This window comes from Magnolia sinica, chromosome 17 (assembly GCF_029962835.1).
Source record: "Magnolia sinica isolate HGM2019 chromosome 17, MsV1, whole genome shotgun sequence".
NCBI classification, from domain to species: domain Eukaryota; kingdom Viridiplantae; phylum Streptophyta; class Magnoliopsida; order Magnoliales; family Magnoliaceae; genus Magnolia; species Magnolia sinica.
The window spans coordinates 71,014,876-71,086,964 of NC_080589.1; the positions used below are offsets into that span (position 1 = coordinate 71,014,876).

The window sequence follows — 72,089 nt, forward strand, 5'->3', positions numbered from 1 at the left end:
ATCTTTTTTCTTTGTAGTAGTTGAATGGATGGCCGCTTCTCCAATAGGAAAAAAAAATCGAAAGATGCTTCTCCGATAGAAAAAAACAGAAAAAAGATTGAAACTCTCCTAAGCTTCTTCATAATAACCATTAATTTTTCAAGCCATGGATGAGTTGACTGTTGAAAAACCAACATTCCACCATGCCCGAATAATATTTGGATTGAATTGTTGGTTGGACCTATTATTATGTAAAAATCTTGACCATGCATTTTTATATATTACTATTTGGGTTAGCATTGTCCCATTAGTGTGATCTTTGCATGGTAACTATTCAATATGTATGGGCCTAATGGATGGTTTTGATCGATTGACTGTTAATTGCAAAATTACAAGGAGCAACATACCTTATAATCCGGGATATCATTGAATCATTTCTTTATTTTATTACATTATTCATGTAAGATCCTTTTTAATTATATATTCAGTCTCCTTAGTCCTTGCATATACTTGGAACAAGCAATTTAAGTCGTTCATCTGATTAGCCCTACTCTTGATGAACTACTTATAAAAAAGAATCAAATTTGAAATTTTTAGAAATCTACGTTTTAACCTTTGTCATTTTCCTCGGCTCAATATTGGTCATTGCATTCCTTTAATTCAAAATATGGGCCCCACAATGAAAAACCTTCTAAATAATCAAGACACAGCCACACGTTTGCATTGTGGGCTATGCTACCCATTATTTGGGAGGGAAGTCACATATGTCCTATTGAAAGGATGTATGTTGTCATGATCACATTATTTATCTTTCTTTCTTTGGTAGTTGAATGGACAGTCTCTCCTCCAATATAAATAAATAAATAGACTAAAACTTTCCTAAGCTTCTTCATAATAATCATTAATTTTTCAAGCCATGGATGAGTTGGCTGTTTGAAGAACCAACATTCCGGGATGCCCGAATAGTATTTGGATTGACTTGTTGGTTACACCTGTTATTATGTAAAAATCTTGACCATGCATTTTTATAGATTACTAATTGGGTTAGCAGTCCCATTAGTGTGATCTTTGCATGGTAACTATTAAATATATATGGGCCTAATGGATGGTTTTGATTGATTGATTGGACTGCTAATTGCAAAATTACAAGGAGTAACATAACTTATAATACGGGATATCATTGAATCATTTCTTTATTTTATTACATTATCCATGTAAGATCCTTTTTAATTATATATTCAGTCTCATTAGTCCTTGCATATACTTGGTATGAGCAATTTAAGTTGTTTATCTAATCAGCCCTACTCTTGATGAACTACTTATAAAAAAGAATCAAATTTGAAATTTCTACCCATCTATGATTCAACCTTTGTCATTTTCCTCAGCTCAATGTTGGTCATTGCATTCCTCTAATTCAAAATATGAGCCCCACATTGAAAAACCTTCTAAATAATCAAGCCACAACCACACATTTGCATTGTGGGCTATGCCACCCATTATTTGGGAGGGAAGTCACGTCCTGTTGAAAGGACGTATGTTATCACGATTACATTATTTATCTCTTTTTTTTTCTTTGGTAGTTAAATGGACAATCGCTCGTCCAGTAGAAAAAAAATTTAAAAAGATTGGAACTTTCCTAAGCTTCTTCATAATAACCATTAAATTTTCAAGCCATGGATGAGTTGGCTGTTGAAGAACCAACGTTCCACGATGCTGAATAGTATCTAAATTGAATTGTCGGTTAGGTCTGTTATTATATAAAAAACTTGACCACGCATTTTTATAGATTACTAATCGGATAGTCAGTATTGTCTGATCATATAGTCTTTGCACAGTAAGAGTGTGTGTGTGTGTGTGTGTGTGTGTGTGTGTGTGTGAGGAGCGTTAAAACTTGTAGTACAAGATATAACTAGATCATTTTTTATTACATTATTCATGAAAGATCTTTTTTAATTATATATTCAATCTCTTTGATACTTGTGTTTACTTGGGACAAGTAATTTAAACCGTTGATCTAATAAACCCTACTCTTAATGAACTCCTTATTAAAAATATATATATATCAAATTTAGAAATTTTATCCATTCATGATCCAACCTTTGTCATTTTCTGCAGCTCAATGTTGGTTATTGCATTTCTCCAATACAAAATATGAGCCCCACAGTGAAGAGAAACCTTCTAAATAATTAAGCCACAGCTACACGTTTGCATTTTGGGCTATGCCATCAATTATTTACGAGGGAAGTCATGTATGTACTTTTGAAAGGACGTATGTTGTCATGATCACATTATTTATCTTTTTTTCCTTTGGCAGTTGAATAGATGGCCGCTCCTCCCATAGAAAAAAATAGAAAGATGCTCCTCCAATATAAAAAAATAAAGCTTCTTCGTAATAGCCATTAATTTTTCAAGCCATAGATGAGTTGCCTGTTGAAGAACCAACATTCCACTATGCCCGAATAATATTTGGATCGAATTGTTGGTCAGACCTATCATTATGTAAAGATCTTGACCATGCATTTTTAAAAATTACTAATTGGGTTAGGATTGTCCCATTAGTGTGATCTTTGCATGACAACTATTAAATATGTATAGGCTGAATAGATAGTTTCAATTAATTGATTGAATTGTTAATTGCAAAATTGCAAAGAGCAACATAACTTATAATATATGATATCATTGGATCATTCCTTTATTTTATTACAATATTCAAGTAAGATTCTTTTTAATTATATATTCACTCTCCTTAGTCCTTGCATTTACTTGGTATGACTAATTCAAAATGTTCATCTGATGAGCCCTACTCTTGATGAACTCCTTATAAAAAAGAATCAAATTTGAAATTTCTATCGATCTATTATCCAACCTTTATCATATTCCTCATCTCAATGTCGGTCATTGCATTTCTCCAATTCAAAATATGGGCTCCACAATAAAGATAAACCTTCTAAATAATCAAGCCACTGCTGGGATTTGTGCTGCGAAATCATACAGATATGGATCTAGGATAGCAATCCAAGAGCACCAAGCAAACACAAGAGAACACAAAGATTTAACGTGAAAAACCCTTTTAGGAAAAAACCACGGTACAAAGCGACAGAAATTCCACTACAAAAGCATAAATTACAAAGAGAAAGGACTTGCCCGATTCGAACAACCTCGAATCTCACCCTTGCTATACCTTTTAGAAACCTTAAAAACCCTTTTAGGAACCCCTTTAGAAAGCCTTAGTATATATGAGAATGGCCCTAGGGACTCCTATTTATAGATGGGGAAACCCCACTTACGCACCTCCCTATAAACCGCCTCAAATTTACGCTATCCACGTGGAATCCACGCACCATCTGCGTAACCTTTGACTAGTTGAGCTAGGGCTTCGACTGGTCGAGCGTCCAGGGAATCCCAAATACATTGTCGCTAGACTTCGAGTCAAACAGGCTTCGACTAGTCGAAGGGACCCTCGACTAGTTGAGCTAGTCCCTCGACTGGTCGAGCACCTCGGTCCAGATAGATTTAAGACATGTTTTGATAATCTCCACCATGTAGCTTCTTAACCTCTCTTCTCTTATTTCTACCTTGCATCATAAATCTATTAATGCTTCTCGTGCACACTCCATCTTCCTTTTATACCATCACCAAGCCCAGAGAAGTTGCACAGAACTTGAACTTCTCTGCAGGAATGATCTAGGTGAGCATATCTTTCGGATCTGAATCCACATGCCCAACCACCTTTGCTCCTGTCTTCTCAAAAGTAAGACTTAGTCTTCTATACCTCAAATGTATCGAAGTAACCATCTCACTACCATCAAATATTGCTTGTCAGGGTATTTGCTCACAACACCGATTGCCTGTGAAATAATTGGTCTAATACAAACCATGGCATGCACTGCCAACTAGGGGTGCACACGGTTCGGTTCGGTTCTGGGGTGAAACCGAAATTGAACCGTTCCTTACGGTTCCAAGATTTTCGAAACCGGAATCGGACCATTAGCACCCTAGAACCGAACCGGAACCGGACCATGAAAACTGGTTCGGTTCCGGATCAGTTCCACGGTTCTGGGCTTTTTATAATCCGGCCCAATTGCATGTTCTATTTTATAATTTATCCCATGTCCATTCGTGTTGTGATCCATTTGATGAATAGTTTAGATATTGTATATGGCATGAAAAAATACATTTACGAAAACAAGCAAAGGGTGCATTTTAAACCATAAATCATGAGTCAAATATACAACTAAAATATATTGTATACTCACGGTTCCAGGTTCGGTTCCATGGTTTGGTCCACGGTTCGGATCACGGTTATGTTCTGTTTTACATACCTCCAAACCAGAACCGAACCAAACTAAACGATTCTTTAATTTTTGGAACTGGAACCGGTGCACTCTAGAACCAGACCAAACTGGACCGTTTGGTCGATTCTGGTCCGGTTCTACCGGTTCTGTGTACACACTTACTGCCAACCGCATTCGAATAAGGCCCATGAGACATATCTTGCTTTTTCTCATTTGTTTTGGAACATGTCCTGAGGAAAACTTGAGGAGAAACGTGTAGGGAGCGCTCTCCAGCTTTGTCTGGTCCATCACATACTTGATTAATACCTACCCAAGGTATTTTGCCTAAAATAACCAAAGCCTACTCCTCTTTCAGTCTCAATGTCGAGAACCATCTTTACAACCCCCGATCCTTTATCCAGAATATCCCACTTAACCGAGTTTTCAGTACATTGATTTCAGACATATTATAATTGGCGATCTACATGTCATCAGCATACAATTCCTGACTCACCATGAATGAATCAAACTACTACCTAGGCGACAGGTCGTATCACGACCTCCTATAAAAAATTTTCTCAACCTCTTTAAACTTCGAACTGCTCTGGTTGCTTCATGTAGATCCGCTCTTCTAATTTTCCTTACAGAAGTGCAGACTCCACATCCATCCTTTCCAACTCAAGATTGCATTGGCCAACCAGCGCCAATCACGAATCTAATAAACACCTATTATATCATCAACACGAATATCTCTGAGAAGCCAATACTTTATCTCTGAGCATAACCCTTTACTACCAACCTTGCTCTATATCTATATTGTATCCTCCTGAAGATCCACCTGCATCCAACCACTTCCCGGCCCACTAGAAGCTCCACTAGGTCCCATGTGTCGATCTAGTACAACGAGTCCATCACATCGCCCATAATCACCTTTCACTTCTCAACACTGAGCTCACCTAGAGCCATCTGAATAAAGGACGGATCCCCTAATTGGAGTCATTCATGTACCTCGCCGATATCATGCGATTATGCCGTGTGATTCTTCTTACAGGTGGTTGCTCCACCTGCTCTGTATCCCTATTTGCGTATCTCAGTATTCCTGCCCTGCCAGCTCATGTGGTCAAGTACACCAAGAGAAATCAGATTCTTCTCCATGTCAGGAACGTGCCTCACATTAGTTAGGGTACACTTTATCCCATCAAACATCTTAATGTGGACTGTACCAACAACTATAACATTACAAGCAATGTCATTGCCCATTGAAACCTATCCACCATCGCACTTCCTGTAGCTGGCGAACCAACTTCGATAAGGAGTCATGTGAAAAGATGCTCTTGTGTCCATAATTCACTCGTCCTTACGATCATCGTAAAAGTGTCTGATCGTAAACACAAACAAAACATCACCATCACATCCACTCGATTCACCTGACGTGGCAGCATTGGCTTCCCTATATGAAGCCTCAAATTCTTCTCTCTTAAATTTAGGACTTGTACAATTCTTCTTCATATCTCCTTCCATCCCACAATTTCAGCACTTTAACTTTTCTTTACCTTTGCCCTTGGATTTGGATCTTGACCCCGAAGACTCCATATCTTGCTCAAAATTTCTGCCCCTCGTAAATAGTGCATCAGAAGATGTCCTTATGTTGTCGTTAAGCTTTTTCATGACCTTTCCTTGAAGGGCTGAGATAACGGTGCCGAGACTCAGGGTTTTATTCATGGTGCACATTGTGTTTTTGAATGACTCATACGCCATCGGAAGAGAATTCAGCAACATACATGCTTGCTCTTCATCTTTCATCACTTTCTCCTTATCCAACAATTTGCAAACCAATTTATTAAAGTTGCTGATATGAGCCTTCAGATCTCCACCCTCTGTCATTTTGAATTTATACCACTAACGCTTCAAGTGTAGGCGATTTTCAGAGGATTTTTTCACATAGACATCCTCTAACTTTGTCCATAACTTAGCCGCAATTTTATCCCTCATGACATTATAGAAAACCTCATCCGTGAGATATAAACGGATCGAAGATAAGGCCTTCTTATCAAGAGTATTCCAATCATCATTAGTCATTGCGACCGCGCCGTCGTCGTGGTTCCGACGACGCGTCTTGTGCGTCAATGCGACGCTCAGATTATGAGATCCGGCCCATGCATTATCTAGGTCATTGATCACTTAATCGTGGGACCCACCTACCCTTATTGTTGTAATTCCCTAGAAAAAAAAAATAAATAATTACTATGATGTCACCCTAGGGGTGACATCACCCTACCCTACCCTAGCCATAACCCCTTACAAGCAACCACTCATTCCCCTTTTCCCCAAAAGTCAAAAAAATCATTAATTGCCTAGAAACCTTCACCCCTCTCTCTCCTATCTCTCTCCCTCACTCTTTCTTCCTCATTCTCCTTGGCAAAAACTATGGACGTCCAACCATCTCCCACCTTATATCCTCACCAATCCAACTTCTAGATCGTCATCTTCACCATTAATGGAGCTTCCTAGAGGCATTGGAGTATATGGGAAGAAGAAGAGTAAGGTGGGTGCTTCTTTTTTTTCTCTCTCTCTCCATTATTTTTGAGCGACGATATGGTTGTGTGGCCACCCTGATGAACCCCACCTTGGTGCATGTTTTATCCACACCCTCCATGCCTATGGTGGCCCACCTAGACAGCATGTCTGAAGGTGGGGCCCCCCCTTAATTTATATGCTGTATCAAAAACCGTCCAGCGTTGGACGTCAGTGAAGGAAGAGCTTACAGTGAGTGTACAACGTCCAAAAAAAAAAAGAAAAGAAAAGGAGGTTTTGGGTGGGTCGCTTATGCAGGCCCCACCTTGATATATATTTTTAATCCAAGCTGTCCATCCCCTTTCTTACCCCATTTTAAGCGTTGACCCAAAAAAATGGAGCCAATCCAAGGTTCTTGCGGGTCATAGCGTAGCAAATGGTGTTTTTCACCGTTAAAACTCACCCTGATATTTTGGTACACCAAAACATATTTGATACTGGGCTCTTTTGGACGGTCTCAAGGTAAGGAGTCCAATGGATGGGTTGGATTTTTCGGAGGTGGGCCCTACCTAAGAAAAACCGCGAGAACATGTTGTTTTTCAAAAAAAAAAAACATATCAAAGCAGCAGGCGCTGCTGCTGTGCACGTTGCACAGCAGCGTCCTGCGCTGTTGTGGCGTCCAAGAGGGCAAGGAACGTGGGTCCCTTCCATACATTCCACCATGATGTGGTAGAGCATCCACACCGTGCATTGGGTAGGCCCCTTAGGGCAGTGGGTCCCCACCAAAAATCAGAAATATATGAAGCTCGGATGGCCCACATCATAAGAAAATGAGATTGGATGGCTGCCATTGAAACTTTTTTTTAGGTTATCTAAGAAGTATTGGACCATTATGAAATTTGTTTTTCCCCCTTTATTCTGGTCTTTGTGACCCTATTAACAGTTTGGATGGAAGATAAATGTTATGGTGGGCCCCATGTGGGACCCACTTGCATGGAAATGGATTGGATAGTGTACCGCACGCAGCTATATATAGCTGCTGTATTGACGTCAGCACCCATGTGGGTCCACACAATATATGCATTGTATCCAACGTCCAGATGCTAGACGGTGGCGCACACGATGATGTATTTGCCATCCAACTGTCCGTCCATCTTTGGGCTGCCGTGAGGCCCACTCCACACGTGCTGCGCGTGTGGAGGTGGAGCCCACGGATGTATGCCTGTATGTGGCTGGGAGGATGTACTGTACATCCCAACCGTCCGCCCACCACACCTGGACGCTGGAACTTATAAAATTTAAATAATATTATATATGTTATATATAGATATATGATATATACATATATCTTGTATTTGGTGGGCATGCACATGGGACCCACCAGAGGGATTGGCTGACATACCTCTGACATATTGACGTCACCATGGTCCGTGGGCCACACAAGATAGATGTGTTTTATTCCTGCCCCGTTGCAGCCGTGGGACCCACACACGTGTGGGCTCCACCATGCTGTATGTATCTTATCCACACCATCCAAACACACGGTCCAAACGGCAAACCACACCTTGATAAATTTTGTGGCCATCTGAGAGGCCCACCTTGATGTACTTTGTGGCCCATCCGTCGTGCCCACTTCGATGTATTTTGTGACCTAATCGAGAGGCCCACTTTGACATACATGAGATTCATCGTGGTGTATCTGTGAGCTAGGCCCACCTGTTGCGTCTTTTGAGGCCCAGGTGCAGGGCCCACCTGTTATGTATTTGAGGCCCATATGATGTGGCCCATTGTGATGTAATAGGGCCCATGGGTTGAGGCCCATTGTGATGTATTTTCGGCCCATTTGGTAAAGCCCATTGTAGTGTATTTGGGGCTCGTGAGTTGAGGCTCATTGTAATGTATTTGGAACCCGTGAGCAGAGCCCACCTCATATGTTCTATCTTAACCATCCAGGTCATATAGGGCCAGCCTCAATGTATGTTTTATTCATGACGTCTGTGGGATGTGTGACCCACTAGATGTATGCCTTCTATATCCACAACAACCATCTGGTGAGGCCCATTTGTTGCATGTGCAGGGCCTACCCATTGTGCATTTGTGCGGCCCATTGATGTAACCTACTTGATGTGTATGACGCCCATTAATGCGGCCCATTGATGTAACCTACTTGATGTGTGTGAGACCCATTAGTGCGCCCATTGCTATATATTGAGTTCCACGAGTCGTAGCCAATTATGGTGTATTTATGGTCAGGTGGTAAGGCCCATGCAATGTATTATGGCCCTTTACGATGTATGCTAGGCCTTTGTGTGAAGCTATGGGCCCACTATATATTCGGCTTTATGTGGATCATTCCTTGGGAGTAATGATCGTTAAATGTCAACATTGTTGGGTAGTGATGGTTATTACATTGTGACTTTTCCTTAGACCTGATAAGGCTCATCCTCATCATTCTCTAGTGGGTTAACCCAACAAATGAACCCCATTGATATTGCTTGGTCCATCAGCCTCCGTAGAACCCCATTCTCGGCTCCCAGCGCCCATTCGCCAGGTTCCGATCCTGGGATGCTACAAGGAGGATTTTTAACATCAGTTTGATTCGTAATAAGCATAACCAAAGGCATAACCCACAAACAACAACCAAAAACTCCATCACATTTCCACTATAATCAAAAACTTTACAAGTACAATGAGCATAAGGGAAATACAATGATGATAGACAAAAAAGAGCTCCTAAAGATCAGCCACGCGTCCAAGCCTCAGCGCTGCTGCGATTCACCTGCACGCAACGGTCGTGCATAAGCCTATAGAAAGCTTAGAGGGTGGTGAAAGTGTATGGTCAAGGTGGTAATGTAGTTATGCAGTATCAGAGTAATGCGGAACATGCTGATGAATGCTAAGAATCTCATTAGCCGTACCAAGGCCATGCGGTGCAAAGAATGATGTCGGCCATACCAAGGCCATGCAATGCGAAATGCAAGTCAAGCATACAAATCCTCATCTAAGTCCACATGTCAATACGGCTCAAATCTGGAATATCACCGGGGTCTAGTACACTCCAAGCCAGATTGCCGCCCCATCGCGCGCAATAAGGTGAGTGGAAAAGACCTCACTATCCGCCTGCCAATATCGAGCTCGGCTCGTCAATAGCGGACCCATTCCTCGAGCTGGTCAGACTCAGCCTAGCATTGCCCCCTACTCTCGGGCGGGTAAGGCCGCACCCCCTTCCAACCGACCACGACACAGTGGAAAGCGCAACCGTCTGGTAATCGGCACTCGGCGCTCATGCACCCACTCGGTCTAGACGTTGGAGCAACCTCTTGGTACCATAAGGGTTTAGGGACTTTCACCCAGGGATATCTATCGCACCCCATGTAGAACAGTATTTTCGGTATCCAATCCTGCCAACCACGATACGTCTGTGGAGGCTACGGCCCTGATGTCGCTAGGGCGTACAGTAACCATATCACACAATGCGAATGCATGAATCACACTATTCAGTCATGCAGCAATCCTGCGCGTATCGTGCGCTCATGTAGGGCAACACCCCCTGTACGGGAGCCCCTAAACAATCTGCCCGAAGGCATATGCGATGATCAGTCATTTCTCATATCAAGCATACGTATGATGCATATGGTCATGAATCATGGAACTAAACATGTTATATAGGATAGATGATAATTATAACAAAGATGGGCTTAGGCGGCCTACACATTAGACGTACGAGCCTAACAATGGGCCTTAGGGAAAGTCATAATGCGGACATTTAACCACACTATACTTGCAATGTGGACGTCAAACCACCATTGCTCCCAAGGCATAGCCCGACGTGAACATCATTACATAAATCATGTTGGGACTGCACATTGCAATGAACCTTAGGTATATCCCATTGGGCCTTCAATGCATCAAAGGGACCGTATCATATGGGCCTCATGTTCATCAAGTGAGCCACATCAATGGGCCACACCAATGGGCCTTATGTGCATTGCAATGGGCCATAACCCGTGGGCCTTAGAATGTATCGATGGGCCTAATCTCATGGGCCTTATGTGTATCGAATGGGCCACACCAATGGGGCCTCAAATGCACATCAAGTGGGCCTCAACCCATAGGCCCCAATACGTCTTAACGGGCCTTAACCCATGGGCCCCTAACACATCAAATGGGCCTCGACCCATGGGCCTTACATATAAATCAAAGTGGGCCTTAATCATGGGGCCACAAGTAACTGAGATGGGCCTTATTTATATATACATCAAAGTGGGTCTCAACCATGGCCCACAAGTGAACTGAAATGGGCCTCCCACCATCAATAAATTATATATAATATAATATATATACATATATATTTATATATGTAACATATAATATTATATATAATATAATATTATATATATATACATATAACATATAATATTATATATAATATAATATTATATATATAAATATATATACACCAACACACACGCACCCACACACACGCACACGTACACCCACCCACACAGTGGGCTCCACATTCACAGTTCCACGTCCACCGTCCAGGCGGACGGTGTAATGAAACACATACATCCATGTGGGCTCCATGTGGGGCCCACCGTAATGTTAGCTTTCCATCCAACCCGTTGGTGAGGTCAAGTAGACCTAGATGGAGGGTGGGAACAAATCTCACCCTGATCCAAAACTTCTGTGGGCCCCAAAAGGATTTCAAAGGTAAAGGTTCAATCCCACTGTTTCATCCGGTGTGGGCCACCTGAGTCTTGGATCTGGTTGATTTTTGGGGTGGGCCCACGTCAGATAGTGGCCCACCCGATGAACGGGTTAGATGACACATAAACATCAAGGTGGGGCCCACGGCTAGGGCCGTGCTTGGCTGTTGGTACGTCCGTCCGCCCGGACGCTGGCGTGCGCAGGCAGCGCTGCTGCACTTCTAACGCAGCAGCAGCAGCTGCTGCAGTTTATATTTTTTTTTTGATTTTTTTGTGTTATTCCATGGTTTTCATAGGTGGGGTCCATATCCAGATAATCCGCCCCGTCCAATGGCCCTCCATGGCCCCCGACAAACAAAACAAGCCCAATATTGGGCCTGTTTTGATGGATAAAAACAATATGGGACATTTTAATGGTAAACTCACTGTTTGCCATGTTATGGCCCGCCTGAAAATCTGATCGGTCCCATCTTTGGACTCAACGCCTAAATATGGCTTGAGACAGGAATGGATGGTGTGGATTTAATACATACATCAAGGTGGGGCCTACACAAGTGGACCACCCCAAACCTAGCTAATATTTGCATTTCCCATGTAACGTCCAGCGTCCCTGGACGCTGGACTCTGCAAATACACTAGAGGTGGGCCTTGCTTATGTGGGCCACCTCATGGAGGATGGTGTGTATACTACACACAAAGTGGGCCCCACTTGTAGGTGAGTTGGATGGAATACATACCCTATGGTGGGGTCCATTCAAGTGGGCCACACAACCTCTTCATCATACAACAAAATAAAATAAAATAAAATAAAATAAAAATAAAATAAAAAGGGAGAGAGATAGAGAGTGAAACCGCGTGATGGAGGGACCCCCGGCACTATGGGCCCTCCCTTGCACTAAATCATACATCAAGTGGGTCCCATTACATGTGGGGTCCATGGAATTGAAATCCAACGGTGGAAATCCTTTCTCCACTAAAATGGATGGTCTAGATGACCCTAAGCATACAAAGAAATAAACATCATGATGGGGTCCATGGAGAATGGCCCCATCATGGAATGATCATGATGATCTAAATGGGCCATCGGCCACATCTTAGGGGTCTAAAGTGAGATCCAACCATTGATCGGTTGGTCTCACTTGGCCCATCTTAAGAATGTGAAAATCTACCCTATCAAGGCACCCACCACTTGATCTTCTTGCTCCCTTGGCTTCCTTAGCTCCTTGTGCTTCTCTTTGATGGAGGAAGATGGGAAATGGATGGTTGAGATGAGAGATGAAGGGGTAGGAAAGGGGGCCTCACAAATGCCATTTTCTCACCATAGGGGACTCATACGTATGGGACTTGCTATGGGAGAGTTGAAATGAGAGAGAGACTTGTAAGGGAGAGAGAGAGAGAGAGAGATGGGTGATGGAGTGATGGGGGATGGTTTGGGTTGAAAAATTGTAAAAAGGGGGTATGGTTGATGTTGAAAATGGAAAAAGAGGAGTGGTGAGGTGGAAAGAGGGTAGACTTTTGAAAAAGGTGGAAATGGGTTGTTGTACTTAAGGTATGGGATGCTTTAATGGTTGATTGATGGGACTAATTGTAGAGATTCCCTCGAAATCCGCAACGCACGGTGTTTCTTCGGAATAAACGCAGATCGACATCTTCTTGCCTGGGTATCGGTTCGGTGCGCAAGTCACGGCGTTGGAACCGCGGCGACGACGCGGTCGCTATGATATAACTTTCGGACCAAGCCGACGTCGGTGCGCGGGACCTGGCTTAGGATCGTGCGCAAACACCGAATACGGTGCGAAGGTTGCCGGAATTTGACCGGAAGGACCGCGGAAGCTAACAGACCTGATAAGGCCCATCCTCATCATTCTCTAGTGGGTTAACCCAACAAATGAACCCCATTGATATTGCTTGGTCCATCATCGGTCGTCTACATATGGGCCCCACCTTGCGATTGAGGTCAATTATCATGACCGATTTGTCGATTCTGATTATCGATCGATTTCGATTATCGTGACCGATTGTTGATTCTGAGTATAGATGAAGATTAACCGAACGATGCCTTTTATCGTGACCAATTGCTGATCCGATTGTCGTGACCGATTTGTCGACTCTGATTATCGACCGATCCCGATTGTCGTGACCGATTTGCCGACTCTGATTATCGACCGATCCCGATTATCGTGACTGATTTGCCGACCTTGATTATTGACCGATCCCGATTGTCGTGACCGATTTGCCGACTCTGATTATCAATCGATCCCGATTGTCGTGACTGATTTACCGACTCTGATTATCGATCGATCCCGATTGTCGTGACCGATTTGCCGACTCTGATTATCGATCGATCCCGATTGTCGTGACCGATTTGCCGACTCTGATTATCGATCGATCCCGATTATCGTGACCGATTTGTCGATTCTGATTATCAATCGATCCCGATTGTCGTCACCGATTTGCCGATTCTGATTATCGATCGATCCGATTGTCGTGACCGATTTGCCAATTCTGATTATCGATCGATTCGATTGTCGTGACCGATTTGTCAATTCTGAGTATTGATCGATCCCGATTATCGAGGCCAAGTATCGAGACCGACTCCGATTTTCGAGGCCGACTCCGATTGTTGAGTCTGAGTGTCAATTTCGATTGTCGAGGCCAATTGTTGAGACCTATATGGTGTATATGCGGCTTGTAGTTGAGGCCCAATGTGATACATTTAAGGGCTAGGTGATGAAGCCCATTGTGATGTATGTTAGGCCCATGTGAAAGGCCCATCATGATGTGTATTAAGTTCTTGAGTGAGGCCCATGTTGTTGTATATTTGGGCCCTTGTGTGAGGTCATGGGTCCACTATATGTTAGGATCTATGGGGCCATTCCTCGGGGGGCAATGTTGGTTAAATGTCCACATTGTTGAGATCGATTGTCGATGCCGGTTATTGATACTGATTATGAGTATGTGACAGCATAGCATCATGATACATGGTCATACGCATCATCTGCATGTTTGTTATGAGATGTGGTTGATTATTGCATATGTCATTGAGCATGTTGTTATGAGACTCCCTGATATGCAGAGGTTATCTCACATGAGCGCGCGATGTGCGCAGGATTGATGCATGACTGGATTGTATGACTCATACATCTCGCATTATGATTACTGTACGCCCTAGCGATATCAGGGCCGTAGCCTCCACAGGCATATCGTGGATGGCCAAATGGGACACCGGAAATGTTTGGTTCTAGCATACGGGCGCCATAGATGTCCCTGGGTGAAAATCCCTAAACCTCCGTGGCCAGGAGACGCCCCAACGTCGAGACCGAGTGGATGCATGAGCGCCCGAGTGCCGAATACCAGGAGGTCGCGTCTCCCACCGTGTCGTGGTCGGTTGGGAGGGTGTGGCCTTACCCGCCCGAGGATAGGGGGCAATACTAGGCTAAGTTTGACCGGCTCGTGAATGGGTCCGCTATCGACGTGCCGGATAGGTATTGGCGAGACTATTGGCCGGGCGGATAGTGAGGTTTCTTACGCTCACTTGAACGTGCCTAGGAAAGGGGCGGTGTCATTTAGAGTGTACTAAACCCCGGTGATGATTCGAGAGATGAACAATCGATATGTGGACTTAGTGAGTAAGAGTTGTATACTCATTTATTCATCCATCATTCACTATCCACTCGGCCGGTGGTGCGCAACTATTTGTTACGTGTACCTTCACAATGGCCGAATTTCGGTTGGGGCGCGCGACTAACTTTGAGATAAGGAGTTTATCACATTGGGTCTGACCATCCAAATTAGGTATGGGACTAGTTTGGATAGAAGTCCATTGTGATGGACCCCATAACTTGTGATACTACGTACTACCATACCGACTTCACACTCAAGCATGGTCATTCCATTTGCATTTGCATGTTGCATTACATCCGACATATGGTGTGGTTGACGCTATTCATTTTACTTATACAAGAATGTATATTGCATTGCATCCTCTGCATCCGATATTTGGCTCTCTACGACTCTTCATTTGCATAAGTTGATTTGTATTGTGTATTTTAATATTGTATGATTTATGTCTTTATCGTATTTCTTTACTCGATAATTCTGCTCTTGTCGATTTACGCTTACTCGATAAGTCATGATCTTGTTTGTATATCGTTTATTCCGATATTGTACGATTTATGGATCACCGGTATTTACGGTCTTGTATGATGATGAATTGTATTGAATACTTGACACTTATCTTGTGCACACACTTACACCACTCTCTAAGCTTTTTATAAGCTTATGCACGATTGATGCGTGCAGGTGACGCCAGGACGCAGCCATAGTCGAGCTTGGAGGGTGCAGCGGTCTTCTGGAGCTTGATTTTCGATTTATGTATTTCCTTATAGCATTGTACTCAACTGATTATATTAGTGGATATGTGATGTTGGTGTTGCTTTTGTGAATTGGGTAATCTTGTGGTTGTGCTTATTACGAGTTAAATGTACAAAAAAATATTCCTCCTTGTAGGATCCCAGGATCGGAATCTGGCGTATGGACGCTGGGAGCCAAGAATAGGGTACTACGGAGGTCATTGGATTCGGTAATCGGAAATTTTGTGAATCCGATTTTCGGGTTTGGGTCAGAGAATTTTTTCACATAAACATCCTCTAACTTTGTCCATAACTTAGCCGCAGTTTTATCCCTCATGACATGGTAGAAAACTTCATCCGTGAGATATAAACGGATCGAAGATAAGGCTTTCTTATCAAGAGTATTCCAATCATCATTAGTCATAGTAAACTTTCGCTCCTCAAGAGCACCATCTTCGCCTTGCTTGATTAAGGAACTGATCATTTTTATCTTCCATAACTCAAAATTACTTTTCCTTGAATACTTCTCAATATCATACCTAGTGTTTACCATTATTACTTATCCCTTAGATTCAGATCCGTGCCCCAACAATTGCTTTGATACCACTTGTTGGGATTTGTGTTGTAGAATCACACAGATACGGATCTAAGATAGCAATCTAAGAGCACCAAGTAAACACAAGAGAAAACAAAGATTTAACGTAGAAAACTCTTTCGGAAAAAAATAACGGCATAAAACAACAGAAATTCCACTATGAAAGCATAAATTACAAAGAGAGAAGACTCACCCGATTCGAATAACCTCGAATCTCACCCTTGCTACACCCTTTTAGAAATCCTAAAAACCCTTTTAAGAACCCTTGGAACCCCTTTAGAAAGCTTTAGCATACATGAGAATGACACTAGGGACTCCTATTTATAGATGGGGAAACCCCGCTTACACTCCTCCCTAGAAACCGCCTTAAATTTATGCAGTTCGCACGGAATCCGCGCACCATCTGCATAACCTTCGACTAATTGAGTCAAGACTTCGACTGGTCGAGCTTATCCCTCGACTGGTCAAGCATCTCGGGAATCTCAAATACGTTGTCGCTGGACTTTGAGTCGAGCAGACTTCGACTAGTCAAAGGGACCCTCGACTAGTCGAGCCAGTCCCTCGACTAGTCGAGCACCTCGGTCCAGGCAGATTTAAGACATCTATTTTAATAGCCACAACCACACATATGCATTGTGAGCTATGCCACCCTTTATTTGTGAGGGAAGTCACATATGTCCTTTTAAAAGGATGCATGTTGTCTCAATCACATTATTTATCTTCTTTTTTTCCTTTGGTAGTTGAATGGATGGTCGCTCCTCCAATAGAAAAAAATAAAAAGATTAAAACTTTCCTAAGCCTCTTCATCATAACCATTAATTTTTCAAGTCATGGATGAGCTGGCTGTTGAAGAACCAATAGTCCACAATGCCTGAACAGTATTTAGATCGAATTATTGGTTAGACCTGTTATTATGTAAAAATTTTGATCATGCATTTTTTTAGATTATTAATTAGGTTAGTATTGTCCCATTAGTGTGATCTTTGCATAGTAACTATTAAATATGTATAAGCCTAATGGATAGTTTCGATTGATTGATTGGACTGCTAATTGCAAAATTACAAGGAGCAACATAGCTTATAATAGGGGATATCATTGAATCATTTCTTTATTTTATTACATTATTCATGTAAGATCTTTTTTAGTTATATATTTGTCTCTTTAGTCATTGCATTTACTTGGTATGAGAAATTTAAACAGTCCATATGATCAGCCCTACTCTTGATGAACTCCTTATAAAAAAGAATCAAATTTGAAATTTCTATCCATCCATGATCCAACCTTTGTCATTTTCCTCGGTTCAATGTCGATCATTACATTTTTCCCATTCAAAATATGGGCCCCGCAATGAAAATATACTTTCGAAATAATCAAGCCACAACCACACATTTACATTTCGGGCTATACCACCCATTACGTATGAGGGAAGTCACATATGTCCTACACAAGGACGTATGTTGTCACGATCACATTATTTGCCTTTTTTTCTTTGGTAGTTGAATAGACGATCTCCTCCAATAGAAAAAATATATAGCTAGATTAAAACTTCTCCTAGATTATAAAATTTATAAAGAAAATTAGGTTTAAAATTTTCATATACCACACAGTTATATAGCTAAAGGGAATACATACGCCACACCTAAATCATCCAAAGCACCACTAACGTGAGTATTAAGCTATTTATTTTAAAAGATCCCGGTTAATATATAAAAATTTTAATAAAACTAGAGAATGAAATAATAGGGAAATTCAGCATTATGCTCAATGAACCTCTGTAATATCTAGCAAGTTAAGTCTTAGTTGATCACAACATCAACACATATTATGAAGAAAACCAGCTCATCTTACAATAGCGCTACAATCGCCCACAAAAAAAAAAAAAAACTGCACTTCAAACAAATCCGAATTTTTCAAAAAAAAAAAAAAACATCAACACATAGAAAATGGGCTACCAAACCAGTTCATGACTTGACACTGGTGAAATGCTGCCTCCAATCCCTTATATATCTGATAGATCCAAATATTCCAATGGTACTTGAATTGAATGACTGGTTGGACCTGTTTTTATGTAAATAATATTGACCGTGCATTTTCATGGGCTACTAATTGGATGGCTAGAATTGTCCTATTAGTGTAATCTTTACAGGGTAACTATTAGATATATGTGGGCCTAATAGATGGTTTGGATTGATTGATCAGATTGCCAATTGCAAAATTGTAAGGAACATTATATCTTATAGTGCAAGATAGCACAAGGCCATTTCTCTATTTACATTACCCATGTAAGTTCTCTTGTAATTATCTAAACTGTTGATATGATAGGCCCTACTCTTGATGAACTCCTTTCAAAAAAGATAAAATTGGAAATCCTATCCATCCATGATCCAACCTTTAACATGTTTCTTAACTTAATGCTAGCCATTGCATTTCTCCGTTTCAAAATGTGGGCCCTACAATGAAGATCAACCTTTAAAAATATCAGGCCACAGTTACATCATTTATGTTGTGGCCTATGCCACCCATTACTATGAGAGAAGTTGCACATGTCCCATCACAAGGACTTACGATGTACCGATCACATTATTTTTCTTTTGGTAGTTGAACACACGATCACCTCTCCAAACTTAATGTTAGCCATTGCATTTCTCCATTTCAAAATGTGGACCCTACAAAGAAGATCAACCTTTAAAAATATCAGGTCACAATCACACGTTTATATTGTGGGCTATGCCACCCATTACCTATGAGAGAAGTCGCACATGTCCTATCACAAGGACTTGTGATGTAACGATCACATTATTTGTCTTTTTTTGTTTTTTCTTTTGGTAGTTGAACACGCGATCGCCTCTCCAAACTTTATGTTAGCCATTGCATTTCTACGTTTCAAAATGTGGGCCCTACAATGAAGATCAACCTTTAAAAATATCAGGCCACAGTCATACCTTTATGTTGTGGGCTATGCCACCCATTACCTATGAGAGAAGTTGCAGATGTCCCATCACAAGTAGAGTTGGGCATATCAGATTGGATCCGGTGGATCCGACCCGATCCGAACCGTTCCGAACCAAACCGACGACCTGAATCGGTGCAGATCGGGTATGGACATTTAGATCCGACAGTTTTCGGATCGAGATCTAGTTGTGATCAATCCGAACCGATCCGATCCGAAAACCCGATCCGTATGGATCCATACCAACCCCATCCAACCCGATCCAGGGTGGTTCTTATCAGTAATTTTACTTTTTCCAGTGGTATGGTCCACTTAGAGCTTTGGATATGCATCGATTTTGGGTTCAACCACTGAAATGACCTGGAAAAATGAATGGACGACGTGGATAAACCACATGCATTCACGGTGGGCCCCAACAGAGTTTACTTAGTATAATAAGAAGAGGTTCGCTGGAGTACCATACACAACTATATAGTTGTTGTAGGATAGGATAGTTGACGTAGGCTATAGGTTATAGCCAGAGGTGCGTGTCGTACGAAGACGAGCACTGACACTCCCTCGAGCTCCGAGTTGTACGAACGGTTTAAAGGAGATCAAAGTTATATGGGCCCCATAGTGATGTATTTATTATATCTACACCGTTCATCTATTTTTAGAGATCATTTTATAACATTATCCAAAAAATGAATTATATCCAAAGATCATGTGGACCACACCACAAATAGCAGCGGAGATAATGATTTTCACTGCTAAACAATTCGTAGGGCCCACCATAACGTTTATTTTCCATCCAATCTGTTCATGAGGTCGCAAAGACCTGAATTAAGAGGCAAAACAAATTTCAAATTGATCCAAAACTTCTATGAGGTTGTGACCCCAAAAAGGCTTTCAATGGTAGACATTCAATCCCCACTGCTTTTTTCAGTGTGGTCCACCTGATAGTTAGATCTACCTTATTTTTCGTCTCAAGCCTTAAAATGAGCTCGCCAAATGGATGGACGGTTTGGATATAACACGTCCCATGATCAGACCCACGGAAACTTGCTAACATAAACGCATCAGCAATGCAAGTTTTGTGCACGGCACGCTGCACGCAGTGTACAACACGCAACGCAGCTGCCTCCCTGTACCGCCTCGAGCTCCGAGTTGTACAAACGGCTCAAATGGGAACGGAGTGGTCGGTGGTCTGTGGGCCCCAAAATGATGTAATGTGTTTCATCCATGCCGTCCATCTATTTTTCCAGGTCATTTTATGGTGTGAGACAAAAATTGAGGTTTATCCAAATCTCAAGTGGAACACATTACAGGAACAACGTTGAATGAACGTTAACCATTAAAAAACTTTTGGGTGCCATAAAAGTTTTGGATTAATCCATTCTTTATTTTTTCCATTCATCTGGACGTTTTTGACTTAATCAATAGATTGGATTTCAAATAAACAGTACATTGGGCCTTAGGAGGATTTTAATTGTGGATATCCAATCACTATTATTTTCCTATGGTGTGGTCCACCTGAGATTTATGTCCCTCTCATATTTTGGGTCAAGGGATAAAATGATCTTTAAAAATGGATGAATGGAATGGATTAAAAACACACATCATGGTGGGTCCCACAGAGCACCGACCACAGCCACCGGGCGGGTGGTAGGGGGAGTAGCCAATCCGTTTCCGCTCATTTCAAATGAGATTAACATCACATGGGCCCCGCAATGAAGTATTTATTATATCCATACCGTTTATCCATTTTTCGTGATCATTTTAGAGCGTTTGGAAAAAAAAAAACGAATCATATCTAAAGCTTAAATGGACCACACCGAATATAGCAGCGAGGATAATGATTTTCACCGTTAAAAAAGTCAATCCGAATCGTATCCAATCCGATTCGACTCGGTTCCCTTGACCGAGTCGGACTCGGTTCGGGTTAGGCTAACCGTATTTCGGATCGATTCGAGTCCTGTGTCCCGAACTCGGTCCCGGATCAGATCGGGTTCGGATCAGCCCAGATACATTTCGAACCGAATTGAGTTGGACCGAATCCGATCCGACTCGGTCCGATGCCCAGCTCTAATCACAAGGACTTACTATGTAACAATCACATTATTTGTCTTTTTTTATTTTTTCTTTTGGTAGTTGAACACACGATTACCTCTTCAAACTTAATGTTAGCCATTGCATTTCTCCGTTTCAAAATGTGGGCCCTACAATGAAGATCAACCTTTAAAAATATCAGGCCACAGTCACACCTTTATGTTGTGGGCTATGCCACCCATTACCTATGAGAGAAGTTGCACATGTCCTATCACAAGGACTTACTATGTAACGATCACATTATTTGTCTTTTTTTAATTTTTTCTTTTGGTAGTTGAACACACGATCACCTCTCCCAACTTAATATTAGCCATTGCATTTCTTCATTTCAAAATGTGGGCCCTACAATGAAGATCAACTTTTAAAAATATCAGCCCACAGTCACACCTTTATGTTGTGGGCTATGCCACCCATTACCTATGAGAGAAGTTGCACATGTCCTATCACAAAGACTGACTATGTAATGATCAAATTATTTGTCTTTTTTTATTTTTTCTTTTGGTAGTTGAACACATGATCACCTCTCCAAACTTAATGTTAGCCATTGCATTTCTCTGTTTCAAAATGTGGGCCCTACAATGAAGATCAACCTTTAAAAATATCAGGCCACAGTCACACGTTTATGTTGTAGGCTATGTCACCCATTACCTATGAGAGAAGTTGCACATGCCCTGTCACAAGGACGTGTGATGTAACGATCACAATATTTGTCTTCTTTTTTTTTTGTCTTCTTCTTTTGGTAGTTGAACGCGCAGTCACCTCTCCAATAAAAAAAGGTAGAAAGATTGAAACTTAGATTAGAAAATTTATAAAGAAAATTAAGTTTAAAATTGTCAAAACCACATAGTTATATAACCCCAAGCACCACTAATGTCACTATTGAGCTATTTCTTTGAAAAGTTCCGTTTGAAATAGAACATTCCCGATTAGAGTTGGGCACGGGACGACTTGACTCACCGACTCGTTCAGACCCGACTCGATTTGAACCGAATGGGTGAGTTGGTTCAAACCAAGTAGGCTTCGCCCAATTCAAAACCGACTTGACTCAACTCGGATTCAGGTATATATATAATAATTTAAAAAAATCCTAATTTTTAAGTATATCTAATACTATATGTTGCACCCAACCCAACTCGATCACAAACCCTCTCTCTCTCTATAACGCCCTGAATTTTTGTCAACTTAGAATTAGACGTCCTTGGGCAATGAGTCGATCATAACACCTTATTGACTTTTCAAAACTCAATCCCAAAGTCTCAAATCCCCTTTCAACCCATTTCCTTTAAAATCTCACATTTCACCACTTTATTCTTCAAATTTTTCTAAGTACTTTCATATTAAACACTAATCCTAAAGTTTAAATGATGAAGAACAATAATGAAACTAAAATTTATTATAAATAGTGAATATATAAATAAAATAAGTTTTTGACCATTAACCTAATGGAATCTCACAAATTAAATAAGTTATTTAGATAGATCATCTTCTCCTACCCCAAATTCATATATGGCACGTCGTATAACTTATTCCGGAGTGGAAGATACACCTATTTTAAGAAAATGAGTGGCAGAACCACCACCAGGTGAGCACGGCGTCATCGCGCCGACCGCGATGCATCGCCGGTGCACCAAAATTCGGTGGATCCTCGCCACAAATTTCTGCACTTTTCGACCGACTTCAAAAAGTCATATCTCCTTCGTTATAATCTGATTTAGGTGATTCAAAAGTCAGATTGAAGTTTAATAAGTTTAGTTTCATATAAAAATAAGTGAAAAATATAATAAAAATTTTAATATAGTTGAATCTAGGTTGATGTGACAACTGTCCAAAAATTATTAGTTCGAACAGCTGCTACTTCTAGAATTTTTAGAATTTTTCTACAATACAAAATCTAATGAAATTTGGTAGAGATAAAGTAGACCTGATAATGAACTAGTAAAAAAATAATTAAAATAATATACTAACTAAAAGTGTCAAAAAGGGGCATAGGATTACCTTAGGACCTTATTTTGTCGTAATTAAGGTGGAATTTAGTTAAGTACTAAACTAAACAATCAATGGATCTAGCTTGAACCACTTTCTATACAAACTATAAGACCTAAAACCATTAAAATCACTAACTCAATATTACTTAAAAACCTGGGAACAATCTCAAAACTCAGTTACTCTCGAGAGCACATTGAAACTTTGTATCGAATCTGGACCGCGCGTCGAAAGTCTGATTACCGCGAAACTATAAGGTTATGACCGCGTTATTAGGCTTGACAACCATCGCGGGAATCGAGTCCAAATAGTATCTAGAAACGTACAACTTGAGCCTGGAGCGAAGTATATGAGAAATGCGAATATCTTTAGAAAATGAACTCAAACTTAAGTGAATTGGGTCGTTCACTTGCAGGCTAAATTTAAGGTTTCAGACCGTTAGATTCTAACCCAACTACACTCTTGGATCAGGAAAATTTTTCTACACCCATTGGTATACTTGTGCCCCTAATCGAGTAACGATGACCGTTGAATTGAAACGAGTCCTCTACGATCGGTCTACTAATCCGATCGGACCAAAACCTTAACCTAGCATAGATCTATTACAGGAAACCTTCTTCAAACCTAATGCGAACAATGGACCTCCAGATGAGCTCCGTTGGCCCGAAATAGACGTCTTTTGGCTATAGCCTAAGTATATCATGGCCCTAGGACCATTGACATCACTTCTGGGCCTATATAATGGCCTAAACCCACCCCTCTTTCGTTCCATACGATTTTCTCAAACCCTGGGTGAGAGAAGAGAGAAAAGAAGTGGAAAGAGTGAGGAGAAGAGAGAAAAGAGGAGAAAAGAGTGAGGAGAAGAGAGAGAGATAGGGAGATCGTTGCTGGGATTCACTCCCACGACTCCATATGCCGAATCGCTACCCCACCATCGCTACACCGTCGATTCTAATTTCGATTTGGGTAAGAAATCCTAACCCTAATCTTGATTAGGAATCCAAATAGAGTAATCGACGTAATAGCTAACCTATTTCGTGATTTAGGTAGTCGTTGTTCTGTATACGGGAGCGTAGGATTCAAACCGAGTTCATAACGAGCATACCAACGAAAGGTGCGGACTATAAACGTTTAGGTTATGGTTTTCAAGGCTTTCAATGTCTGCTAATAGTTTATGTCTGACTTGTTTGCCACCATATGATCTTAGTTACGATCTATTCGATAAATAATACATGTGTGTGAACTATGTGAATATATAACGCATTCCATGTGTTTGTTGAAATGTTTGAATGAAATTGTTATCATGGTTTGTGCTTGCCATGACTATTAACCTATAATATATGATTGTTGTATATATGACAACTCCTTTGTGAAAGGATTTGTTATAATATATGCTATAACTAATTTAGTTCATATGTGTGGTAATGTGTAGTCGAAGTGTTTGATAAAATGTCGAAATGAGAAATTGTCCGATGAATTGTATTTATTAAGGGCATTGAGATAGGATTCTCAATTACCCTATCTAGATGTATAATTTCCTTCATGCAGTCTAAATTTCAACTACGTGATTTATGTTTAAAATATATGTGTATAATAACATGTTCTATGTGTTTGATAAAATGTCTGAATGAGATATTGTTTTATGAATTGTATTTAATAAGGGTGTTGAGATAGAATTCTCAATTACCTTATCTATATGTATAATTTCCTTCATGTAATCTTAATTTCAACTATGTAATTTAGGGATGAATTGAAATGTTCGGTAGCATATTCAATATGTTGACAAAATGCTCAAATGAGTGTTGTACTTATATTGTTTGTTAAATGCCTATATGATTATCACATGTCTCCACATGCTGCATTTGAGTATGATTGGGACTACTATATAGTCTAGGCAATCAGTAACGGTTCCCAATTGAGTGGTCGAACTAGTCTCGCCACATTGGATACGTTCAATGAATCCGAGTCGTACGAGGATTGTCAACAGTGATTAGGCTACGTGGAGTGCTTATGCGCTCCATGTCGATTAATTCAACGTGCGCTCGTACCAATCGAACTTATCAAAAACTCGATTGACCTATTGTGTGTTTACCATGTATGGACACTACTGCTTGAATCTAAGGTACAACTTACCAAGGTAAAGCCCGTTCAACCATGGTACTACGATCCGCTAAGACTCATGAGTTGGGCATGGTGGTATGAGACATCGTGGTAGAGTTGTCGGCCTACGCTGGAGTGACGAGCCTCCCCGTAGTGACCAGTGAGTAACCCAAACTCGTGAGCCGAATACGGTGGTATGAGACACTATATTCGAGCTGTCGGCTTACACCGGCGTAGCCTGACTGCGGTCCTAGCGTGGGTTGGGGTGTACGGTCTGATCTGGACCCCCTTCAAAAATAGTGCTCCAGTTGGTAAGGCGTTGGTGGAGTGACCTCGAGTATAATTAATTGAATTTGCCTATCCACTGATTTCATTAGGGGTGATGCCCTACAACTTACCCATTGTATGTGATTAACTAGGATTGTTAACCCTATATGGATCCCCGTTGGGTTAATGATATAAAGGAGGGTACATTAGCTTTCCGAATCTGTTGTATGAATAAACCTAACTAAGTACTTGTCTAACACTATCATGCACCGCATTGCATGTGCTTTGGTGAAGAAGTGCACAGTGGGAGTTGCCATGCGCAACCGTGAGATGGTGTCGCTGAGGGAGTGCAGGAGAGGGCATGCATCATTTCCACATATCATCCCTACATTAATAAGAGTAGCTAGGATTGTTTGATGTATTGCTTCATCATTACTGCTTGACTGAATTGATAACATGTTAACCTTTGCTTTATAGTTCCACTAAATTAGTTACTCATTTCCATTTGGAATGGTATTTTAAAACACCAACCACACTCTGTTGTAAATGCAGATAATGGCGGAGTCTATGCAGCTGAAATGGACTTCATGGACGATGAGGAGGAATTCTCTTATGTTCAGCTATCAAGCGGATCTTCGTAAACCTTGTTCTGATTTGACGGGATTATAGGGTTACATAGATTAGTTGGACAGTTACACTTTGATATTTTGTAAATTTTGAAATCATACATGTACGTATTCAACCCTGTTACATTATCATACTTTGGAGGCAGATAACTGCTTACTTATCTCAATACATATATTTCAGTATTCTGCTTGCTAAATTACATTATCTCTAGAGTATGATATGTTGTTTTAGTGTAATCTCACTCATGTTTAATGCACTAATATGGACAACATTTAAACATCATTATCTATGTTGCATAAGTGATGCGTTGGAACTCGGGAGTTGAGCTTTGCTCAACCCTCGATTTTCAGGGCGTTACACTCTCCTTCCCTCATCCTCCTCCTCTTCCAAGCCCAGCAACTACCCACCATCATCACCACGCTCTTCCTCGTCTCTCTCTCTCTCTCTCTCCTCTCCACTCCCTCCTTCCCTACTTTTCCAAGCCCAGCAGCCACCCACCACCATCACTATCATCCTCTCTTTCTCTCCTCTCCACTCCCTCCCTCCCTCCTCTTTCAAGCCCAAAAGCCACCCACCACCACCATCACCACCCTCCTCTCTCTCTCTCTCTCCTCTCCACTCCCTTCCTCCCTCATATCTCGATCCGAATCATCGCCAACTTGAACCAAGTCGGTGCTTTTGACGGATCGGACTCGATTCGAATTAGTTCAGGTCAAATCTAGATTCAGATCGATTTAGGCATGCTAGACTTGATACCAAGTCGAGTCGAGTTCAAGTCATGCCTATTTCAAAACCAGATGGAGCCGATTCAACCCTAACTCGGTCAAACTCGTCTCTATGCCCAACTCTATTCCCAATACAGCTACTAGTAACGTAATGTCATGTAATCTCTCTATGAATTCGATCTGATTTTTAGGTTACGTGTTCTTAGTGGTCAATGGGATCACTCCATCATGTATGCAGCACACGTGTCGTGATCATGACCATTCAAATCTTGGGCCTCATCTTGGATGTGGAATTAGCTGAAATTCATATGGATCGAATGATCTCAACCATCTGATTTCGCATGCCTCAGTTTATACAATAGATTTTCTTTTCTAACCATTCATTTGATAGACAATAATTGGATGGCTAGGATCACAACGTATGCTCCACCCACAAAAGGCCTACCGTTCGAACGGCGTAGATTGGTGTGTTTTCTTATTTCATGTGTACAGAGGATGAGAGACCACACCGAAAAAGGCACTGTTCAAATGATCTGGACCGTTCATCTGATTAGCATGGATGCACCACGATCTGGAAACCACATAGTAAGACAAACCCAGGAATCATGTTGCAGGTATTTTAAAACCGTTCACTTTGCAAATGATGGACCCGCTTGAAACTTACGTTCAAGGATTAGTGAGATGGAGTATAATACTTGTGTGCCATCGCCACTAGTTTTAGATGGTGGGAATGCACAGATGCATGAATGTCAATCCTCACCGTCAGATTGCCATGTCATTGTTTTTGGAACATCTCCCTTGTCTAACCATCCGATTGGCTACCATCAAACCAACGGCTAGAAATAAATTGGTCAACGCTTCAAATTAGGTGGGAAAACTTAGATGAATATATAATCGGATCTGTATAATTTTAATATTTATCTCTTGATTGGGTCCATCGAAAACTTGATCATCAGCTTCAAGTAGGTTCATTCGGTTAGAACGTGTGGCCACTGGTGTGGACCACGTGATAGACGGCGCGGATTATGGAGACGGGGGAGATCTGGACCATTCATTATGTGGGGCCAAAGGCGCCCAAAAGATCAGGCCATTACACGTCTTTTTGGTCCACTTGTGTGTGAAGTAACACAACGGTTAGAAACAAAAGACAGCTGCTCTATATCTAAACATTTTAGAGGAAAGAAACCAACGGCCTACATGCGAGATGGATATGTGGCCCACAGGATCGGGCACAGGTGCATATGAGCCGGGTCGGGCTGCAATGACTTTTAGCCCAAGCCCGGCCCACGGTCCAAGCATCATTCCAAAACGGGCCGGACGGACCGGCAGACCCGTTGCCAGCGCACCAGTGAAAAGGCTTCCGCAGCCACCGAGAGGAGAGAGTAGAAATCTTCACTCCAGGTAAAACCCTTGTTCTCTCTCTCCCTCTCTCTCTCTCTCTCTCTCTCTCTAAGAAAATCAATTCCTTTTTGGTATTTCTACTGAAATGTCATGCCTTTTTCTTGTTGAATTCCTTCAATAGAATTGTGCATTTTCATCAAGATTTTTTTTTTGTAATTTTTTTTATTTTTTTAATTCTGAGATCGCAAAATTATTCGCGTTTTTGGGAATTTCTACTCATAAATCGCGAACAGCGCCTCTCTCTCTCTCTCTCTCTCTCTCTCTCTCTCTCTCGTGTTGTATCAGAATTCAGATAGAAATAGCTCTTTTACATCCACTTACCCAACTTACAGGCATCCAAACAGGCCCTAAGAGAAGAAATCCCTAAAATCGTGAACCATTTTATACTGAGGAATTCAATCAGTATATAGTTTAGAAAAGGATTTTGCTAGCGCCTTCATTGGGAGGTTAGAAATGTCCCCAAAGCTTCTAAATGACATATGGGATGACCTATTGTCAATTTGAACCATTCATTCAATTCATACAACTAGGTGCAAGCTGTTGTGCAAGAAGGATGCCAATTAGTTGATCCTAGACATCTGATCAATAGCATGGAAAATGGGCAATCAAGATTGATCAGAGAAATAAAATGTGCCTAATTATCATCTTGAAACATCTGCTCGGTAGATTCCATTTTGTATTGCTTATGATTCCAAAGTAGCATTTTGGTTTGATGATTCTGACCATGTGATCTATGGCTTGTAAACAATGGACGGTTGTAACAAATTGGCCCCATTCAAAGGTTAGAATCATCTGATTGGTGTGATTCTTGCACCATGGCTTGCTCCAATGGTACTATTGAATGAACTGTCCTGATTGATGACTAGGTGCCCCGGATGTCATTCAAAAGGTGGGAAGGTTAGCAAGACCCTTTACAAATATTTAGATATAATTTTTTAATACATTTTTTTAAAAAAAAGTTTCAATTCAATTCTAGAAAATATGAATTCCCCATCTCTTCAGTTCTTATAATTGAAATGGCTGAACTGAGATACTGAAATCGGAAAATGCTCTCTTTGAATTGCATAAGACAGTGAATTCTGTCAATGTTTAGGGGAGTCCAATGCGAAGATATTAGCATGCATAGTTTGGTACTCTGAAGTGGTGATTTGAGATGCATTTGGTTGCAATGGTATTTTTGCTCTCGGCCATCTGCAGTGGGACCCACATTTTGCATGGATCAAATTGTGCTTCCGCATGACAGCTTGGCATGTGCACAAGTTGCAAGGGTATGTGTGTGGAGAGGGTCAGACCTCCCACTATAACTTTCTTTCTTAGGATTCTTTTAGAGGAATTAGGATCTAAATTGCAATTGCTTTACTTTGAAGTTGGATTTGTAGGGAACATAAATGCAGGTTGCTGGTTAGGAATACTTGGAAATGTGATTATTTTCTTGTTCTTTCTCCTTCTTGTTCTGATAGATAAGCTGAGCTTGACCCTTGAGACCTCAGCATTGAAATGCAGGCTGTGTACCGCTAAGCTACAAGCTTGAATCTGCAGTGTGTTGATTTCCCTTGGGTGAACGGCTTCAGTTGTGGGTTTGCTCCCCCCATAGACACGAGTTCGAGTCCCCTCCCTGTGAATTACCCGATGCACGTGGTTGGCAGGTGATTGCATGCATTCGTAGGGACTAGTCTCACCTTAAAGTGGTGGGGACACCCTGTCGTTATTTAAAAAAAAAAAAAATCAGAATTCAATTAATTTTTGCATCCACACACAGCCTTAGCTAGGGCTATCAATGGGTGGACGTCCATCCAAGCCCAACCTGGGAAGTAAAGACTGGCCTGATCCCCAGCCCCAAAAGCAATGATCCATCACTCACTTTTAGTTCAAGATTCAAGTTGTTCTTTAGGCATGCTCACCATGCGTAAGCTGTGGCCCAAAGATCAGTTGGGCCACACATTTACAATGGAACCAGTAGCCCCCACGAAAATATACATACATACATGTATGTATGTATGTATACCTATGCATGCATTTATGTATGTACATACGTATGTGTTACCTAAATGGGCCATGTTAGGCCAGGGAGACAGACTTTAAGCAGAGATCAAGCTTGGCCTGATTATAGATGGGCTTGAATTTTAGGCCGACAACCACATTTATACATAGGCTGAGCCTGACACAATTATACATTGGATTGAATTTTACGCCCGGGCCTGGTCCTCAGCCTGATGCATCAGTGCAAGCCCAGCCAAAAGCATGCTAGGCCCAAAAACCCAATGGGTCAGCCCAGCCCATTGACATCCCTAGCCTTAACCATGAATATATTTCTTGTTTATAGATGGCTCCTTTCAGTAGTTAAATAGTTTTTTTTTTTTTTTTCAATTCTATAAAGTGGAGATGACCAAAAAGACCCTGCTCCTTTCATAATAGAGGAACTAGTCCAACCCACAATCACTATTGTTTCAAGTTCACCTATAAACATACAGAATCATGGTCAAGGGTCTGGTTTTCACTATGAATTAAAATGGTGCCACCTGCATTTTGGTCATTTCTTTGATATAGAATTTGATTGAATGGAAATTCAGTGCAATTGAGCATCCAAATGCACCTTAAACAAAACTAGGTTCTCATCTGCAAGTGGTGATGTCAGCTACCATGAGTGCAGGGCCCATTTACTGGGAGGTTTTCTTGTGAGTCCCTTTCATGAATAGGCTAAACCACCAGAAATCCCTTAGACAATCTTCCCTCTCTGATTGGAAATTGGACACTGATCAGATTCTAGGGTAAAAAGAAATCCACCAGACATATAGCTGATTTTCCATTTGAGGTACACTGGATGGGGCTTGCCAGATGCAGTCTAGACAGGTGGGCTCCACCTTTATGGTTGCTTGTGTAGCAAAACAATGTTGTTACTGGAACATTGTATATCTCCTCCATCTACAATTGCTCGATTGATTTTCCTTATTCTCGATAATCTGTGCTAAGATGGCCTTTTTATTTTTTGAGGTAACAAAAATTCTATAGACAAGGCGCAAAGGTCCCTATGGGAGATGATCATTTTGGGAATTCATATCTGATTGTCTGATTGCATTTCAAGCAGTAATTTCAGAAGACATCTACTTACTCTCCAGAAAATAACAGAACTACCCCTTATTTGATTTCTATGGTGTTTTGTACCATGACGATATTTTTAATCCAAATGTGAGATTTCACTAAAACACGTTGCTGAATTTCATGTATTTAGAAAAGCTAAAATAGTAGAGCCCCTCGTTATTTACATGAATCCAAGTTGATGATACTCGTGTGGGTACTTTTTGGTATTTAGCAGAAGTAATTTATGTTCTTGTTTATCTGAGTTCATTTCAGTTTTTACATAGAACTACTAGCTAAGTTATTGTAATTTTTCCAAAGTCCTTTCCACAGATGGTCATCTCTTTCTTCCTCTCTCTCCATCTCTCTCAACAGACAGATGGTCACCTTGGTACTCTTGTTATAGGTTTTGCAGTTCTCCAGCTTGTCAATCATGGAAAGAAGAAAGGAGAAAGATGAAGTATACAGTTGTGAGATCAAAGTGGTCAGTTTTTAAGATCCTTCTGTTTTGGTTTTCTTTGGAAAAAAGAATGAGAGAACTAATGCAATTTGATGCGGAATTGTAGAGAGAGAATCCGCAGAGACAAAAGGAAAAAGTTTACATTGGTTGTGGGGCAGGGTTCAGAGGTGATCGGCCGTTGGCAGCTCTCAAATTGCTTCAGAGGGTCAAAGAATTGGACTACCTCGTACTAGAGTGTTTGGCAGAGCGGACCCTTGCGGACCACTACCAAGTTATGATGAAAGGAGGGAAAGGGTTTGATCCTCAAAGTATGTTACTTCATTATCCTTTCTGAATCTGAAAGATGCAGGTTGTTGTTTAATATCTAGGTCAATCTTCCTTCCCCTTAGTTGTGATGTGGGAATCACTCATGTTTTGCTTTTATACTCTTTTATATTAGCAAAACAACAGCATTTATTAACAAACAATGATGACATTGATGATGAGGATGGTGACGACGATGATAGCATCATACTTTATATTAGGTGCCTTGAGAAACTCAAATGGGCATGAGTGGGAGGGAGTGCAGGCCTTGTGGCACATGTGTGAGATCTAGGCCATTCATCATGCGGGTCACAGCATGGACATTCCCTGGACTAAAAGATTGGAGCAGTACACTCATTAGGTGGGCCACACGTGTATGTTGCATTTGGGTTGTTAGTCATTTTGTCCAAGCATCCTTTTTTTTTTTTCATATGCATGTGACCCACCTGGTAAGTGGACTGGCCTGATTTTTTGGCAAGGGCCTGTTCATAGTGGGTCTCACCTGGTGAATGGTCCAGATCCCTAAAAAGGTGTCTGTGTCTGCACACAAAATTCGAGGGCCACTAGCACTATAGTCCTGTTAAAAGGGCCTGTTCTCTTGTTTCTATGTCAAGATCTAACAGTGTGGGAGGCAAGATACTGCCTCCTTTTCTTTTGATTTTAAATTTCAGATTTATTTCAGGGCTATGTGTTTTCTGTAAGTAACTATGTCAGATATGGTCACTGCTCTTTTCAATCATATCTCCAAATTAAGAGAAAAATTAGCTACATTATGTTACTAGTCCTTGTGGGCAAAATCATTTGGGGATCAAACTATTCATTTTTTTTTTAATCCTTTTCCTTAATTTTGGTATATTAGGCTATTCTAGGATCTTCATTCTGACAACATGTCCTTTGTTTTGTTCTGTCCTGCTTTCCAATGCTTGTGCAGTTTCCGATTGGATGTCTTTGCTCCTACCTTTGGCTGTGGAAAGAGGAGTTTGTTTAATTACCAATATGGGTGCAAGTAAGAATTTCTTATCATTCACTGAGCTGCAACATTTCAATTACATGATATTGATGAATAGCTGTTTGTTACTGACGTTTCTGGATCTTTTTCTTGGAAGTGGACCCACATGGTGCACAGGTAGCAGTCCTAGATGTAGCAAGCAGTCTAGGCCTTGATATAACCGTTTCTGTGGCTTATGAGGTTGCTCTTACCAAATCAGGTATTATTTTTAGATTCTGCTGGAAGAATAGTTTTCCTGATTCGAGATGTGAAGAGCCAAGAGCTTTCGCTGATATTCTACTTTCTTCCATTTGTGTTCATGAATGATAGTACTTGATATGTTAAGTACTTCTTGGGTTCACCATGAAATTGTGGTTGGTAGGGCTTTGCGAGTGATCTTAATTTGCTTAACGTTAGGGTGGCACGAAAACCCAAGTGGCACCAAGCAGGCTAGTGTTTCCCCACTTTTTCCACCCCAATTGATATTGAGATGTAAGTCTTAAAACCGATCTCAACCATGATTAGGTGCTGAGGCATCTTGTGAGTCTCGGGAACCATGAACACCCAAATAGGAGAATTTTGGGTTCTAATGCTTCATGAAATGAATTTTATCATGATGAGGCGATTCTATAAATGTGGGGCCCATATTTTTGTGATCCAGACCTTTAATCTGACAGGACCTCTAAGGATGTTGGTTACCCCAATTGTCTTCCATTTTGAAGGATCGTAACCCATTGATCAGTAGCAGTAAAGTGAAAGCATGTAACAATTAGGAAAAGACCAAGACATTCAACTTCCAATCTGGAAAAGTTTGGGGTGCCCCTCATCTAACCATTACATTAACATTTTGGATCACAAACCATGGGCCCTACCTCTTGGGAGTAGGCATATTGAGATACTTTTCATGTTCTAGTGATCGGGAATTGATAATTTCTCCCACTAAACATACCCATATATCAATAATTTTAAATTTTCAAGGCTAAACTCTGATTGTTGCTTAATCATTACAGTCATAACCAATGTTTTCCATATCGTTATCACGTAATGTATCCCATCCTTGAGATATGGATACATATTGGTTATTGCACAGGATATATCGGTTGTATCGTGTAATTTATTATTGTTGTTGGAAAACATGGGGAAATTGGTTGAATTTTCAATGAAACTTCAAGGATTGTTAAAAAGACACCAATACATACTTGGAAATAAATAATAAAAATAAATCACAAAAAACAAGTGCACATAATATTTTCCTTTATATAGGGTCCTAATCAATGTGTTCTCTGGCTAAACTGATGCAACTTTATTCAAAGTAAATTCATAAAATTTATAAATGTAAGAAGACATTGTTCCTCTTCTTTGCAAGGCTTGTCCATGTGATGGTTTCTTAACTTCTAAGTCAAAGGTTTGAGGAGTTGGGTACTTGAATTTGACATGTTGGAATTTTTTAAAAAAACAAAAAAACAAAAAAACTTGGTTGCTGAAATGAGCGAGAGAGCAGCCAAGAAGTCCAAATCTCATGGTCATCATCCTAGAGCGTCTAACCATCATGGGCAAAAATCTCGAGAGTCCTATTACTGAGTTTGGGAGATTCATCTGGGTCAACATTCTCGAGAAGACCACTCCAAATCTCGAGAAGCTCCAAACCAATCCTAGGGCAGATCTCGCTCTTCTTGTAGAAACGAAAAAAAAAAAAAAGAATCAAAATTTAAAAATACGTACCTTTTAGAATCTGGCCTAAGAAGCTTTCAATCACGATTTCAGAGAAATTTTAAAGATTTTCTTCCAACAAAAGTAGAGTGGACTGGTCGAAATCACCTCACGATGATTTTTTGTAAAATTTTAAGGATTTTTCCAGACAAAACAACGTTAGTTTCCTTTTATCCCTTCTGATATCACACTTGGTATCGATATATTGCATGATATATTGAGAATTTATCAATGTTTTAAATTGCGGTGGCATGTTACATAGTGTTCAGCCCTCTGAAGCGTGTAGTGTAAGTAGCGTAAGCTACACGATACTTCTATTTTTTAATTAAAAATAGGAAAAAACATAATAAATAGTAAGAAAGGAAAAAACAAAACAAAATATAAAAATGCCTAAAAGATGATTCCTTTTTTCAAGTATAAGCATGTTCAAACAAGCTATTAATTATCATATATCAAAAGCTAATCCACATATGTAAACCAAATCAAATCATTATCACATCAACAACTTTCTAAGCAAACTGCTTCAATTAATAATGTTTATTTGAAACCACAAGTCACAAGTATGAAGCAAAATTAAAATCCTAAAGGTTGAGACTATTAATTAAAAAAATACAAAATACAATTATCTTCTATTAAAAAAAAAAAAAAAAGTAGCGTTCACTACACGTACGCTATGTTCATTGCATATGCGACGCATACGCTACGACCCCCACAGCTTATGTTACAGGGGATTTACGCTATTTACTAATGCTACATAGCGTCATAGCTATGCTACACTATTCAAAACACTAGAATTTATAAAGGAATGTGGATATATTGCTCGATATCCACGGTATATCCCGATATTATGCGATATATTGCACAATACCATGAAAAATGCATATTTAAGCTAGGTTTTGTATCACCCAGCTGGGATCAAAGATATTGCAAGATACTGAAAACACTAGTTATAACTTCATGCATCTAAAGGGGCTATGGAGTTGGAGTATCTAAATAGCATATCAAGATACTAAATTTCTTTAATCCTTGCAATGCCCACATTTTTTTATGCCAATGGTTTTTATTTCTTTCAGGATCAACGTCTTCCCACGAGAGATCCATTCGAAGGGAAGGTGTAAGAATTTGGTACTCTTGCCTACACTGACATTTTGAGATTCATGTGTCTATCTATAATAGTGATAAACATGTTTTATTAGGATAATGCTATTCCTGGAAAGAGGAATTCTAATACTGCAAGTGCTTCATAGAACTTCTATGAAGTGCTATCCCACCATACATGTGGCAAATGCATGTAGTGATCAATACTGCTGATCTGATGGACCACCACCTGATGGGTCACAGGGCAAAACTTGTAGTGATTGTGCAATCTGATTGTTATGGGTTGTGCTGATGCAGTCCAAGAGCGATCATGATCTAGATATCCAATCAGTGGATCGGGTCCATGAAACTGTCTGATCATTTAGTGGGCCTCACATGATGGTCCAGTCAATCCACATGATGGTCAGATTGATCTGTGGGACACTGCGGTCCCAATTATTGGATTATTCCATATATTTAATAGGCTTTTCATGGAAGAAAAGAGATTATTTTGCAACAGTCTATAGTAATTCTTATAGTTGTCACCTGTTTTCTGGACCCCTTTTTGCGTGCTAAACAATGTCTGCACGATACAAAATTGGTCTCATTTGAAAGCTTATTATCTTTCAAAGAAGCCCAAGATCACGTTATTCTTTCATGAATTGAGTTATGAATGATTTACAAAGGATTGTATGGTTGCGACAGGATTTAGGGATATTTTAATGATTGTTAATTATTTTACCAGACTAGATAGTTGGGGTTAGAAATAATGGGTGGGTACAACTAGATTAGGTTTCTTTTGCTTTAGACAAGGGATTCATATATTTTAAAATCTTTTGTGTATGAATGGTGAATAGTTGAATGAAAAGAAAAGAAATTTTCTTTCTTTTTAAAATTTATTTTATTTTTATTTCCTTGATTCTATGTTGGTTTAATTTTGGAGTTGCAGTGCTCTTATCAGTAGTAGTTTTTTTTTTTAACCAGAAGTTTCTGGTTTGATGTAACTTAAACCCGAAACTGCAAATTAGTTATTATGGCATGTTGCTTTGATTCATCTATCCTGCTCGTGGTTGTATACCCCATCAGTTTAGAGTCTAGACCATTCCTCAACTTTTGAGTTGATTAGCCCTTTTCATGCCACTGATAGGATGGCTGCCACACTCAAATTGCATTTACTTTCGTATGGTGGCCCACCAAATCGACGGTCCTGATCCCCATTCATAAATGCCTTGTGTAAGCTAAACATGTTTGGATGTGTGCTATATGGAACTATGCATCATGGAAGCATTTGTTTCCAAAGAACTGATAATACTAATTTACAAGAGATAAGAAGAATGTATTTATCCAAATGAGGTTTTTTTTTTTTTTTTTTTGTTAATGATTAATTTTTGCATAATCTTTGTATTTTAATTATTGAAGGGTGTTAGCACATATCTGGGAGCAGCTCCACTTGTTCAATGTTTGGAGAGGCACAAGCCACATGTTATAGTTACTTCACGGGTCGCCGATGCTGCCTTATTTTTAGGTCCAATGGTATGTTGTGCCATGTTATATATTCTCCAAGTTTCTCTTCTCATTTCATACTGTAACTGATCAATGGTTGTGTTGTGGCTAGGCACAAGCCACATGTTATAGTTACTTCACGGGTCGCCGATGCTGCCTTATTTTTAGGTCCAATGGTATGTTGTGCCATGTTATATATTCTCCAAGTTTCTCTTCTCATTTCATACTGTAACTGATCAATGGTTGTGTTGTGGCTTATCTATATGAATGCTATGATAAAACCAAGAACTGCATTATTAGTGAAAAGAATAGATCTTTTTCTTCAATTCAGGTTACAGAGATTTTAAATGGCATCAAGTTGAGTTCGAAGTTTCAAAGAATCAAGAAATGACCTCGGATTGGTTTGGCCTACTATTTGGTATTGAATGGTGCAAAATAATTTTTGAGATTGTATGTTTCAAGTAAAAGACAAAGATGAGAAATATATGGAAATTCTTGGGAAAATGGGAGATATTCTATATGAAATGAAGTGCAAAATAATAGTATACTGAACATAAGAAAATGTTTAAGGAATACATGAAAAGGTGCAAAACAATTTGAGATAATGGAGTATAAAGGAAATTGTTTGTCAGAGACCCACTCATGTTGATTTAGGCCAACACCAATTGATTTCATCTGAGCCATACGTGTGTGGTCCATAGAATATGAATTCCAATTGTTATTATTATTAATTTTTTCCATCATACCCATTCCTAGTCACTGACTCCAATTAGTTGGGATAAGGCTTAGATGCTGATGATGATGATATATGACCTGCTTCCTTGCTGTCCGATTCCCTAATCAAATTACCGAGTTAGCAAGACTATGCTTATGCTTCTGTTACTGAAGATGTCAGAGCTTTTGCAAAGTTTCCATAACTGAACCAGTAACATATACGATACGGGCCGCAACAACCACCATTGTTACCTCTCCGCTGGCTTACTGGATTCCTGCCCTAGATTTCTATGGTGCTCAATTGATAGGGCAGGCTACAGCTCTCTCTCTCTCTCTCTCTCTCTCTCTCTCTCTCTCTCTCTCTCTCTCTCTCTTAATGGTGTTGATGATATGTATGTCCCACCTGATGATGCATGCATGGGACGTCGATTGTCCAGAATTTTTTGGACCTTCTGTTACTGAAGATGTCAGAGCTTTTGCAAAGTTTCCATAACTGAACCAGTAACATATACGATACGGGCCACAACAACCACCATTGTTACCTCTACGATACGGGCTGTAATGGCTGGTACAGCCCAAGTAACGGCCGTTGTGCTCTCTCTCTCTCTCCCTCATGGAAAGCTTTACCAGGCATTAGGTTCTTCAAACGTTTCCAACGTCAATTGGGCCGGTTGTCAGTTTGCACAGTGGTGTGTACTGTGTTGTGTAGCCACTGAAGTTGTCCTTTTGAGGTAGTGCCGCCTCTAGAGCCACACGATTTGTAGGTGTTCCGAACTGGAGAGTGAATCATCCAAATCGGGTAATGCATTATCTTGGGGCACTTAATGATGCGTTTGGATGCACGAATCAAATGAACCACGGATGATCAATTTAGATAAGAGGAATCGATCAAATTGCAATGAAGTTTCCTATATTCTAAGATTGCAGTTACATTTCTTTAAAGTTGAACGTAGAAGTCAAATAAATACAATTTGGAGCATAATCACTGAATTCTAATGCCAAGGAAGGTGATTGCAATTTGGTCATTTCCACTTCATTAGTACTAGTAATTGCAATTCAATTCAGTTGTGCATCCAAAAACACCCTCAATGTTGGAAATGGGTTGGCAATGTTCCTGATATCATAGTGCAAAAACCAAAACCTTGACTCAACTTGATGTTCAGCTGGGCCAGGTTGACTCAGAGACTCGATCCTATTCAACTAAATTTATTTATTGTAAATTTTTGAAAATATTAAGAATGTTTATAGATATTTAAAAATAATAATTTAGTATTAGTAATATAGAATGTTTATAGATATTTAAAAAAGTTAATTTAGCATTAGTAATATAGAATGTAACTCAAAGCAACTACAGCATATGTACCTCACTGGTTGGGGGTGTTGCCTTATTGATGCTGAGGGTTCGAATCCAACTCACTCCATTTAGATTTTTAATAAAATCCTGCCTTAGAAACTGAGTGACCCTGTTTGAGTCACCCTCTGCCGAGTCAACCGAGCCATCGAGTCGACTTGACGAGTCTCTCTGAGTCCAGGCTGAGTCAACCTCAGTATTGAGTTTCCCAGTGATTCCACCCAAAATCTTGACTAGTTGAGTTGACTTGGACAAGTTTCTAGTCAACTGAGCGAGTTTTAGAACTATAACTGACATTATAAATGGGTCAATGAAAAGCCTTGGAGTTGCGAATACTGAATATGTTTTCTAAGCCAGAGATTTACTTAATGGAAAGTGACCAATTCATGAACTGTATATAAATGCTCAAGATGGCAATTTGAAATGGATTGTCCCCAAAAAATTTCTGACTTCTGGCAATTTGAGAACTTCTTTTCTTAGAAATAATATAAACAGTTGAAAAGGTGCATGGTTAGGTTTATGAACTTGGGTGGAACTGGAATGACTTCAATCAACTAGCACAAGGAGCCCTAGCTGGTCATCTTCTAGAGTGTGGATGTCAACTCACAGGGGGGTACTTCGCACATCCAGGTGCATTTTTCAGCCCTGTTGTATTCGCTGAGGATAACTTCGCTATGGTACAGCTGAGGAGGAATGCGAATGTGATTCTCATGAGTGAGATGGAGGGAGTGCGTCATGGGACACATGAGAGATCCGAGCCATTCTGGTGGGGTCCACTGTGAACATGCCTGAGATACAAGAAGTCCATTCAACAGGTGTCTGCACATGTATATGAGTGTATGTATATCCAATATGCACTTCTGTTCGTTTTTTCTTAGCTGTCCATTTTCTGATACAAGTGCATCCCAGCTGATGATTAGATTGGCCTGAGATCTGGGCCCAAGTAGATCACTGTGAGTCTCACCCAATGACTGGCGCAGATCTCAGACATGTGCACTGACGCCCCCTACTCCCCTCAAACAAGTCCAGTTAGCAAAGCTTTGATATAACCTAGCTGGTCTGTGGTGTTGAACTATTGCGTTAACTGCATGTCTACATAGCTTGTTGCAATTCCCCAATTTCCGTCTTGCAATGACCTGCTAACAGTGTTATTGTGCACATCTAGCAGGAGACAAGTACCGAAACTTATCTTTCCAACAGCTTTTAGATTTGTCACTTCCATATGCTGAAGTGGATTTCAATGGAAACATATGTATTGCAAAGGTAGAAGGCAGTGGAGGTATTTTAAATTTTAGCACTTGCGCTGAACAGCTTCTTTATGAGATTGGAGACCCTGGTGCTTATATTACTCCGGATGTGGTAAGTGTGGGTTTCATTACGAGGTTTTATAACATGTCAAAACTGAGTCGACTCAGTTTCACTGTGAATGCACTCAGTTTCAACCTGTAACATGTACTGTCTGCGACCAATGTTTTAAATATCGATGATATCAGCCAATATATCCCACGATATATCTTGTATCCACTTGTGAATTGTGATACAAAACGCACAGGTAGTGCCAATATATCCCACCTTTTCGGTCAAATGGTTACAAATCTATGATTCTTCATGTTTTTCATAAAAAACCATGGATTTGAAACTTCAATTTCAAGATTTGGGGGAGATGGGTCAAGTTGCAAAAAATTGGGAAAAATAAAAAATTCTCAATTTCTCACAAATCAGTTGCAATCTTTGTATCCAAACACAAAATTATTCATGTATATAACCTGATCTAGTTATTCTTCTTTTGCTTTTGAATGCATTGCTTGTGTTTCCATACATGTTTTCTTACATTTATAAATTATAAGAATAGACTTTGAATATACTTGTATTAGTTCAGTTGGAAAGCACATATATTAGGACCCTACACAAAGGAAACACCTATTATGTGTACTTTTTTTGTAATGTTTTGACTTCTAAGTGTGTATTGATGTCTTTTTCAACAATCTCTGAAGTTTCAATGAAAAATTCGACCAATTTTCCAATGTTCCCATGTTTCCCAACAACAGCGATACATTACGTGATACAACTGATATATCCCACGCGATAACCGATATTTATCTATATCCCAAGGGTGCGATACTTTTCATGATAATGATATTTAAAACATTGTCTGCGACTCATTGGTGCTGGTTGAAACTGTATGAGCCATGATGATTTCAGCACCAACGGGCAAGTCACACTCTGAAATTGAGTTTCATAAGACTGGTTCATGTTGATTGATACTGCACTAGCATTCATAAAATTCAAGGAAATTACTGACAATATCCTTCAAAAATCAGATCATTGATATTCGAGATGTTTCCTTCTGCTCAGTATCGAGTGATAAAGTTACCTGCACTGGAGCAAAACCTTCCAATCAATGCTTCCCGGAAAAACTTTTGCAGTTGCTTCCAAAGGTTATATCCTTCTTGCATCTGCTTATTAGAACCCAATCGGTATTTTATTTATTGTTGTGTGCCTAGAGGGCATTGCGGCCAAGGGAGGCAATGGGCTGGGTTGCCCAGCCGGGCCCTGGCAGCTTGACCCTGTAAATCCAGGTCTGGGCCTCTATAGGGCTTTGGCCTGAAATCTTGGCCCGGTGTTTGGGCCGGGCCAGGGCCAATTACGAATTGCTTGGCTCATTGGTGCAGTCCAATAATAAATTGGGTCACTGTTATCCAAAAGGATGGATGATTTAAAGGCACTATCGAGGGTCCCATTCAACTTTCCTGTGTAGTTTAAAGGCACTTTTTGAATCCGTGTCATGTTTTTATCATTAAAACCTTGTAGGAGATAGAGAGGATACTGCAAAAAGTTTCTTCAATGCCAGGGCAAGGCCATTTTAGACCAGTTAGGCCCAGGACTGGGCTAGGACCAGGGCATCAGGGCCAACCCCAGCCTAGCCCTAGCCCAGTCCATTGCCAGCCCTAATTGCCGCTAGTCTGATCATGACACCCTGATCCATTGCTCAAGTGGTAGACTGAGTGAAGATACCCTCGTTTCATCCAGACTGTTCATCAGGTGGGACCTATCATTTATCAGTCAATGTTTAATAAACAAGCCCATCCACAAAGGCTAGCCAGATTATTTGTCTGGATTGCTTTGCCAAACACAAAAACATCTTTTTGTTCAACCAAACATCTTATATCGGCCCCTCCTTTCATTGATGTAAGCCATTGATCTGGTGGTTTAATGGGATGGGGACGTGTGCGGTATATGTCTCATCAACATGGACTTACCATACATATGACTTGGATCACCAAAAGACAGGCCCCACATGTACAGTTTGTTCGGCCGGTCAAGTGCTTGGTTGGACATTGTATTCCCTCTTAGATTGACCTTTCTTCCAGTTATTGACAATTCAGTCTTCTAGATCTTTTGTGATTCTAACAATTTAGGTTACAGTTCGGTTTTATCTAAATATCCTCAGCTTGGTTTCTCCTGTGCTTCCCCCTTTGTCCTGCAGGAATGCGGATGGAAAGGGTGGGGAGAGATATCCTATGGAGGCAATGAATGTGTAAAGCGTGCCGAAGCTGCGGAGTTTCTGGTTTGAAAATCCATCATTGTCATGCATTTGTATAACTTAGGTAGCATTTAGGCGTGGTTCACAGATCTTCTGAATGAACATAATCTGCTTGGTGTTTGGGGTGGCACAAAGGAACCAAAACGCATTAGGAAGGCTAATGTTTTCGTGCTTTTTGCCACCCAAAATATGCTTGTGATCAAAGCAGGATTCTTATCTCAACCACAATTTGAAGCTAGCACTTTGTAAAAGACTTAGGAACTGATAAAGCTAAAATGCCCCCTTAATATTTCGATCATACTTGCTTTGTCTGGCCTGCAATGAATAAGATCAATATGACGTCTCCGTACATTCATAATATTGCCGTTGCTATGGAAAATGAGGACATGAGTTTTGGGTAACCCCTGTTACATAGAGCCCATGTAACCCAAAGCTCTGTGGGGCCCACCACAATGTCCATGTGACATCCACTCCATCAATCAGTTTCACCAGATCATTTTAGAATGTGAGCCAAAAAATGAGGCAGATATGAACCTCAAGTGGGCCACATCAGAAGAAACAGTGAGGATTGAATGCCTGGCATTGAAACCTTATTGGGGACCACAAAAGTTTTGGATCAGGATGATAGTTGTGTTTTCCCTATGTCTTGGTGGGAGTCAGCTTATGAACTGGTTATATGGCATATGAAGATCACGGTGGGCCTTAGGAAGGTTTCAATGGTTGGCGTTTCCATCCCCGCTGTTTCCTTTGGTGTGGCTCACTTGAGTTTGGGTCTGCCTTATTTTTGGGATCACATCCTTCGGTGATCTGGTGAAACGGATGGACAGACAGGAGTCGCATGGACATTATGGTGGGCCTCACAGAGCTTTGGGTTACACAGGCTCTGTTTAACAAGGGTTACATGCAACTCATGTCTGGAAATGATGCTCATGAAGGAAAAACTAGCCATTTTCTTTTCAGGAAGTGGGAAGAAACAAAACAATGGCTTCATTGCCGGCACCATATGTAGGGACTGCCTATGTGACAACAGCTGTTTTGGTTGCATTGCTTATTTGTGGGGCCTCCTTTACATTTGACAGCAGAAATTCATGTTTTATTGTCCAATGAAACTTGACCCATGAGGTGATGACACTTTTCTTTTAAGACAATGCACAGTGGAATTTATAGGATTCTGACTCAATGCACCCATCCATAACTAGGGCCTGCGATTCGGCGATCCAAACTGTTGATATTATGGGTGTCCCTCTGTGGATATGGATGCCCCAGAAGACCTTCCAGATTGGAAGATATTAACGCTTCAATCTGTGCCATTCAAGTAGGCAGTTAATAAAATAAAATAAACAGTGATGGTCCTAAAGAAACAGCACAGATTGGAGCGTAGAATCTTCCATCCATGGTTAGATGACTGACCATGATCCCCAGTTGTACAGATACCGCCCATTAGGACAGAGACTCCGATGCATCAGGAAGCTATAATTTCATTAACGCTAACGTATTTTGTTTCCTGCAATGACTTTTTGTAGTATGTATTTGTACTTGATTAGGTTAGGTCATGGATGGAAGAAGCATTTCCTGGTGTTACGGATCGTATCATGTCTTATATCATTGGACTTGATAGCCTGAAGGCAACCAACACAAGTGACAACAATTCATCCATGAGGCATAATGAGGATATAAGGCTGCGTATGGACGGTTTATTTGAGCTGGAGAAGCATGCATGTCATTTTGTTGCGGAGTTTACAGCTCTCTACACAAACGGACCAGCCGGTGGGGGTGGAATCAGGTTAAAAATCTATCTTGGTTCCTTACATGTGCGTTTGGTTGCACCAAATATCATGAAATCTCATGATACTTTGCACCAAATTGGACTGATTAATCATAGATGTTCTCAAGTGGTGTATATTATTTTTATGGTTTAGCTCGCCTTTCTGATGGATCTGCCAGATAATTTGGTTTGTCTGATAATTATGGTGGGGTGCATCTGTTGGACGGTGGTTGGATGTCAGACACATGCCACGTAGGCCCGCAATTCTCGATTCACCTTTTAAAGAATAAAGCCAAATGAGGGGATTTACATAATTTCTCCCCTAAAAAAAAAAAAAAAAAAATACTTCCCAGGACTTTTGGTTCCGCCGGGCATTATTTTGGCAAAATCCTAATTACTAAGGAATTTTCCGTAAAAGTTCAGGGAAAAAAAAAAAAGATTAAGAAATTCTGTTATGGCACATGCTCCATAGAAGTTCTACAAACTGCCATCCCCACCATACACATGAAAAGCATTCGTACGGGGATGGCAGCATTGATCGGGTAGATCATCACATACATGGGCTATAAAAAGTGGTAGTGACATTGTTTTGAGTTTTTCCATTGCCTGTGGATGGTTGATCAGTCCTTGAGTTAGACCATCCATTTTTCAAACCATTGATCATCACACACACACACACACACACACACACACACACACACACGCATGCAGAGAGTCCAATTTGTTTTGGGTAGGGTGTCTGTTCTACTATTGATTTGGGGTACATTGAAACATTCCCTTGCAACTTAAAGTGGGGTGTTCTGCTACAATCAGATGCATACTATATTTGTCCCATGTAGTTGTTGTTGCAAATAAGTATTTATTTCACTTAGTTTCTTGCTTGTCTATTTTCCTGTTCACTAAATCTGTCTTTGCTTCTGAACACAGCACTGGCTACAAGAAGGAGATGCTTCTTCATAAGGAACTGGTAAGAGAAGTCTATTTTCTTATCATGATTTGCAAGTATTCCCATATTTCAGAGATCTTGACTGCTGATCTGAGGGACCCCCACCATGGCAAACTGGAAGATCATAGCCAACCTGTGTGTGTGTGTGTGGGTGTGTGTGTGTGTGGGTGTGTATCTTTTCTGTTAAATGTGAATCATTCCTGTATTTCTTTTCTTAACCATCCATTCCTAGGCTATCAATTGAAGAGTGAGGATTGTCCTGTTAAGGAGACATGGCATGGTCCATCCAGCTGTGGGGCCAATCAGCTCAACTGCCTTGATCACCCACCCAACCATGGGTGCTACTTTTATCAATTGAAAAACTTTTGAAGATACCGTGAGGTCGAGAATGATATATTACCTCTTCTAAAATACCAAATTACCACCAAAGCTCGACCTGTTCTCACTTGAGTTGAATTGAGTCTTTAGTAGAAAGTGGTGAGATGGAGAGAGAGAAGGGAGAGAGGAGAAGGGAGAAAGAAGTTTAAGGCAACCAGTGTTGTGTTACCCCAAAAGACTAAAACTCATTTATCTGAGAGAAACATAGTGTTCCAACCCCCTTGCTAGAGCTTGGAACACATAGTGATAATCAGCTTGGGCTACAACTCCCCCTCAAATACAACATGGTGGGATACAAGATCTTCCATTGTTGCTTGTCTTTAAATTGAGCTTTCTTTATCCATTGAATTTCTCTTCACATAGTAGGCTGTTCAAACTCCACAATCATTGAGCCACCAAACCACCATTCACTTGCAAAATCCTCTCAAAGGCACATGCAACACTGCACAACAAGTGAGGGAACTACACTCACAATGGTTGAGAGGACTACAGCACCCACAACGCATGTGAAGACATGCAACACTGCACAATGTGAGTGAAATACACTGACAACTGATCACAAAGGCCTAATAAAGGATGAAACAATGAGCGGGAAAGGAAAGCTCCATTGCTTGTAAAAATCCTTCATGTCAAGTTAGATCGAGGATTACAACAAATTGTCTGTGCACGTAGTACCTCTAAGTACGGAAGTAGAACACTAACTACACAATCACCATCTGCAACATAAATCCACACCTCCTTTCATAGCCTCACAATATCAGAACATGGAGACAAGGACATTTTAGTAGGACCTGGAACAAGTGCCTCACAACATCCATTTCTCACAAAAAAACATTGCAGCACCCCCAAATCTGGAATTTCACAATTCTTATTTATGGTGATTGCTAATTATCAACCATACCTAATCCATATGGAAAATCTTCCAAAAAATCCCTCAAGAAAGCGGTATAGCAAGAAAACTGAAATCTTGCCTTTTTCTTTTTTTCTTTCTTACTTTTCTTTATTTTTGCTGAAACACCATAAAAAACTTATCAAAAAATTGCAGAAAAATGTCTATATAGATCCTGTTTACCGAAAATGTGCATATTCTTTTGAAACCATTTTCTTCTTTTCTGCTTCGAAGGACTACCTGGCCGTACCTTGCTGATGTCATCCGTATGTCGGATTATGTCAGCAGTGGGACTCACAATCATAGACTGTGATCAGGTCCAAAAATTTGCTGTGATACCAAGTGGAGGGAGGCAGGGAGGGACACTATTTATATTAAATCAGGAGAGAAACTTATAGTGTTCCACTGGAATACATAGGTAACACGCATAGTTTCATATATTTTCCCATATCTTCTAAAGCAACATGTTCAAGCCTCCATTGATTTTATTTTGTTATTATTTTTTAAAGATTGTCTAGGATGGTAGCATCAACTGCACAATGGTAAGGAAATGCCGCTAATGGGAAGTTTGTTTTTTTTTTTTTTCCATTCAGGTCAGGCGTGAATGCATTTTCTGGCGAACAGAAACTCAACAAACCAAAACCTCGAACTCATGCAACCAGATTACACCTTCCATGGATGTTGGGAGATCCAGTATCACACACAAATCATTTTTTCCGCAAGCAATTATGGAAAATGATCTCACTCAGCTTCGACAGCCAGGCCCATCCAGCGGGAAGGTTCTTCTCTATCAGGTGGCCCATAGCAGGGCGGGAGATAAAGGAAACGACTTGAATTTCTCCATCATCCCTCATTTCCCTCAAGACATCAAGAGGCTGAAGGTGGTCATTACCCCTGCATGGGTGAAGGGTGTGGTTTCGAGCCTTTTAGATCTGTCTTCTTTTCCCAACCCGGACGCTATCACAAAGAGAAACAGCTGGGTGGATGACCATGTGACAGTGGAAGTTTATGAAGTTGAAGGAATCCATTCTTTGAACGTGGTGGTGCGGAATATTTTAGATGGTGGCGTCAACTGTTCCCGGAGGATTGACCGGCACGGGAAGTGTATGTCGGATCTCATCTTATGTCAGCAGGTTGTGTTGCCTCCCTGATTCAATTTACCAAGGTATCATTTCCTTGAGGGAGTGCTTGGATATGCTATTGAATCTGATTGTGATAATTAGTTCAATAAAGCATGGATAAAAAAAACCTGAAAACTCGACCCAACTTGATGTCAAGCCTGATTGCATCAACTACTTGAATCGATGTTTAATTATCAAATTAGAAATATTTAAGCTAGTCTGTTAGTATTTGAAATAGTTATTTTTAGACAAGGGGTCTCTAGTCTGAACTGGTTGGACCACACATTATGGTCCATCCAGCCAATGTTGTCAAAATCATTATCAAATCACAAATTGTGGTATGGGTCAAATCGTATTGTATCGCAACCCAAGGTCCAACATCAATCGTGCTCTTACCTTATGCAAGGTATCTCATGCCATCTACATTATCATCATCACACACACACACACACACACACACACACACACACACACAAATAAATATATATGTATAATAATAATAAATAAACCTATCTTCCTTTTGCCATCAATGTGCACCAGGTAGTACCATGTCATGATAGTGTTAAAGGATTCTTTTTCTTTTTTTCATTTTTTTTTTCTTTCAAGAAATTTCCCTTGAAAAAACATATAAGGCTCCTTTAATAATTTATGTTCTTGGTACCTTTCTTGTACTTAGAATCATGGTGGAAAAGCAACCTTTAATATTGTGGACCAGTGAAAAAAGATATTTTGATTTCTAAACATCATTTCATAATATATATATATATATATATATATATATATATATATATATATATATATATATATAAGTCAGCATGATTCGAAGTCATACATTAATTTGAAACATATTTTAAGTTATATGATTTAACATTGAAGAGAATAAGTATCATTTAATCTTTTAGAAAGAACAAATAAAATAATTTGTCTTTTTTAAACTATTCTTAAAGCCCCACCTATTTAAAAACATAAAATGCTTTGTAAGTGAAGCCAGAGGATTCAAATAATTTTGCTTAAGATTAGACTAAAATCATATATTATAAATTTTCAACCTATTAAGTGAATGTAACATCCAACCTTTCAATAGGCTGGCCCTACATGAGGATCTCCAAATGCCAAAATCAGCCCCATATACTTGTCAGGTGGGCCACACCATAGGAAACAATGTATAGCCATTGATATATAGAAAATATAAATGTGGTCTACTTGCCCAGTGATGGATAATCCACATAATGCATGGTCACATCAAAGCTGGCTCTACATGATGGATAATCCACATCAAGCGGGCCCCACCTTATGGATGGTCCACATCAAAGTTCAGACCCACATGATGGATGGTGGACACTGAAGGTGGGACCACATGATGGAAAGTTGACATCAAAGGTAAGCCCACGTGATGAACGAGCCATATTGAAGGTCGGGCCCTACATGATGAATGGTCCGCATTACGGTGGGCCCATGTAATGCATGGTTCATATCAAAGATGCGTTCTACATGATGGATGGCCCACATCGAAATGTGGATCTGCATGATGGATTGTCCACATCAAGTAGGTCCTACATGATGGATGATGGATATCAAAGGTGGGCCTACATGATGAGCGACCCATATTGGTGGGGCCCTACATGATGAATGATCCACATCAAGATGGGCCCACATAATGCACGGTTCACATCAAAGGTGAGCCCCACATGATGAATGGGCCAGCAAGATGGACCATCCACATCAAGTGGGCACCACCTGATGGAGAATGCACAACGATGGTGGAACCCACATGATGGATGGTGGGCATTGAAGGCCGGTCCACATGATGAATAACCCATATTGAAGATGGAGCCCATATAATGAATGGTCCACATCAAGGTGGACCCACATAATGGACGCAGTGGGCCTCAGACGATGGATGACTCACATCAATGTGTGGCCACTCGTGATGGACAGTCCACATCAAGTGGGCCCCACCTAATAGGCAGTCTACATCCAACGTCTCCCATGATGGACAATATCCAAGGTGGCCCAACATGATGGATGATCCACATAGAAGGTGCACCCCACTCCATGTATGTTGGACATCAAAAGAGGGCCCCGCATGATGGACAACCCACTTTGAAGGTGGGGCCCACAATGGACACATCAAATGTGGACTCCACATGATGAGTAGCGGACATTAAAGGGCCCTACATGAAGGGCAATTAGCATTGATGGTTGGCCCCACATGATGGATGATCTACATCAAGTTGGGCCCGACATAATGGACAGTTTATGTCAAAGGTCAACCCCTAATAATGAACGGTCCACATCCAAGACGGGCCTCACATGATGGCCGACCCACTTTGAAGGTTTGACCCACATGATGGATGGTTCACATCAAAGGTGGGCTCTATACGATGGACAATCCACATCTAATGTCTGACATGGTGGACAATCAAAATGTCTTGAAACGTGAAAACATAGCCATCCATTCTTTTACCATTTAGGAAATGATCTATGATGAAATCCACCAAAACAACTGTAGGAATTGCTCTTATAGTAGATTTGTTATAACTTTTAAAAATAACATCAAATATTCTTAAAACGCTCTTATTTAACTATTGCACTTATTTAAAACAAAAGCTATAACAAAACGAACTTATTAAAGTAGTTCTAATTTGAAAAGCTCGTATTGGATTAGAATAAAAATGCCAAACCAGCCCTCAATGGCGAATATGTATGGTCCACCCGAGAGTGGACCATCCTGATTTTCAGGCCAGTGCATGTACGTTGTGGAACCTACTGATAAATGGCCCAGACCTCACACGTACACTGTCATATAATGCTCGGTGCTATAGTTTCTAGGAGAATTTATATTTCTACAGGTGGGGCCCATGGTTCAGTGATCCAAACCTTTTATACGATATGAATATTCTGTCAATGGATTTATTGGAAGCGGATTAGGTGGACACCACAGATATCCCTGGTAATTGGACCCTGTGGAGCCCACCGTGATGTGTGTGTTTTATCCATGCCGTCCATCCATTTTTCCAGATCATTCTAGTGCATGGACCCAAAATTCAAACATATCCAAAAATCAAGTGTACCACACCACAAGAAAGAGTGGGGATTGAACACTTACCATTGACAACTTCTTGGGTCCACAGAAGTTTTGGATCAAGCTAATATTTGTAGTTTAACTTCATCCAGATCTATGTGACCTTATGAATAGGTTGGATGGAAAATAAACATCACGGTGGGACCTAGGAAGTTTTCAACGGTGGACATCATTACACCCAGTGTTTCCTGTGGTGTGGGCCACTTGAGCTTTGGATGTGCTTCAATCGTGAACTTGTAGCCTAAAATGAGCTTTCGAAATGGATGGATGGCGTGGATGAAACATATATGTCCCGGTGGGCCCCACAGAGTCCAATAAAATGTAGACGGCTGTCTTTTCAATGCTAACGGTCTATTTGTTTGACCACCAATAGAAGGTTATAATCTTCCAATCTTGGACAGTTTTGGTGCATATGCCATCCAGAGTGGGGGCCAACCATATCAACGATTTGGATCACTGAACCATGGGACCCACTTGTAGAAAATAACTAAAAGAGAAAAGGAGATTTTAACCGTCGCGTGATTAACCGTGGAAGACGTACATTGCAAAATATCTGACACGTGATAGACTGACAGGTAGGCTGTTGGATCCAGACCATCCATCTAATGGAACCTATCCGTGGAAGGCCCTCAGTTGAAAAATCACACTTCGGGGGCCATCAAAATTCACGGTAGAAATGGAAATTGTAAAATGAAAAATCTAAGAAAAAAACAATGATGGCCAGAGGTATGAAATTGTTGTGATCTTTCAAGTGGGCCATTCACAAATTGGAACCACTGGATGAACGATCTGGAATCAAAACAGCCCCCCACCTGCCACGTGTCATGTTATGTGTAGATCCGAGTCAGCCTAGAAGAAAAGGGCAAAAGAGCCCAACTGCCAACCAGAAAACCGCTGAGTTCGTTACCGTTCCTGAGGTTTGCTACAATACCTCCCCACATAATGTTATGTGATGGGTCAGGAGTTTATCCATTGGATCTGGGTCATTTTTCAATGATCCACACCGTTGATCTGACGCTAGACACAACTGATGGTGAATTCATTGAAAATCATCAAGATGTAAAAATCCTAGACATGGCCCACAAAACAAATGTAAATGCGACGGTTCATATTCAAAGAAAAGACTAAAATGATCAATAGTTCGAAAATTCCAGTTTAAATCCTACTTTTATGTACATCTCACATCCATAGCGTACCCTTTAATATAAAGAGTTTGGATTATTGAAATATGACTTCAATCCAACGGCTATAATCTTGACCTATGCTATTAGAGTGGGGTCTTATCATACCAAACATCACCTGATTTGTCCGTTGAAATGTCTTACAACGAATCGGTCAGGAAATTTCAGTTGGTTAGGAGCTCCAACCTCTCTCTCTCTCTCTCTCTCTCTCTCTCTCAATTAAGCCTTAATCTTATGGTAATTTAGAGCCTTAATCTCCATATTTCTCTCGCTTCAGCCACATGTTTTCATTTTATTCTCTCAATTAAGCCTTAATCTTATGGTAATTTAGAGCCTTAATCTCCATATTTCTCTCGCTTCAGCCACATGTTTTCATTTTATTGGTGGAATCGAGCTTTTTCTTTCCATGATCATAAGCTTCTAACCTTTAATCTCCCTCTAATCATTGAAAAGAAGGCAAAAATGCATTATAATCCTACTTAACTCCATCATTAATTGTTATGTTTCCGTTCTTTATCTTGCATTTTTAGGACCTTATAATGAAATTGATGATTTCTCATTGAGTTCCAAAAGCCCTTTACCTTTGTTGTTTCGAGGTTTTCAACGGAGGATCGGATTTCTACATTTTCGCAATGTCTTTCACTGGGACTCTTGAGAAGTGCAAGGCATGCGATAAGACAGTTTATGTGGTTGATTTGGTGTCTGCGGATGGAGTTCCTTATCATAAGACATGCTTCAAATGTAGCCACTGCAAAGGAACTCTTGTGGTAAGTAATATTATATTATAATTATATATTTTAATATTTTTATAGAATTTTTATATAAATATGTATTAATTAAGTGGTGAACACAGACATAAGACATCAAAAAATAATATAAATAAATGTATTACCCAAAATAACTGCACATCCATACCATATATCATTTTAATAATTTTGGAGATATTAACCACTCATATCTTCCATGTCCAATCTAAATTACTAAACCAATGCTTTTTATTTCACTTAATGACAATTGTCCAAGTGTTCACTTCGTTTTCTCTAAAAATTAAAAGAATTGTAATTAAGTGGAAAAAGGGATTCGAATTCCCAGTAATGAAGAGTTTCTAACGCTTGGTGTGGTCCAACCAAAAAAGCACTATATATATGTCCACTAATCAAATATGAAGAGCACAATGAGAAAGATATTAGCGCAATCTTTCTCATTGGTCACATAAAAAGTTACAAAGATTTCTTTTATTATAATTAGTTACAAGTGAATTACGTATGAAAAAAGTAGCAACTATTTAGCTAGAAATTTAACATGAATTCTTTATACCAAGTTTTTAACTCATAGCATGGTTGAATAGAAAAACATCATGTGCGTTAGTCAGATATAGAGCTCATAGTGAGAAGGGCAAAAGCATCTTTTTGTATATATAATTTTTTTCATTTTTATCCTCTTATTATTTTTATTTTTTTGATCTTATTTATTTTACTATGGGTTCCACATTTAACAAGTGCATTTTTTTATTAACTAAATTAAGAAGTACAATGATTATAGGCAATTCATATTAAAAACATCTTTGGGTCTTCGATGAATTTCATGAGCCCCGTACGGAGAGTAGAGTGGTTGTAGCAGCGAAGGCAAGAAAGATCGGCTTTTGCAAACGCCATACTCAAAATACTTGATGGACAAGAGTGACGGAACTTTGAATCAGTTGAGACCATTATCATTCATCCATCATAAGTCGAAGTACTACCCGATTCGATACTTGCCAGTCCCGCTACATTAAGAATTACATTAATAGGAAATCTGACATGAATTCTTCTTACCAAGACTTTTTAACTCTTGGTGTGGTCCAACATAAAACTACACCATGAGCTTAGCCAGATACGAAGTTCGCAGTGAGAAGGGAGAGAGTTTTTCTTGTATACATAAATTTTTTAAACTTTTTTTCTTTTTATTTTTTATTTTTTTAATCTCATTGTTTATTTATTTTATTTTATTACTTTTTTAATTACGAGTTCCACATTTTATAAACGCACATTTTTATTAGCTACATTAAAAATTACTATAATTATAGATAATTCATATCTGAAAAATAAAAATATCAATAATTTCATTAGAAATCTGACAAGGGTTTGCGACAATTAAAATTAGGCTCAATCATGATTTTGCCTACCCAAACGAACATTTAATATATTTATTATCTTGTGTTTTATTTGCTAACGATGGTCATCTTCAGATGAGCAACTACTCTTCCATGGATGGTGTCCTCTACTGCAAGCCTCATTTTGAACAGCTCTTCAAGGAGACTGGCAGCTTCTCTAAAAAATTCCAAACGCGTGAGGATTCTTCCCTTTCTTGATGGTTTTTGGATAGCTGGCCAGCTGGGCCAGCCCGTTTCCATTCGGGTCCCAGCCCGATCTAAGTTAATAGAGGCCCTAAATGACCCAAGATGTCAATGGACGGCTTAGATCTCCCAATTAATTATCGGGTTGGGTTTCGGCTGACCCTGACCTGGCCTGCTACCATTGCTGAATGATCTCCTCCGTCCAATCTTCCATCTCTCCCTTGATTTTAGTTATTAATCAGTGTTACTTTGATTTAATGTTGTTTTGTTGGTGGTCAGCTGGAAGATCTGGTGATAAGCCGCCGAACGAACTGGTACGTTGATTTCTATGATTTGGGTCCTTTCTCCAGAATCCAATGGGCCCAGTAAAAATGTATGAGAAAGCCCACCATTTGATGATCCAAATCATTCTTATGGAAGGCCCCATGTTCTACCTCATTGGATGAGATCTCATTGTCTGAATGAGATCTGCGTTAGATGTGGACCATTTGCTGCAACTGGGAGGTGTGGCCCCACCTGCATGAAATGTGATGTTTTGGCCTCGCATCCACTCAGTGGCCCACCTGATCACCGATCAATTAGAGGTGGGCATCAAGTCGAGTCGGACTGAGTTAGGGCTGACCTCACTCATCCGATTTTGAGATAGGTTTGACCTGACTCGGTTCTGGTTCGAGCATGCTTGATCTGATCTAAGTCCAAGTTTAGCCTAAACTAATCCGGACCGAGTCCAACTCAGTTATAAGTACCAAGTCAAGTTAGTTGCAGCGGATATCTACGGGTTGAAATCACTATTCAAAATCGAGATTCACTTGCTAGAACTATTGCCTCTCTATTAGCCATATACATGTCATATCTAGAATGTTATATATATATATACATGAGTCAAGTTTTGAGTTGAGTCATGCCCATACTGAGTTGGATTTTAAGTTAAGTCAACTCAAGTCCAATCAAGTTATTGGGTGACTTGAATTGAACTCGATTTGAGTTTGGATTATACAAAGCCAACTTGATACAGATCGACCCACCTACCCAGTTGGGATCGAGACAAGTCGAATTTGCCAAGTCGGCCATACATGCTGGCCACATATATGTGGAGCCCAACATGTAATCACACAGCAATTATGATTAATATTTTCTTTCTTTTATTTAATTTGCGATGCATCGACCAGCATTGTCCGTTGTTGATCATATTCATCTTTAATTTTTAATTGATTTTTTAAGGGCTGAGATTACTCCATCTCTGATATATCGTTTTGATGATCTATCGTACAGACAAGGGCTCCAAGTAAGCTGTCCTCCATGTTCTGTGGGACCCAGGACAAATGTGCCACGTGCCATAAGACAGCATATCCATTGGAGAAGGTTTGTGATGCGATTCTCTTCTTCATTTTTTTTCTAGGCGGTAATCCAGCAAGTGTTTCAAATGTGAATTTTCAAAATCCCATTTTGGAAATGCATGTTGATCCCCACCAACAGTTATTCGACGGTGGGTATTATGTGCGCACCGAGTCTCGGTGCATGCCATGCACCATACGAAAGTTTAATATGTGCGCACCGAGTCTCGGTACATGCCATGCACATGCGATTTTTTTAACACGTACGGTAGATTGAGCCGTTTGGGTCCTACCGGTGATGTGTATGTGAAATCCAAACCGTGCATATTGGTGCGTATTCTCATATTCACCGTACATCAATAAACATCCTGACCAAAGTCTCAGGTGGGACAACACCTTGGGAATTAATGTATACTCACGCCAAAAATGTATATATACACGTGGTATGGCCCATCTGAGCTCTGGAATGGCCTGAGTTCTGTAATTTCCCTTCATCCTGGTGGGTCACATCTGATGAATGGGTTGGATGTCATATACACTACACATTGGACCCCACATGTCATCTGGAAGTTTCTATGGGGGATCTGGATCGTTCATGAGGGGGTGCATCTAACGGACGGCTTGGATGGTACTAAAAACATCACGGTGTGCCCCACACAGCTCGAACATATAATAAATGGTCAGATGGAGGAGAGATTGTTCATCTACATCTGGGTCGAACATATGAACGATCCAGACCGTCCAAAATCACCATCTCACTCTTGAAGCCGATCATACAAAAATGGGCCCCACATCGGCACATTCATCAATCATCACTGTTTATAGGTGAGCGTGGAAGGAGAATCTTACCACAAATCCTGCTTCAAGTGCTCCCACGGTGGATGCTCCCTCACCCCTTCTTCGTACGCCGCGCTGGACGGTATCCTCTATTGCAAGCACCATTTTGCACAGCTGTTCAAAGAGAAGGGCAGCTACAATCACCTGATCAAGACCGCTTCGATAAAGCGCAATAGTGTGGGCCCACCGCCCGATCCAACGGTGGAGGATCAGGACAAGGAGCAGGAGCAACCACAGGAGAAACCAGAGGAGCAAGATGTATCATCATAAGATCGAGTTGCCATTTTTCAGCGTATTCAAGGCAATCCAGACCGTCGGATCGTTATAATTTTGATTTCTAAACGGAGGCTAATTCAAGATGTTCTACTTTTCTTTTATTTTCTTCAGGAGATACAGGACATGCAGCTAGAGGCACTGCACCGTTAGTTTTTCAATTTTGATAAGTGGGGCGCATGCTTCGATGATCCAAACCGTTGGTCTGTTGCATCCTACCATAGATGGACCATGTCCAAATAATCTCATTGTGATCAAAGCTAGCTTGTTAAGAAGACAGATGGTTGGCTAGGATTTTCGGATCTGATGTTATTATCAGTCAAACATTTACATTACAGGGAGAATATTTGTGCATGGTCCATCTACAGTGAAACAGAACAGATCAATGGTTTAGATCGCATGAATCATGGACCCCATTTATCAGAACTGAAACCTGTCCGAATACTAACAAAAACCTCCAGCAGGCATACCCTGTAATTCCCCTCTTTTTAGCCATATTGAAATGCAAAATGAAATGCAATAAACATTTTTCCTAATTTTGATTTGAAGCATACTATATTCATACATTACACTTGGAAAAATCAAAAGCTATGTGAGCCTTAACATGTTGTATCCGAAAATTCAATCCAATCGTTAGTCGCATGTCCTAATTTTGAGTTATAGGTATTAAAAAGGGACACGGATTGCCTCCTACCCCTGCCCGGAAGATAATCTATGCGGGCAGAGCTTTGTGGGGGCCCAAAGTGATGTAATTGTTTTATCCACGCCGTTCATCGATTGTCTCAAAGTATTTGAAAGTATGATCCTAAAAATGAAGCAGGTCCACATCTCTAGTGGACCACACCAAAGGAAGCTACAGTGATAATGACACCCACCATTGAAACCTTTCTAAGGGCCACCGTGATGTTTTTTCGGCATCCAACCTAATGAGGTGAAAACACAAATATCAACTTGATCCAAAACTTCTCCGGCTCCCAAGAAGTTTTTAATGGTGGAAGTTCAACTCTCACTTTGTGGTCCACTTAAGCCCCCACCTGCCTCATTTTTTGGCTTGTACCTTAAAATGATCTGAGAAAAACAATAAACGGCGTAGATAAAACACTCATAGTGGGCCCCGTAGAGCCCTGTCCGGATGGATAACCCTCCAGCAGGGTAGGATGCAATCCATGTCCGTTAAAAAAGAGTCCTATCTATAATTTAGGTAGACCATATGATTGAAAATAATGCATGCGATGATTGCTACCCTCCAAATTGTTTCCTTCTATGTAACCCACCTGATTTATGGATTATCTTGATTGTTGGGCCCTAATCTTAAATGTTATTATGAAATCCAATGGTTGGAGTGGATTTCTTATAATCTTTATGGTGAGCCATTGGGCCCTAATCTTAAATGTTATTATGAAATCCAATGATTGGAGTGGATTTCTTATAATCTCTACTATGAGCCTTATAAAAAAATCAACATTATCCCAACCATTTCCTCTAGGGTAGCCCACCTGAATAAGAGACCAATCTAGTTTTTTGGCATAGTCTAAATTAATATCAGATTACACAATTGATGGTCATAGTAGATTTTATATAGTGATCATAGCGGGCCCATCAAAAATTGGCAGTACCATCCCTTTAGCTATGAGATTTAGTTTTAGTGTACACGCTAGCACCCTTGGGAAGAAATCTACCTCTTATCTTCTGTAAAAAAATAATAATAATAATAAAATAATAGAGGCACAGTCAAGCTTACCTTAATGCATATATGAAATCCACTATGACTTTTAGTTGTGTAATCCCATACCCAAAAATGAGGCAAATCCAAGGCTCAAGTCGGCCACGGAGTGGATATTAAAGGCTCACAATTAAAAATTTATTGGAAGCCATAGAAGTTTTGGATCAAGCTGATATTTATGATTTCCCTTCATCCAGGTCTATGTGACCCTATGAACAAGTTGGATGACAAATAAACAACACGGTGGGCCATAAGAAGGTTTCAACGGTGGGCTTCATTGTCACCCGTGTTTCTTATGGTATGGTCCACTTAGCCTTGGATCTACCTCATTTTTGGGTTCATACCCTAAAATGATATATCTTCCAAAATAGATGAATGGCATGGATAAAATCCATACATTATATGGGCCCCACAAACACATTTTACAATTTTTTGGGCTAAGTATGTATTTGTCCATTTGGAACTGGTTGCCAACGTGAGAGGATGGATGAGAAGAAAGGATAAAAATTGTGCATCCAATCCACCTCGCCCATCATGTTCTTTCCCTCATCATCAATGTAGAAACCAAAATTCAGGTCAATTCAAAATTTAGGTGGGCCACAAATTGGGGAACAATGTAAAACCATGCCTAAGAACTCTTAATTCAAGTGGGATTACCAAATTAACTTGGGTTTTATAATAGCCTTATTTTTAATGAGAACAGATCCAATGCAAACGTTTATAAGTTAAGCTTATCTTAATGAATGTGTCCATTCATCCTAGCGGGACACATCTAATGAATGGATTAGATGATGTATACATAATATAGGAGAATATAGGAGGCTGCAAAAAAATAATAATAATAAATAATAAGTGGGGAAGGTTTTATTGGTTGGGGTTCCCCTCTCAACTTTGCTATAGTTGCGGAAACTTCACCCCACCTCAAGGAAGTGGGTGACATCTCACGTCTCCTCTTTTTCTCAGCTCTATTAGTCTACGAGTGAGAGACTTTCTCTTGCCTATCTATCTCTCTCATGTACGGGGAGCTTAGTCTCATTACCTCATGGGATGTGCTCTCTTCTTGTGGTGTGGTATATGTAAGGAGGAACATAGGGAGAAAGAAGTATTTCATTCATTTTTCTAAAGTATTCTTTAATAGAAAGTTTTTGTACAAAATAAGAGAGAGAGAGAGAGAGAGAGAGAGAGATAAGTCTTATACTTTTGTCTATTATTTTAATAAAGAAGAAAGCATTATATTATTGTTTGTAGGCATAGATATATTATCGAACCACACATTTCTCTTGTATCCTTTTTTTTTTTTTTTTTTGGTCCTTTTTATTGTAAACGGCTTGTCTTTCATCGATCGTGTACGCCCGTTTTTTCGCAATAAACTTTTTCTCATGATCTAGCCCACTTTAGTTTTTGTTTGAGCTGATTTTTTGTACCATTGCCTATTATCAAAAGGAACTTTTAATGGACAAGGCAAATCAGATGCCAACACGAATTGCCTACGAACACTGCTAGACACGACTCACTACTAACGGGGCGTTGTGGGCCCCGCCATGATGTCTATGTTTTATTTGTTTTGGAGTGGAATCAAACTCATATCAGAATCAAACAAGCAATAGAGAATGAAAAATCCAAACAAACATAAAGAACACACAAGTTAATTAAAATCCTTGTGGGAAAAATATGCCATAAAGCAATAATCAATCTACTATAATTAAAAGCATGTTATAAGAGATGGAACAACTTATGATAGAAACCCTAGTTTTCCTCACAAAACCCTTGAATATGCATGCTAAGCATCAAAACCTTCATAACCCTAATCACAATTAGGAGGGTATTTATACACTCCCGTACATAATTAAAAAACAAAATCCGTACTTACTCAAACTTATGCATTTTGTCGGTTGGACTGATGGGACTGTCGATCGAACTAACATGAACCAACACATCCACCGGTCAAACCAAAATGCGCAAAAGGTCTTAGCGTACAATCTGATAATGCACCCACTTTGTTGGTCGAACCGGTAAGGACACCGGCCAAACTGATATCAACCTTCTCTGCACTAGGATTAAAAGGCACTTTATCAATATTATCTGCGTCGTCCATCCCTTTGCTAGCTCGTTTTAGGTCATGAGCCCAAAAAAGATGCAAATCAAAATCTCATGTGGACCACACCATAAGGACCAATGGTGATTGAACGTCTACCATTAAAACTTCTTAAGGGCCACAAAAGTTTTAAATCAAGCTAATATTTGTGTTCTCTCTTCATCTAGGTCTTTGTGGCATAATCAATAAATTGGATTGAAAGTAAACATTACAATGAGCCTTAGAATGCTTTTAATGACTGGCTTTAATCACCACTGTTTTCCTATGGTATGGTCCACCCGAGATCTAAATCTGCCTCATTTTTGGGCTCATACCCTAAAATAATGATCCAAAATGGATAGATGATGTGGATAAAATGCATACATCATTATGGGGTCTACAGAGCATCATCCAATAGTTATGTTGCTTCCCGGTGTCAGTATGCATATGCTTCCATGAGATGCACATGGCCCCACAACAGCCCATGAGTGTGCCTCGTCTAGATTTGCAAATTTCATCAATGCCAAAAGAGCCTTATGCTTTCATCAAGGATGACACACACAAGTTGAGAAATGGTCCAAATTTCTAGGTCCCTACTCATGACTCAGTGGTAGACTCTATGACTATGGGTTTCAACACTGAGATCATGGGTTTGAGTATCCATGTGGTGTGACTTAGAGTGTGTGTAAAAAATAAAAATAAAAATTGTGTGGCAACGAGGGACTCACCTAAGTTAACTCGAATAACCTAAAATATGAGTTGATCGATGGTATGGATCATTTTTTTACAACTCATTTGAGGTTTAGGTGAGTTGGCGAGTTTTACATTGAACGGGAGGATCCATCGAGTCATGAAAACACGGATTGAGTTTATCTAATGTGGAAAAAAAAAAATACTGAACCAAGCAATTAATACTCAATAGTAATCTTTGATTGGTTTTCTTTGCTTTTATGAATAAAACTTCAAAATTTTACTTTTTAATAACAAATTCCATGTGAATTACTTTATTATATTTTAATGTCTTTTATTTTCAAATTATTCTTTTACAAGCATGGAAGAAAATTATACCAAAGTTTCATCTTAGTTTTGAAATTCATCATCCAAGAGATAATCCTGATTTTGAAGATGATGAGTGATGCATGTTTTTTTTTTTTTTCAAATATAAATTCAATACACTAAAAGGGCCAAATGGGTGGGCCTCTAGGATTTAGATGGTATCTATACGATTTTAAGAACCTTAGCACAAAATTAAAGATGGACAACTCATGTCTAGCGATAGACCTATCTATTATTAAAACAAAATAGATTTAATTACCCCTCTAATCCTACAACTAACTCATTATTATTCTTCCATTTTTTTAAGGTAAAGAATTATGTTAAAAGAATGAAGAGAAGAATACAACCAAAGAGGAGCAAAAGAAAAGGAACTAAAAAAGCCCGGGACAACCATTGCATGGGTTCCCATTCCTTAATCAATAAGAACACTTGATGGAGAACTGCTAATATTCCTAAAACAAACGATTGTTACATTCTCTCCAAATGATCCACAATGCTGTTAGAAGAGATAATCTCTACTTTTGCCTCGCACTCCCTACTATCATGAGTCCATGCCACGAAGATAAGAGGCTCTCCAGAGAGGCAAGCGTAACTTAGGAAATATTGAAGATTTAAAGGATGTTGGACCGCGTGAAGGAAGTGAAAGAGTGAAATGAAAAGATGACTAATAGATTTAGCTTCCTCCATGCATAGAAGGCAAATGTTAGGAAAAACCCTACAATATTTTTTAAGATTATCAATTGTGAGGGTTTTATCGCAAGCCACTAGCCAGGCAATAACAACAAATTTTATTTTATTTTTTCAAAAATTTTAATTTTTTTTCTTTGGAGATTCTCTAAAATTAGATGGCTTTGCCCCTTCTATAAAAAGAAGAATCAAGAAGATTAAAAGGAGTTTGGATGCAATAAGACTCATCAGTCTCACATTTGATATTAGAAAATTGATATTTAATCAAGAGGGTGCAAGTTTCAACAGTGTGGATGTAGCACCAATGGTGGTCCACAAGTGGCAAATGGGCCCTTATTGGAAATACAATTTTGATTAGCACCCTTTCGTTCTTATGACTTAAAAGATATTAAAATGAATAATTTTTCTTTCATATAGTTAGAAATTTATCATCATATATACTATTAATTAGCATTTTGAATAGATTAATATTAAATGATATGTTATTATATACTATTAATTAGCATTTTTTTTTGGTTAAAAATTACAAAAATATGCCAGACCTGATCTAAATTTAATTATGAGACTGGCCGAGTCACTGAGTTTACTCATTCGAGTCTTGACTTATTATTCCACCGAGTTGGAGTCCGAGTCACTAGGTTTCGAACAAGGAATCTGGATCCTATGTATGGGCCCATCCAACCTCAGCAAAGAGGAAGCTGGATTGGGATCATCCATCTACTACCATTGATTTGATATGGTTCAAAAACATGCCGATCAGTTTATCCTAACCATCCAACCGTTGGCCATTAAATGGACGGTTAAGACACAAATTGCAAACTCTGGACGGTTAGTAAATAAAAGGTGGGCAGAACTGATGAATGATAGTGTTGTTTCTGGATTGTAGGTCATCCACCTTCCACTGCACTACATCCTAGATGGGATGGGTTGGTCCACCTTCCTTTCTGCCACGTGTATGGTGGGAGATAGGTTGTACGGTAATCACCCGCTCACTTTCCATGGAGGGCCATGATCTAACGTGAATTCCTGGCACCTTAACCAACGTGGGCCCACGTATGATTATCAAAGACCATTGGATAAGAGTAACCCATTGTAGATACACATCTACATGATCGTATGATCACAGCCGTACGAACAATGGCATGCAAAAGAAACAGCAAGAATGGAAAAACATCTCACCGTCCATTTTGCAGGAGATTATTTGAATGGCTAGGATTGCTCCATCAGGGCAGCATTGAGGCCATGCTCAATCCAACATGAACCCTTAAATGGGCCCACTTGCGCCCAACATTTAAAATTCGGAGGGAAAATATTATATAAAAATTACTTTATATTTCTCTCCTCTAATGCAACAATTACATGTTAGAAATTAGTGAAAAGTAAAAATAAAAATGCACTTTTCTCATTTTCTTTCTTATTTGGCAGACACATGAAAATGAGTTCATCTCATTTTAATTAATCATAATTATATATTAGCTAATATATAATTATCATTAATTAAAATCAGATGAACCCATTTTCAGTTGTCCACCAAAATTATTATTTTTTGTCTCAAATGACAATTTTTTAAATAAAATTATGGGTGAATGAGAAAATTCATCAAATAAAAGATGGCTTTTTTTGGCCTACAAAAACCTGTAAATTCCCATCGGATCCTCCGGCAACGAGCGTGCACTCATCGTCGCCGGCCTGCCGCCAGCAAACGCTGCTAACGAACCTATCGTCGCACCCATCTCGCGATGCAGGCCCAAACCCGCGAACCCAGATGGGCCCAGCCCACCTCCGATCATACACGTACACCTCATTGCTCTCCGACCCGCACCCGAAAAGCGCCGCGTTACGCCACACGGATAACCCGACGAAGCTCCTACTGTTCACGTGCCCCTTGTACGTGCGTATCACACGTGCACCGATCATGTCCCACAGCTTCAGGCATCCGTCGGTCGCTGCAGTGACCATCTGGCATTCCCCTAAGAACCGCACGTACGTTACCGTCTTCTCATGACCCGAGAAGATGGAAACCGGACCCGACATGTTCCTCACATCGTAAGTGTACGCCCTTCGATCAGCGGACCCGATTGCAATCAACGGCCCACCGCAGGGATCGAACTCGACGCAACACACAGGGCTACATGCCACACTAGGCCGCACGACAGCCACACACGTCCCACCTGCACCACACCGTGGGTCCCACAAGTGGGCCGTACCATCATCTGATCCTGATGCACCTACCGGTGCGGCCCATCTCGAGTAGTCCAAGCTCCAGACCCGCCGTCCCCCATGCTCATCACGCTCAAACACAGCCATCCGACGGTCGAGATCATATTCCGTGACAACCCCATCATAGTCACCGGACCCGACAACGTGACTCGCTGAATCGGGCCTCCAACGGAGGCTGCTAAGCTTAGCTGGAGTACATATGTAGAAGTCGCAGGCAGTAGTGTGGTCCAATACCAAAGGGTGCGCCCCTAGGCTTGGTTCTTGTGGGACCAATGACTTGACGGTGTAGATCCTTATCTTGCGTGCAATCCCACCCGTTACTAAGAGCTGGTCAGATGGGTCGAATTCAATCACACCCAGTGTGTCGGATACCTCCCTGTGCATGTTAGAGGAGACCACTGTAGTGAGATTGAAGTCCCACTCACATTGAGCTTCCTCCTCTTCCTCTTCATCTCCTTCTTTTTCTTCTTTTCCTTCTTCTCTTGCATGGGATGTTTCTCTTGGGATGTTTTTCATTTCCCATTCATAGAAAATGGTTTGGAGGTTTTTGATTTTTCTGGGGTGTTTGTGTTGAATGAGGATTGAGATGGATGGAGAAGGTAGGACTGACGTGTAGATAAACTATGATTCTTTTGATGCTGTAAGGTCTCACATGCGACTAGGTGGATCACTATATTTAGGTCCAGCTATCATGTAATTGCTAAATTATTGTACCTATGTAAGATCTGAACCGTACATAAGGTTGATCCTACTGTCAGGATGGCCTTATGTGAAAATCTGTCTGACCCATTTTTCAGTTGGGCCACACATGTGGTTTGGATAAGATGGACGGATATAGGGCGTGGCCCGTTATGAGTGGATGAGAATGATTTTTGCTGTTGATGTTATTTGTGGATGGTGTAACCTTTTTGAGGGATTGGATATCGTGGGAATGTGATATGCTGACTTTGATAAGGTGGTTGGACTGTAATTTGTGGTGCAACTAGTTGCACGTGGGACGGATCATGTGGTCCTATGATTCAGAGGCTGCCACTCTTTCATGTGCAATAGGATAGTTAAACATTAATGGGCCAATGTAATGAATGGCCAGATCATGTGGTCCTATGATTCAGAGGCTGCCACTCTTTCATGTGCAATAGGATAGTTAAACATTAATGGGCCAATGTAATGAATGGCCAGCATTTAGCATGATCGTTTGTGGGCCCATTACAGGAATGGCCTCTTTCTCTTTCTGGGGTTGTGTGACTTTAATTCGAGCAACATATCCTGAATGAGAGAAAATGGACTGTTGGGAAAAGAAAAGGACCCAGAATCTATATTCATATTACATTGTGGCCGGCTTGTTGAGTGGAGCTGCCCATTTTTGGGGCCAGCCCAGATGTTCTTGTTGGGACCCACCTGATGAATGGCTCAGATTTCACACGTGTGCAGTGGATTCACATTAGCACTTTTCTTATAATAATTAGGAATTCTCTTCTTCGAATATTGTGGAAAAATAATATATAAGTGGAGGAAGAATGAAGAAAATGGTGGTGGATTCTGTGCCTCATTTGAAGGGGAAACTTTGATACTCTGGCGGAGTATGATTTTCAATACACAGGCACTAATAAATTGTATATGTGATGTATAACCACAATAAACCATTCAAATCGTGGGATGCATGCTTAGATAGTTTGATTTCATTCTTTTCTTTTATGGTCGACTGATGGGAATTTATTTCATAACTGAAATGAAAATATAAACGGTCCAAAATTAACGAACAGATGTCCATTGATCAGAGCAAAGTATATTTTAATCAATTTTATTTTTAAAATATTATCTATCCATAATGGTTACCAAAATTTGGACGGTTTGATTTAAGTTGATATATAAAATATTTGAGTGCCTGATTATCAATTATCTTACTCTTCCAGAGTACCAAAATAATTCCCCATTTGAAGGCCGTGGACGGCGTTCGGTGGTGGCTTTGGAGAAACGTGGTTGAACGGAGGCCTATTGTCTCGCTCTTATCACTCGCCAGCCCATTTTCTCGTCAATTTATCGTATCGTCACACTAGATTCCGACATGCAAGAGCTGACGAGCTGGAGGAATCAGAATGCTGCGGCGATTTGCGCGAGAAGATGTCCAAAGGTGCAACGCTGCACACGTGCCGAGATTTACACGTGTACAAGATCCGCCCGATGATTAGTTGAGGCCTAGGATGAAGATATTCTGACCCATGAATCAGGATGAGTGGCGTTTGTTTGAGGGTAGGGAGTGATTTGATACTCCGGCAGCGTATGACGCTCCATACGCTAGCACTGAAGAAGTGTACACGTGGCATAAGTTAACACAAACTAAACCGATTAATTATGGGACCCACTGTTGCTAAGTCGTATTCCAAGGATTTGATTGGTTAAGAAATCTTAAACTTTGATCCTACGCCACTTGTTTGTAGAAACAGGGTATCAGATATTTCCATTTTTAACCGTCCAATAAATGTCCACCAATCCCACAGCTAGAAAGAACACATGCGGATGAATGGAAGCGGATTACATCCTGTCCCCGCCTAACGGACTCTGTCCAGGTACGGGTTCTGTGTGGCCCACCGTGATGTATGAGTTTATCCACACTGTCCATCCATTTTTACAAGATCATTTTAAGATGCGAGCCCAAAAATAAAGCAGATCTAAAGCTCAATTGGACCACACTAGAGGAAGGAGCGATGATAATGACGCCCGCCCTTGAAATTTTTCTAGGACCTACCGTGATGTTTATTTGTCATCTTAACCTGCTCATAAGGTCACGTAGACTTAGATGAATGAGAGATACAAATATCAGCTTGATCTGTATTCCTGTGGGTCCAAAATGCTTTTAATGGTGAGGATTCAATTTCCACTGTGGGTCCAAAATGCTTTTAATGGTGAGGATTCGATTTCGGTCCAATTGATCCTTGGATCTGCCAAAATTTTGGCCTTATATCCTAAAATAATCTTGAAAAAAATGAACGGACAGCATGCACGAAACCCATCCATCAAAGCACTCGGCTTTTGGCTTTGGGCGGAAGCAGATTGTGTGGTGTGCTCGCAACCACCAACTTTGGTGGTGTGTTGACGTCACTAAGTCATGTGGGGCCCACCATAATGTATGTGTTATACCCACACCGTCCATTCATTTTTCAAGATCATTTTAAGGCATGAGCTAAAAAATGAGGCAGATCCAAAGCTCAAGTGGACCACACCACATAAAAGCAATGAGGATAATGACACCACCTTTGAAAACTTCCTACCTGATATGTGGCCTGGATCGCTCATCACGGTGCCACGTTTAAGATTTAACATTTTCTTTGAGAATCTAGCAAAAAACTACCTAACTAATATCTAAATTACATTTGGATAATTTTTCAAAAAGTTATCACAGTAATTAATTAATTACTATCTCACTACTTGTGTTATCTTTTTAACATGGGTGAATTGAAGGTTCGAGTGGGTCCCACCTTGATATTATCCGGAGTCCATCTCAACCACTAGTTAACTCACCTTATTTTAGGCCTAAGTATGAAAACAAGCCTCATCCATGATTCAGATAGATCATTTGATTGGAAATAGTATACCAGTCAATGCTTACTCTCCAGACATTTTCTCTTAGCATGACTTATTTGAATCACAAATTAGTATGATTTTAGGCTTGGCCTAAATTATGATGTGGAATCTAATGGATATAGTGAATTTTATATAATAATCACAATAACCCTTCTAAAAATCAAGGGGCCAAATATTTTGTGTGCCGTTGGATTATGCATATAATGGCGTAATGGTTGAAGTGGATTTCACATATATGCACATCATGATGGGGCAGCTAACAGTCAGGTGGTGCGTGGACAACTAATTTTCCAATCATATATTGGAAAAAAGCGATACTCTATATTCATTTGGTTGGAATAAATGTTATGGACCACTTAATGGATAATTATTTACTTGTTAAGTGCATGGTATATCCAACACATTCAATATATTGGACCTACCATGGAAAGAACTTCTCACAAAACTCAGCCCTATCCATTCATCAAGTGGACCACGTTTATATTTTGCTATTTATCAATGGCTACAAACTATTTTATATGGTGTGGCTCACTTGATGAGTGAATAGTAGTGATTTTATTTTTTTCATTTGGTGATCCTTCTAGGGAGCGAATTTATTAGGGATATTAGATGTCAATAGCACATAAGAAATTGGAAGTTATTCGCTAGGTTAACCTTAAACTATGTCCTATTGGTTGGACTTAAAAGACCATTAAAGATGTCGCACTCTTACCTTAATGGGGCTCCGCCATGTTGTTAATTTAAGATTCACTGTAACCACCAAAGCCTAAACACAAAAAATCTACGAGGACTTGTGATTCGGGTGGGCCACACCAAAAGAAACAATTGAAAGAGATGTTTACACCAAAGGCCTTGTGTATTTTTTCCACTCATGTGGTCCACCTTAGTCATGGATGGACTTATAATTTGGCCAGGTACTACATGGATGTCCTAGTGGATATCAAATAAGTATCTCATTGGGCCCACTTAACCCACCAACCATTTGCTCTCACTCAATGTAGCAAGGTATTAAACAAGCCTAAGGGAAGGTAGTGGATGAAAATACTTTAATTAATGAGGCAGCTTATTGAAAACCCTTATAAAAAAGTATAAAAATGTAATTTGGATCTTAGTTAAGTAGTGGTCCATAAAATTCTTCTGGGTGTCTTTGATCTTTCTTCATTCGAGTTTTGAGTTGCGCAAGTGAGATGGAGAAGGGCCATTGGTCATGAGTGTGTTGAGGGACCACGGAAGTATATAGAGTGGCGCCATCAAGCAGCAATCGATGACATTGAGCTATCATCAACAGGTCTGTTGATTTTCAAATTTAAGACATCAACAACATATAACACTCTTAACCAATGAATCAGATGGTCCACACATTAGATGGGTCTGATCTATTATCATGTTAAAGTCCTTGATATATACATTGATATAACATTCTTTAATGAGAAGCTTTTACAATGAGTGGTTAGTTGACATAACACAAGATAGAAAGGGCTTGTGTTCTCTTCGGTAAACTTGAGCTATCACTGGCGGACCTGTTGATTTTCAGATTTAAGACATCAACAACTGATAACACCCTTAACCGAGGAATCGGATGGTCCACACATTAGATGGGTCTGATCTATTACCATGTTAAGATCCTTGGATATATACATTGATATAACATTCTTTAGTGACTAAGCTTTTGCAATAAGTGGTTCGTTGACATAACATCAGAAAGAAAGGGCTTGTATTCTCATTTTCCTTTTCACTAAATACTGTTGGAAGTCTGGTACAGGTACTTGACTTCCTCGTGGGCCCCACTACATTATAACTTGACGAGACATCTAAACCATAAAAAGGATGGGCCATTACTATTATGTTTTACGGGATGCCTATAGCAGATTTTAGAGAGGATTGTGGTCCATGCGCCACGTGTTCGGTTGAGATGACCCAAAAAAGACCAGACCAACACAAAACTTGGTGGGCCTTATCACAGAAATAACAGAAAGCGAAGGGAAAGGATCCCCGTTGTAGAATTTACATATTGTCTGTGGGCCCAACATTCTGTGTATACTCCATCCAATCCATTCATCCGACATGCCCCACTAGAATGAAGAGACACCTCAAGACACAGGCCATTCCATGAATTTGAAGCTTTTATGCATGATTTCACATTGGTCCCTGTGGTGTGGCCTACATGCATATTGGGTCGCCCTAATTTTCGGTCTGTGGGGTGAATATGAGGTGGCACATCAGATGCACGGTTTAGATTCCATACACGTATGCATCACGGTGAGCCCCACAGAAATCAGAAGCTTGAAAGTATGGGAACTCATTTACGTTCTTTTTAATTTGATTTAATGTATGCAACATAAACAATTCCTCGAGCGCCCACGTATAAGTGTCATATGCCGTCAGAGTATCAAATAACTCGCCTGATCTAAAACAAACTGTGAGATTCTTAATAAATGGGGTGCTTAGTGATAATTTATCAATGAAGGGGGTACATGTGATGAAAGTAAAGTTGGGGTTTATGGTCTGATTGATGATCTTAACCTTTGAATCTCCAATTTGAATATGAGCCATTCAAACTTTACATTTCAAGCTTTTGAATTATTTCCATGCACAATAATTCATTAAGCAAATGTTTGTTAGGATGGGCCATGCAGCATAGAATCCAAAAATATCAATGGTGCAGATCATCATCTAAGAAGCAATTGAACTGGTAAACTACTCCGCATGGTAGCTATCCTGCGGTGGGCAACCTATCTTTCAAATACCATCTGATCGAGTCTGTTGCCGTTGGAAGTTAGTTACTCTGCAACGTTTTGTAGAATAAGGTTATTCAGCAAGATGATTTGTGGGCCATCATGATGTATGATTAAAATCCAATCTGTTCATCATGACTGTAACCTCATTTTATTCTTGGATCATAAAAATCAGGCTGATAAAAAACTATGGTGGGACACACGACATAAATCCATGTATAAAACTTATAAAATCACACGGTGGGGCCCACCTGAGATTTTAAATATCCTGATTTTTGTTATGTCTATTCATCCGGATGGTATTCACCTTATGAATGGATAGGATGGTATCTAAAGAACATTTTGGCCACACAATTGGGCTTGAAGCTTTTAATGGTGGGCATCGCCATCCCATCTGTGATGGAACCCAACAGCATTTTGGATCGGGATGATTCATAGGGCATCTGGAAAAATTGAAGGGGTCCCACGTTATGGATGGATTGAATACTCTCCGTACATCATGGTGGGCCCACACTGTTGTATAGAAGAAGCTCTTCTACAATCGCAACGGAACGAAGAGGGAATGCAGGGGGTAGAGAG

The 72,089-nt window shown here is 40.1% G+C and overlaps 3 protein-coding genes across 8 annotated transcripts; 2 read left to right on the forward strand and 1 right to left on the reverse strand.

Annotated features, from left to right (window-relative positions):
* Positions 1-28,419: 28,419 nt before the first annotated feature.
* On the forward strand, positions 28,420-48,605 carry LOC131230233 (uncharacterized). 6 transcript variants are annotated; one of them, XM_058226067.1, is made up of 14 exons: positions 28,420-28,564; positions 32,046-32,123; positions 32,206-32,407; positions 33,334-33,408; positions 33,509-33,610; positions 36,174-36,214; positions 37,597-37,710; positions 40,261-40,375; positions 40,911-41,104; positions 42,067-42,183; positions 43,233-43,313; positions 44,834-45,072; positions 45,982-46,021; positions 47,861-48,605. In XM_058226067.1, exons 2-14 carry the CDS (start codon positions 32,073-32,075, stop codon positions 48,416-48,418), a joined length of 1,929 nt encoding a protein of 642 aa, XP_058082050.1. In that variant the 5' UTR covers positions 28,420-28,564; positions 32,046-32,072; the 3' UTR covers positions 48,419-48,605. The 6 variants fall into 6 exon arrangements, with proteins under 6 accessions (XP_058082050.1, XP_058082052.1, XP_058082048.1 ...); XM_058226065.1 differs by lacking the exon at positions 28,420-28,564 and adding an exon at positions 29,525-29,832; XM_058226066.1 differs by lacking the exon at positions 28,420-28,564 and adding an exon at positions 29,526-29,832 and having other exon boundaries at positions 40,914-41,104.
* Positions 48,606-53,180: 4,575 nt separating this feature from the next.
* On the forward strand, positions 53,181-57,874 carry LOC131230953 (LIM domain-containing protein WLIM2b-like). Its single transcript, XM_058226974.1, has 5 exons — positions 53,181-53,421; positions 54,882-54,981; positions 55,269-55,303; positions 56,262-56,351; positions 57,149-57,874. The coding sequence occupies exons 1-5, from the start codon at positions 53,287-53,289 to the stop codon at positions 57,428-57,430; spliced, it is 642 nt and encodes a 213-aa protein (XP_058082957.1). The 5' UTR covers positions 53,181-53,286; the 3' UTR covers positions 57,431-57,874.
* Positions 57,875-64,353: 6,479 nt separating this feature from the next.
* On the reverse strand, positions 64,354-65,796 carry LOC131231507 (WD repeat-containing protein RUP2-like). Its single transcript, XM_058227730.1, has one exon. It carries the CDS (start codon positions 65,707-65,709, stop codon positions 64,573-64,575), a length of 1,137 nt encoding a protein of 378 aa, XP_058083713.1. The 5' UTR covers positions 65,710-65,796; the 3' UTR covers positions 64,354-64,572.
* Between the last annotated feature and the right edge of the window lie 6,293 nt (positions 65,797-72,089).

Excerpts from the sequence above, each read along its gene's own strand:
- LOC131230233 (XM_058226065.1), top strand. The coding sequence starts at position 29,779 with ATGGATCAAATTGTGCTTCCGCATGACAGCTTGGCATGTGCACAAGTT. Across the intron at positions 33,409-33,508 it reads AATTACCAATATGGGTGCAA|TGGACCCACATGGTGCACAG; the intron begins GTAAGAATTTCT and ends TTTTCTTGGAAG. Across the intron at positions 46,022-47,860 it reads TGCTTCTTCATAAGGAACTG|GTCAGGCGTGAATGCATTTT; the intron begins GTAAGAGAAGTC and ends TTTTCCATTCAG.
- LOC131231507 (XM_058227730.1), bottom strand. The coding sequence starts at position 65,709 with ATGAAAAACATCCCAAGAGAAACATCCCATGCAAGAGAAGAAGGAAAA.
- LOC131230953 (XM_058226974.1), top strand. The coding sequence starts at position 53,287 with ATGTCTTTCACTGGGACTCTTGAGAAGTGCAAGGCATGCGATAAGACA. Across the intron at positions 54,982-55,268 it reads CTCTAAAAAATTCCAAACGC|CTGGAAGATCTGGTGATAAG; the intron begins GTGAGGATTCTT and ends GTTGGTGGTCAG. Across the intron at positions 56,352-57,148 it reads CAGCATATCCATTGGAGAAG|GTGAGCGTGGAAGGAGAATC; the intron begins GTTTGTGATGCG and ends CACTGTTTATAG.